This window comes from Fragaria vesca, linkage group LG5 (genome assembly GCF_000184155.1).
Source record: "Fragaria vesca subsp. vesca linkage group LG5, FraVesHawaii_1.0, whole genome shotgun sequence".
NCBI lineage: Eukaryota > Viridiplantae > Streptophyta > Magnoliopsida > Rosales > Rosaceae > Fragaria > Fragaria vesca.
The window spans coordinates 2,596,257-2,666,257 of record NC_020495.1 but is presented as its reverse complement, the minus strand read 5'-3'; the positions used below and the strand labels follow the sequence as shown (position 1 = coordinate 2,666,257).

Sequence of the window (70,001 nt, the reverse complement as noted above, 5' to 3'; positions counted from 1 at the left end):
TTGCTTACTTTGAGGCAGGATATCTTTCAGCTCAGGCCTTTGTTTTGAAATCTGAAAGTAGCTTTGTAAACCTTTTATATCCATATTTGTGTGTGTTAAATTTCACAAGTTTTGGTTACCATTTGGTATGATAAATAGCTTGCCAAAAACAATAGCAGACTCAGCAAAAAAAAACCTTGAATTTCTGGGTTTTCAGATTTTTACTCCAATTTTGCAAGACCGTAACTTTCTATCCAGGGCTTTGTTTTCAAAACCTAATCTATATATTTAAAGCTTGTAATACCATCTTTAAAATAGGCTTGGGTTCAGCAATTTTGGTTGGAGTTGAGTGAGTGGATTTGTGTAATATGTTTCAAATATTCTTAATTGCTATTAAAATTGTCGAAAAGCATGATTTTGATCTATTTACAAAATATCTCTTTGTTTTTGAATGAAACATGTCGATTTGCGAAATATGTGGAGTTTATATATTATTATGTGTTGGATCCATTGTTTGACTAATCATGGAACATGTGAACTTCTTGATTGGTTATGTCGAAGTAAGGATGTGACAAACGGAGGTATATGACTTGAAGGTCATTAGGTTCCCGTGGGGATCACTAAATTGAAGGATATCCAATAAGAACGGATTGTGCGATATGATGAATTGCGTGACTCGATGTGTATACGATATACGTGTTTTGTAGCATGTGTAAAATGACATGGCTTTGCAGGCATATTGCATTGGTCTACTCACTGAGCGCGTGGTTATGCTCACCCATCCATCTCTAATATTTTTTGCAGAGAAGTATTTAGATCTGACCGAGCCGGGAAAAAGGGTAGACGACGAGCGTAGCCGACGAGCCTAGAAGATATTATTTTATTTACGTTCCGCTTTGTAACACTCGTTCATGCCTTGGGATCGGCGTCCGGTGCTTAAAACCGGCCAACGCTGGGACCGGGGTGTGACAGTGGTGGATGTTGGAAATTGTTAGGAGGGGTGGGTGGTTGAATGTAATTGTGTTACTGGGGAGAAGGTGTGGAGGATTGTGGTAGTGGTGTGTCGATGGTAGTATTCGGATGTGGGGTGGGGTATGTAGGCGAAGATGGGTGTGGGGGTGGTGTGTGTTGACACGACCCACCCCAAATTTCACCCTGAAACCCGGAGTAAGTCGTGCGGGGACCACCTGGAAGGAAAATTTTACCGAAAAGATTGGTAAAACCTCCCTTGAAAATGGACAACCCTAACTCGAAAATTTCAAATTTACACTCTTACTACAACACGTCCAGACTTCACATAAATATCCAGCTAATAAAAGTAAACATTATCCTTCAGAGATTCTAAACATCAAATCAACAGGCCAAGCACACCACCGAAATAATATACAACAATCCCAAAGTATCCAGAGCTACTAGACTCTAGCGGAAGCAAGAAAACACGAGTAGGTTGAACATGTAACCTACTGATGAAAACTGGCAGAAATGCGGGTGACTATGCCTCGCCTCCTACTAGATACAACCTGAACTCTGCAGACTGGGCATTTTTTAAAACGAAGAGCCCAGGGGAAAACATTTAATAACGTCAGAGTGAGTAGACAAAAATAAATTAAAAAAATAAAAAATTTATGTTTCCCCAACTCAATTCCCAAGGAAAAATCGAATGCATGCCGCAAGCGATAAAACTTTTATCTCATAAAAATATCGAGCCTCTCAGACTCTATAATATATGTATGTATTTACACACGTCCATACTTCCTATATAAATTCATGGGTCTATATAGGGCTACTACGCTCGCGTCCAACGCTCACGTCACGCCTTAATGCAGTGCTACACTACGCCATTAAGGTGGACAGACGGGTGTATAAATATGTGTACATACCCCCTATGTGAATTAAACACTCATATAGGGCTACTACGCTCACGTCCAACGCTCACGTCACACCATAATGCAGTTATATGCTACGCCATTAAGGTGGACAGACACATATGGCTAGCTAGCATTTTATATACATACTCTCTCATAAATACATATTTATATCCCCATTTTCGATAACTCTCCAAGAGAAATAAAATTCGTCAAAATATTCCGCAACAATTATTGTTCAACCATGAACTCTAGCATGCATTTTATTTAAAACAAAAGTCCACTCACAAATTTGGCCTAAGCCTGATGTCGATCTGGGGCCTCGTCTGCTCGAGCCTCCTCACGTCCTGTTCCAAATATAATATTAATTTCCCACTAAAAATCCAATAATTAAACAAAATGAGCAAAATTAAACGTGAGCCTCCCACACACCCATCATTGCCCGTCTACGCCATTCTTAACTCAAAATGGCTCAACCTTCACCGAACATACCGGCAGCCGTAAATATAACCTCCCCCAAAATGCGACTTAAATCCTATGGCCGGATTCTACATTATTTAACCGCCAAAATACTAAACTTCGGAAAATCACAAACCTATCCAAAACTCATCCAAAAATTCCATAATTCACTTCAATAAATTCCCCTTAATATTCCACATTTAAAAACATTAAAATCTCCCAAACAGCTCCAGCGGCGGCGGCGGCCGGAGGCCGACTCCGGCGACCTCCAAATCCTATGAAATTTTGACAGCATAATCCTCTTATCATGCTCTACAACTTTCCTAACTAGCACAAACCCAAAATCCAAGCCTAGCTAGGGTAATCGACTAAAACATCCTAAAAGCCCTAGAAATTTCAATTCCACATTTCTCCTTACCTAGCTCAAGAGAGAGTGAGCCCTTTGGAGGGGTTGCTGCACGGGAGGAGGGCTACAAAACGAGCCAAGGATCGCCGGCTGTGGTGGCCGGAGGAGGGAGTTTCGGCGAAAAGCTTCCCGGTGCCTCCGGCGAGTTTTCTCCTCTTCCGGCGGGCTAACGGCTTGAGGGCTAGGCCGGGGAGGGAGAGGAGGTGATGGGGGTCCGAACTGGGGTGGAGTGGTGGCTGGTGGCTGGCCGGACGGTGGCAGCTGGGGCTGGAGAAGGACCGGAAACGGGAGAAGTCAGGAGAGGGAAAAAACCGGGGAAGAGAAAAGAGAAGAAGAGAGAAAAAAGAGAGGGCTGGGCTTTTACCACCCCTTGGCCCGGTCCACACTCTTATACAACCCAAATCCAAAAAAATAATACCCGAATAAAAATTACCTTTTACTAGCTAAAATTTACAATTTTTACCGTCGTCGTATTTTCCTCCTACGAACAATCCTCCGCACATAATCGTCCCTGAAACCCCTCTAGGGACCAATTAAACTATTAACTCAATGACGGAGACGGTAAAATTCTTATTATAATCAAGCTAGTAAATAAGGTAAAAATTTAAGGGTCGGGATGTGACATATGTTGTTGGGTTGATGGAGTGGTGTAGGTGTATGAGGAATCACTGGTAGTGTCCCAAAAACAAGTTGAGCAGAGTGGTGAGATGGGTGTGGGGAAGTGGTTGTGCGAGATGAGGAAGGATGTGTTTGTGAGTCAAAACCCAGAGAATGTAGGGGGTTTGGAGGTGGTTGTGGAGGGAAAATTGCAGTGGGCAGGGACTGACCTTGCGCCATGTTGTGAAACAAGGCGTTTTGAAACGCAACAAACTACTGGGTCATGAAGGTTTGGTTACGCGCAATGGCATCGATGGATTGTTGCAAGTCCTCGTTTTGAGACTGCAATGAATCGATAGTAGCTTGGAATGTGGCCACTTGGTCTGTGAAAATAGTGATGGGAGGTTGCACAGTAACAGTAGCAGGGGGAAGGGAAGAGTTTTGGGTGGGTGGGAGGGTTGTGTTTGGGGTGGTAGGAAGGGGAGGCACAGCACCACCCGTGGTTGCCAGCAAAGGTTGCCGGACTTGGTTGCCATGCATCGAAGCTGGTCTATGATACCAGATAATAGGGACTAAAACTAGAAGAAAGGAAATTGAACTAAATTATACTGAATTCCATTGATAGCTCTTCACAAAGGAAGGCAGCAAACATATAGGAGTTTGGTTCAATTTAAAATAGACCATTGTGATACAGGACCACCACAACTGAATACAAACAAGATTGGAGCTTGCCTAAAGAGATAATATTGCTACTGATTTGTAAGAACTGATCTGGGAAGTTACAGAGGCATAGAGCTGCAATGTACTAGCTGCACAAAGGTTGTCTACTGGGCTAAGATGTTGGGCTTGCGAGAGAATAGGCTGGATAACCATTAGGGTGTGGATTGATCCTAACAGCAGTTTGTGTGTATATTAAAATTTTTACAAGTTTATCTCATGGAAGAATCAATTAGAATGGGAAAAATGGACCGAAAATTCAGAGTCTAAATAGAATAAATTTTGTAGTTTCCTAGCCTAACCAAGAATCTTCAACATCCTATCATACATACAACTACAAATACTAGAGATGAGATATTGGAATACACCAAAAACAACGTTGCTTATATTAAAAGAGATAATTTCCGGTATTTACCTAGTTTCCTTTTCCTAAATTAAAAGGAAAAACTAGTGAGAACTAAGTATTGGCGATTCTGTTATGAGAAAACCAGGTGGCTCTCCCTCGAGATCTGTTGTGGGAGTAGCCACAGAGGAGCTGTAATTTTGATTTAGCAGTACTAAACTCTCTCTAAAATATAAGCTTTGGGAGCTAGCTTTTACGTAAAAGAAAGATTTATCGTGTTATGTCGAGATGGTTCGTTCAACAAATCATACAGTCACTGAAGAGAATATTCGGTTCTTGAAACAAAAAAAACCAACATAGCAACCACTAGTGTATTCTTGTTAACATCATAACATATACTGCATTTGCCATAGTTTTTGTTGAGAGTTTATTTAAATTAGTTGTTTCCACTCTACAATATGAAGAGTTGAGGACAACATGATTATGCAAAAAGGAAAATACCAACTTTGATATTAATGTACTAGTAGTTTAGTATTTGTCATACGTGAATACAACAAACCTATATATGGAATTATGGATATTTCTGTCTACTTGTCATATAGAGACCTTGGGGCAAAATCAGAGCAATTTTCTTCAACAAACTAGGGCCGGACATTTAACTGAATATGTGCAAAAAACCAACCGAGTCGAACCAAAAATTTGGATCGGATAACCGAACCAAAACATTTGGGTCAAAATAAGTAGTGAACCGATCCGAACCGATTTAAATCGGATTTGATCTAGTTCAAGCTCTTAAACAAATCAAAAATAACTGAACCGATCCGAATTATATAATGTATATATAGATATATAATTTATATACGTAAAACGCTATTATTATTGGTAGATTCCATCTCTATTTATAGTGTACTCTCCCACACTTTAATAAAAGACAAAGATCCTAACATTAACACAATTTCTCGTTCAACTCATTTCTTAGAGAAATCTATTGGTGTAGAAAAGATTGGGAGTGCATTGGATTGGTTGTTATACTTTGAGTTTACAAAAAGAACATTTTATTCAAGTCAAAAACTTGAAGTTTAACTCTACAGTGAGATACTAGATAGGCTAAAAGTTTTTCAAATATGGTTCAAAACCGAAACCGACCTGAACCGATCTGAAAATTCAAATGGGCCAAATATTCGGGTCCAAGGTTTTAAAATCCGGATTCGGTTAGAAAAAACCTTAAACCGAATAATTCGGATTGGTTTTGGTTTCGCCCTAAAACCGACCCGAATCGAAGATGCCCAGCCCTACAACAAACTATTCATGCTATTCAGCTATTACTGCTGGTCGCTAAATGCTACCCTGCAGATTGCCTAGAGTTTTGATTCCGGCAAACCTGAATGAAGTTTAAATGTTCTTCAAGATTGCTGCTGCTAAAAAAAACTTAGTTATCAGATTTCAGAGTGTACAACCATTATTAGTTCATAACGTTATATGATTCTATTCGTAAATATAATAGATGGTTGGTTTTGCATTACTTCATATTGAAATGCATATTGTGAATCGGTGAATCGACTCGTGAACCATATATACAACACATCACAATGCATCATTAGTCCAAGTCTGGTTGTTAGAGTAATAACAAATTGATTCAACAACCACATGGGATTTTGGTGCTTTGCTTCAACATTGGGTCCCAAATGTATTAAGATTGATTTGATTAATTACTTGATTTGATCCAGTATTGAATTGTCTTTTCAATATGTAATTGCTTAAAGTTTCACTGGTTTGTTACTGATTATTCTCCAAGCATGTTATCACAGGAGACTTTTTTGAGTTGAATCCCTATGATAATAGAGATGGAGGTGTTGAATTACTTCAGAGCAAGGTGCGAGGTGCTCCCAAGGCGGAGAGCAGACTTGGAGCGCCTAGAAGTAGCCTAGGGGGGCTGAGCGGCATTGTTTCATAAACCTTAGTACACATGAAAGGTTTTGGTGCTCAAATTCCTTGACAAATACATCATATATATAGGTGGTGTTCCATCTCAACCACTTGAGGTTCCTCCCACTCATTGAAATTCCAATTAACTAATTACAGAACTGGGTCATCACCCACATCAGAACTCTCACAAAACAGCTAGAGTTAAAGAATGAACAAAAAGAAAGAAAGAAGAGGGGTTTGGATTTAAAGAGTACTGATTTATCTATCCATATCTTCAAAGAGTTCAGGGCTTTCCATGATACTCTCCAAAGAAGGCTTCCAAGCTTCTTCAACAAGTACTGAGTTGCCTCTGCCTTTCTGGATCTCCTCCAGAACTTCCTCTAAGCTCTTCTTCCCTCCTTTGTCTTGCAGCTGAAGCATCAACATCTCTAGCTCTTCTTTTGTCAGCACAATCTTAACCCTCAATTTCCCTGAACTGTTGCTGCCTTCCTTCTCAAACCTAATCTCATCTCCTTTCTGCTTCTGCATCTGCTGCATTTGATCCTCTTCTTGCTGCTGCTTCTGTCCACATGTCTCCATGCAGTTTCCCATGATCTTGGGGTTCCTGTATCCTCGAAACTCGCTTTTCGATTCACGAAACCTTAAAACAACTCTTTTGTTGTTTTGATGTCAAGAAAAAGAACCCTACAACAAAATAGCTGTGGAAGTAGTTTTTGCGTAGACAGAGCTGCAGTGCATGTAATAAGGCTGGGATGAGAGAAGGGAGAGCATATACTTATAGGGGAGCAAGTCCAATTATTTGCATACAATAACAACAAAGACAAAAAGTTTACGTAGATTTGTAATTTGTGGGAATCTAATTCTTTACTTGAGAGGTGAAAACGTTCTTTTCACACTGCCAATGTCATGTTCCAACATGAAGGGATTGCAAGACTATGATATACAGCTAAGTAATTGTTTGTCCCATTAAGAACCAAAATCAAAATTATTACTGTATCATTATATTGTTAAATAGAAGAGAAAATCAATTCTATTGCTTGGTTAGAAAGCCATGAGAGAACAAACAAGTATCTGTCGGCACCAATTTTCTGAGATGCATAAGAATCAGTACTGTTCTTTGTACAAACTGTGGAATCACAAACCAAACAAAAATGAGTTCTTATCTACAATACAAACTGTGGAATCACAGACCACAAAATCATTTCAGCCAAATTTTTGGAGGTATTTTGATAGAAAAGTATTTGAAAATTTAAGATGCTCAAACACGAGAGAAAACAAAACCCCTTTTGCCACTTGTTTTCATTTTCCTTTTAGTTTATACTAAACGCCAATAGGGTTTGCAGCATTGCAGCCTTTATCTATGCGCTAACGATAAATAGTTGTTGGAAGAAACATAAAAGGTATTAAACATTTCGTTTCTTATCACTTGAAGTTGTAAATTATATACTTCAAACTTGATATATTGATGACATTTGAACAGGACGATACACCGTCATAGTTATCACTCGAAGTTGAAAATCATGTACTTGAAGCTTGATATTTGATGACATTTGAATAGAACAATACACCGGTATAGTTATATATATACCAAGAAGTAGAGATAGTTCACGGTTTGTGATAATCCATCCACGACAGCAACATATAGAAACAATTTTCTACTAATTTGTTCGTTTTCGAGCCAAATAGGATGAGAAAAATAGTTGGCAATCTGGACATTTCTTGGAATCTGGAGAATAAATCAATGGAAGTTTCACGATCAAAATAGGAGATCGACCCCATTTCCCGACATGTCACGGGAATACAGGAAAGTCCGTAGACCTAACTTCTTATGCCCACCATGACAATGATCATATAATAGAGAGATTTGTAGCCCCCAAGCATTTTTGTTTAATGCTACAAAGAAATGAACTTGTCACATTTAGTTACTGTCAACTATTTATAGTTTTATACCATTCTATAATCTTGCTTAGGCAGTGAGGCACTTGAATATTTTCTCTTCATTGGCAATAGGTCATCTTTTTCTTATTGTGCATGTGAATGTGGCATAATTTACGTAGAAAGTCGAGGGATTTCACCTACTATAGATTTTGTTATTAGTGAAATTCAACATGGATAGTGATATGCAGCTTTCTGTTAAATAACAACACTGCCTTTCTTTCATTTCACGACCAAAAGCAAGGAAAAACAAGCAAACTTTTTCATCATTTTTCATCAACGAGTCAAGTTCAAAAGCAGAACAGTAATCCGTAAAGCACGACAGCGATCACCACAACAGATGAATACAATCTAATGCCAGATTTCCGGGTGGAATCACAAAAAAGAACTCGTATGATGCAAGACAGCGCTATTATCGTAAGACAAATGACCAGAAATTCTCTATTGAAGATTAGGATGCAACATACGAAAAGAAATCTCACATTAGTTAGAGAAAAGCAAGGACGTGGTTTTAATCTGGAAATGACATGGTTCTGTTTTGCTTCCTACATCAGTTAAAAGAGTGACTAAAGTTCAAACTTCTACATTGTTTGCTCCTTAAAGAGGTGTGAACACTAATATATCTTTATCCATCTTCAATGTAAAGCAACCACTAAGGACCATTTATAATAGGCTTATGACAGAAACTTCAAACGAAATTTAACAGTAATGCAAGAATGATTGGACCTTTATTAAAGCTGAAACATCGTAATCTTTGCAGGGTTAAGGTTTTCTTCCCTTACATGGCAATGCAACCTATGATTGCACACACAGTTGGGACATTTCAATACTCCCAAGTATCTATACTAATTTAGCTCAATCTGTTTAAGTAATCATGACGATAAATGACGTTTTACAAAACAAAGCATAATCAAAGGAGAAAATGAAGCAACTTTTTAACATGCGACTGATGAAATGCAAGTGAAACTCGACTCGGACTACATAAAGTATAGTTTATTTATATGGGATTAAAAGAAAAGTACTTAAACTTCAAAACACTTGATTTAAAATCAGAAATTTTCTGTGTCTAAAGCAAATAAAAATCAGTCCACTTTCATCGACCAGATACAGTAATCCTTACTACTAGACAGTCTTCAGAGTTTAGGTAGAGAAATGACTAACTTTTAAAATTTGAAAGACTCAATCAACTGTAAAACAGATGAATACAACCATTTCCGTTTCCCAAGATAGCAAAAAACAAACCTACTTTTGTCCCCTCTTAAAGGAATGTTGACAAAACTAGCAAACTCATAATAGAGGGTATAGTTAATGGTTAAGTGTCAATCACAAAATCAGGGCCCCTAGATTTACTGAACCAACTACATTATTTATTTGCCATTAAGCTTTAGACTAGAAGAAGGATGCAACAAATCAACATCTGATCTCACCTTGATCATATTAAACAGATAATTTTCACTAAAAGACGATGCAGAATGAAACCAACAGGATGTAAATGTAGAATAAGCAGATGATGCATAAACTTTCTTTCTTGATATGGTTCCTACTATTTTGCACAAGAGGTTGGATTAATTTCCTCGTCAGCTCACAACTAGAAATGTCTTCTCTAGCATTTTAGTTTCATACGTTATACATCGACGCAAGGTCTTCATCAACTGTATTTTAACCAAAACAACCAAAGAAATATACACTATCTTACTGAATTAGAAAATTCAATTGATTTCATGTCATAAAGATATTTAGAGGAAATTCAAATTAATGTGTTTGACTTAGGACATAAGTCTTCAAAGAAATGACATAGATACTAGTAGAGCATTCTAACTTAAAAAAGCCCATAATATGCAAAGGCCTTTTATAATGTTACTGAAACCTGGCTCAACTCCAAAAGCAGAATCAGAGGTTAATATTATTACATGCATGCAACTGCAGCAAAGATCCAGGAATAACTCACTCTACACGCCTGCGTTTCTTTAGATTCTCAAAAATCTGGTGGACATCAGCAGATGTGATTGCCTTCGATGAATCAAATGATCCCTGCAAAAATAATAAAGCTGATAATTTAGAAAATCACATGTTCATAACCAGCTTCTTTGCATGATTTATTACAAAAATGGAATGCATGGGAAAACTATATTTTAAATCATGGATGCCATACCAGGAAGGAATAAAGCTCATCTTTGATATCTGCAATGCCATTCAGAATCTCAATTTTCTCTACATGGCCAAGGTTATCCAGCATACTTAACTCTGCCCCGTCACGTTGCTGCAACTTCTCTTCTCTCTTCCGCTTTGCCATTTTCTCATACTCAATGATTGAATCCTCCTTGTCAATTATAAAACTAATATGCTTCTTTTTATAATATTCACTGCATTTTTCACACCTGCAGAGAGCACTCCGCCAGTTTTTTGAAAGAAACATTGGCTTGCTCTCCGAAGCTGGGGAAGCAACTGCCAGATCAACTCCAATAACACAAGTAGCATGTGCATCAGCATCTGCGCTGCATTGCCCTGAACATATTTTCTTCCCAGAATTTTCTCCAAGAACTGAAACTTCCCCTCCAGTCACAGATTCAGTGTTGGTAGTCAAACTCTGAGATATACTTTCTAGCTTTCCAGATCCACAGGCTAAAGGGACTTCATCTGCTATAACTTCTTTATCTTTTCCAGTCTTAACAGCAGCATTCTTTTGGCTCCTTGCTTCCAAGATGATTCGAGTATATAGTCTTAAAAAAGAGCAAACTTTTGAGCATGCTGCACATATAAAATCCTCATATAGAGGTTCACCTTCTCCGTCCCTTGGAAGCTGTAACGAAGGATGAGTACAATGTTACCATGATAATTTAAACCATTGGAAAATTGGAACCTTTTGGAAGTGAACATCACAAGTGAGAATGAAGAATAACTTTTTTAAAACAAGTAGACTCCAACTCAATGAAATGTGTAAGATAAGCCTTATGAAATTCAAATTCACGAATAAAGAGAATTCTATAGTATAACATCAGGAAGACCTCAACATTTCAAGTGCCAAATGTATTCCAAAGTAGGACTTAGTAATGTCATCATGCAACTACACTAAATTTTATCAATGTGGCCAACACAATAATGAGCCAATTACCAACTGATATGAAGAACAGTTTCAGAGTAAAACAGATGAACTGACATCATTTCTAAAGTACATGCAGCCAACTCACTTAACATGAGTTTAGGATTATGTCATGTCTAATATTGGCTGCTGAACTTGACAGCAAGACGCAGTCACCCACTACTATTTTATCAATTCATCACTTGGACATGAATAATACTGTCACTAATTGACTGCTGAAACATGAGGTAAATAGAACACCTAGAATGTGATACCAAATAAGTAAAGACATATTGGTAGCCAAAATTCCTAACCTCATCAGAAGAATCAAGACCGATATGTTCCTCATGGAACCAGTCCTCACAGAAGCAGCACTGCATCATCTCTACTTGTTCTTCCACGTCTGGATCAGGATAAGGGCGGCCACAGGTACAGTAGGAACCCTTGAAGTTATGATTGTACGAGTTCTCAACATTTTCAATATCTTTACTTGGGAAAATCTTGCAGTAGAACTCTCCAAATTTTGAATTTCCACAATCACATCTGAAGTTTCTCTTGGTCCATAGTTCCACAATCTGGTCCAAGTAACAACAATAAAACCATCAGTAATAGGATGCATCGAGATATGGTAGTTTAGAAACACTAAACCTGTACGTATAATAAAAGAAATAGCAGTTCCTAAAAGGAAAGAAATATCACTATGCTTCTTCCTGCAACATAGCTAGAAAAAGAAAACCAGCTTCTAGAAATGGTGAAGCAAAAGCAAGCACTGCTAGATTTGGTTTAAAAGAATATGAAGGTGGTTCAAACTACATAATATATCTGTTCAGACTCGGCTTCACTTCCACCCTAATCCTAGAAATTGAAATCATATCCATAGTTCACCTTTCTTAGCTCATAATCTTTTTTTATATATATTTATTACCTTAAAATCAAATCCATATTATTTTGGTTAGGTTCTGAACATTCAATTTTTTCCTTAAGTGAGATATCTTTCAAGCTATGATCGGGACACGAAAGACACAAAATTTAAAGTCACTTTATAGGTCAACAGTGTCAATATGAGAGTCTCTCACCCAAGTGAAAGGGATGGAATGGCGCGACTTGCTTAGATATTTAAGCAAAATAGAAGACCCACTAACCAATTAACTAAGACCAAATCATGCCAATTGGCCAAAAGTTCAGTCCAACATTTCAGCAATAACTTTGAGAAGGTAGAAATTTCAACTGTTTAGATCTTAAAAACAGCACGTTGCTGAAAATTTTAACTTCTAAAACATCGATCATCATAATAATACTTGTCATCACAAAATCATGGGTTTTGATAGCTATCTCTGTGTATTTCCTTCTTTGGGCCATAGAATCCTTTCCTTAATACAGTTAAGATAAGATTATCAAAGTACCTCATGGCCATCATGACAGGACAAGCTGCAAGCTGTGCAAACTCCAGCATTACCATCTGGTGTGCAAGTCAAGCATGAGAAAATTGCTTGCCTCTTCATATACCCATTATTATAGGTACACTCCTTGCCTTCATCACCCCCCAAAACCAAATCAGCATCCTACACATAATCAAACACCAAAGAGTTATGAAATGTATAGTCAACATTATAAACTCTATTCATTGTTGACGGTAATACACTTTTCAGATTAAGACTATGAAGTGAAAACAAGGCAGTCCCACAAGATCTTTACTCTAGCACCTTAAAAAAATTTGTCTTTATTAAATAAACACAACAAACTGCACATCATTATGAAACTCAGTAAATAGAAGAACGGGAGGTTTCATCCACCAGAACAATCTGACTTGTAGAAGAGCTAGGGGTTGTGGAATTAAGAACAGAGTTTGCTAATCCTTTCCCATTGGTTCAAATACTTCCTCAGTTTGCTGAGAAAATTTTATTATTGCTCTCAATACCAAATATTTTTAACCAACACCCTTCTCCAGTCATGTTGTATGATCAACTTAACCTCTAGACAAGCACTGGCACTTACCTTTACCATCAGTGTTTCAAACTGCCAAAAGTCAGATTAGTTCTGATGGTTATAACACAATCGTAGCACTTGTATACATCCCCTCATTCACAATTCTAAAAATGTACTAATTCTCTTCCACAACAGCATCACCTTATGCATGTTTGAACACTCACACAGTATACCATTCAGTTCATACCCAATAGCCTTCAACCTTAAAAAGATATATTTAGCACAGATCAGCCCGGTTTCGTTCTACATTCCAAAAACGAATAAAGCCTGAGCCTTTTTCAACCCCAAACAACTATCAAATACAAAAAAGAGCACCAGCACCATAACTACACAAATGCAGCATCTGCACCAATTCAATCTCACAGATCTCTTATATCGAAAACAAAACCCCGAATAAACTCAAAGAATAAGTAACTAGTTTAAGCTACAAAAAAGAGACTAACCAGTTCCTGCTCCTCAACATCCTTAAGATACTCTTCGATTGTGACTGTCTCACCGCCTTGGCCCTCATCCTCGAAAGCTGGGTCCATCTTCAATAAACCTGTATCACAAAACCCAATTCAAAGAAATTATCAGTGACGAAACTAATCAAGAAATTGGAATCAATAATGGGCAATCGATCCCGGAACAGAAAACCCTAGAATCTTCGAGAAAGGGAAAGTGGGTGTTTTGGGAAAAAAGTACCGAACTTTAGGGGAGAGGTGAATCTAGGGCACTCGAATTGGAGAGAATGCGGAAAGCAGGTGTGGGATTGAAGCAGAAGAAGGGTTTGGAAGAGAGAGAGAAAAAGAGGGGTGAGGTGGGCTGTGAGAGAGGGATAGAGATTATATATGGTGGTGAAGGACTATAAGGACATTTTCCCGCCATATGTGATCAAATAAAATGATGGATGCCTTTCCCTCCAAATGTGAAAATCTTTTGGATTTTTATTGCTTATGTGACTATTTTGTTTCCTACGTAATGTCTAACTCATGCTTCTTGTGTTTTTCCTTCATCTATGGATACATCAAATCAGATAGAAGAAGTATTCTGAGGCAGAGAGCTGATTTTAGACACTACCACAATATATAGCAAATACCACACATCATGTGTGGACAATAGAGATGTTGAATTTTCTTGTAACTGTGGTAAATGAGGGTATTAATGTGTATTGATAGAGTATGAGGGAAAATTGTCACATGTATGAGAATTACAACACCCATATTGATGTGTTGTCTTTGTTTAATATTGTGGTAGTGAGAATTGAGAAAACAAAAGAGATAATAGGTGAGGTTAAACTAAATTTCATTTTTATATATACAAAAGTATCATTAACTTGTTTATATATGATAACAAACGTTATATGTGATTTAGAATGAAATTGTTTCAGTAATGCAAGAGAACTCACTTATTAACCTCGACGAAGCCATTCATGATAAAATTTATGTGTTCCATAGGTGTACTAAAAGAAAATTGGCATGTTTTTTCTTCCTCTTAAGACATGCCTTTTTTTTCTTTTTTCTTTTTTTTAACTACTAGTTTGGGCCTAAACAGATAGCTGAGAAAGTGGGCCTGGAAAGAACAACTCATAGCTGAGATATTGATCCTTGGCTATAGGCTTAGCAAAATCATTGGAGCTGATCGTTTTCATATACAGACACAGAAAGAAGAGAAGACTGACTCGTGCTCTCGGATACGATCACAAACCATGTGTTCCTATCACTCATAATCTCAGATACTTATTGCATACAGAAATTTGCAACCCAGAACATCACAACCCAGATGTCATGGACTTTGCTTCAAGATCTTATCCATGGAATATTATATTTTACTACAGATCAACGTTGTTCTTGTCAATGGTATAAATCTCTCTTGGTTTATTTGCATACTTTGAATAATTGAACGCCCACTTTTTCTTTCTTTTAGTTTTTTTTTTTATTATTGAAGTCTTTCTCTAGTTCTATGAACAAGATTATAAAAAAGATTAATCCAAGTATTGACCAAATCTTGATATTAACGAGGAAGTTAGCAGTAGTGGCTAGCCAAGTTTGAGTTATTTTATTTTCCCATCCTAGTTAGGGTTTCATATTCAGGTGATCAACTACTTATTATTGTAAGATGACATTGCCTGATTTTTCATTTGGTCTAAGAAAATTGTTATGTAAACGTTGATGTAGCTAGAACATACATAATTGATCGTTAACTGTTGAACATATCTTCAAGAAGTCATGCATATTAATTAGCATCAACACCTGATTAGTGATATGAGTGTACTCACTGTTAATTGTCCTGTTCGAATTATTGTTTTGCCAATCAAACTCATGCATGGAATTATGAGGTAACATCTTTTAGTTCACATATCGAATGTCAATTTTGAACAGTTGAAGCCTACAATTTCTAGATCGATCCGGCCGGGTCTGATTAATGTTGGTCCAATATATGTGATGTGAACATGTCAAAGCCATCAAAAGCTCCCAAAATGCCAACTAGTTTAATTTGATCTTGTCAAATGGTTCGTTCCTGTCTCTGTTAACTTGGTTAAATTTGGAACATCCGTCACTATGAAATGGAGGAGTTGAAAAGATTGGGATCGGTGAACTGTGAGCCCCAAAGTAAACGAACTCGATCCTCTCCGTTAATGAAAGAGAACGACATCACGATTCCATGTCTATTCGAAACAGATTCAATGCGAGCTTTCACATTAATTTTGATGATGCATATATATACAAACTTCTTTGCATCTATGGAATTTGACTTCTTCAATGCCAATTGCCACCCCAATAAATTAAACAAGTATGAAGCCGATGACATTTGCCAATCAAGTTAATTTCCACAGTCGCATGCCGTTCGCGAGGTTCACTGTCGACGATCAAAGAAATAATTAGGGACGTGTAGCATACGTACAATAACTCAACAATTAGGAATCACTTGGTTTTATATCACAAGGATGACTACACCATATATAATTTATGCAGACGTTGTGATTTTTTATTTTTTTATAGAAGAAATAGCTTTATTGATAACGGGATAAAATTATAGCATAATAGAATGACCGGTTGTGATACCTACACCACGACACACATTCCCAAAAAGATATGTAGTTACGGGTCCGTCGCCAATAGCAACATCCATGAGCTAAGTGAGCCCAACCTCTAACCCAATTTCACGCTAAAAAAGAGCTACACAGTCCTGAGAGTAACGATACAACCTTGCTGCTAACACTAAAACGAGCTAATTCTCCTTCTTCCACACCGTGTCCAAATACCATAAGACCACGTGCAAAGGTAATTCACCCTCATGTTGCCACGTACCCAGACCGCATCGATATTAAAGCCGATGGTCCCCAGGAATAACGCCATCGAAGTAGCACACTGACCAGAAAGCTAACTACTTACAAAACTAAAAACCATCTTGGTGGGGTAAAGTTATTAGTCGAACTACTTAGTATGGAACCCCTATGTTAAGCGTTCAAGTCCAAACTCTCACATGTTTGTGGCCAGCAGGTTTATAGGTCGGGCCTCCGAGTTCGTGCGCTTGCGATGAATGATTAATTAATTTGATTTTACTGTGATACTCTTGTGAATCTGAGTTCAAATACCTATACCAATGGGTGAGTAGCTATCTCACTCTTAAAATAAAAAAAAAAAACCTAAAGAAATGAAAGGGGCGGGAAGGTTATCTAATGATCGATGACATTTTGTGAGCCTAGCTAACAGATCACATGGTCAACACATGTCACCATAGGTGACTATTGCATGGAAGAATATTTCCTCCAACCCACAATAAACTAGCCTGCTAAGGCCAATTATAAACCTACATGCCTCTCTCACTTGTCTGAGCTAGATAGTCCTCACAGAGAGGTACCTTAGCTCGATCAATAACTTCACCCTCTCCTTATTCCATGCCTCCCTTACAAATCTTCTTCTCCTTCTCACTCTTCTTCCTCTTCCTCCTCTTTCCTCAAAGAGCAAGGGCAGCTCCGCCCGACTGCTCCATATCAAGCTGCCCTAACGACCCACGGGTACCAGTCAAGTTCCCTTTCCGGCTAAGACGCATCCAGCTCTCAGTTTGCGGCTATCCAGGGTTCGACCTCTCATGCAACAACCGGACTCAACTCACCACCCTCACCCTCCCCGGCTCCGGAGCCTTCCTCGTCAAGCGCATCGATTACAGGTCTCAAACGCTCTGGATCGACGACCGTAACTCCTGCCTCCCCAAAAGGCTCCTGTCCCATCCTTTCAACCTCCACGACACTCCATTCAGTGTCGTTGCCGGTTCCAAGAACTACACCTTCCTCAACTGCTCTTCCTCTCAGTCAACATCGACGTTACCGGCCACCGCGACTAGTATTTCTTGTCTAAGTGATGAAGGGTACAAGGTTTATGCTGTTCCCACGAGTGCGTACTATGCCTCTGCACCGGCAGCGGCGCCTTCATCTACGGGGTCGACTCCGGAACTATGTTCGGTGATTTCGACTGCTTTGGTTCCGAGAGGAGTGACGTATGAGTGGGAAGTAAATATGGGTGGGGAGGTTAGCCGCGGCGGTGTAGCGCTGGGGTGGTCTCAGCCGGATTGTAGGGAGTGTGAAGCTACGAATAAAAGTTGTGGATTCGACACAGATACAAGTCAGATTATGTGCTACAAAAGCAAGAAAAGCCATGGTAGGTTATTTTCTGACTCTGATTTTACGTAAGTTTGTCAAAAATTTGGCAAAACCAAACATTTTATTCACGTAACAACTGGCCAGTACTTTACGAATTATCATTTTTAGACGATATTAATTCTATTTTGGTAGATGCCGTAGGACACACATAAATCCCTCAATCACAAAAAAAGAGAGATTTTCCACTATTGAAAACTCAATGCCCTTAGTTTACATGTATTTTTCAGAAGATTTCTGTCTGCGTACGTATTTATTTGATCATATATACTTATATATAGTTTTTAAGACTTGCGGCTATATATGCTAGCTAGTATGAGACTCAATTGTTAAGTATTTCACAGTTTCAGACACTGGTCTAAAAGTCCAAATTCCACCTGAGTTGAATGAACCTCGAGAGAAAGATCAAGCAATTGATAACTACTCATTGAACAGAATATTATTGTTCAATTTGTTGAATCATTGAGTCAATGTTATACTACTTAATATATGCAATTACTTATTCTTCAAAAAAAAGAAAAAAGAGAGTCAATATTGCTTGCCAGAGGGTTCATGTTGCATGTCTGTCCCTCCTTCATACCAAGAGTTCAAATTAATAGGTGAGACATCTCTTTCCTTGATCCCTCGTCACCTACTGTGTGGCACTGATAGTGATATATAAATATATATATATATATATATATATATATATATTAAGCTAAAGGACACGTCTCATGGCGAGGAGTAAAATATCTAAAATATTCTCGATATTTTTTCGAAATTTCCGTTTTTTACCATTACCGATATTAATTTTCATATATTTCTGATATTTTATATTTAGTCTATTTTTGGTCGAATATACAACTTTTAGATAAAATTTGGTAAAATTTCCTTTGATATTCGATATTATCTCGATATATCCATCGAGATTTTCTTTTTTCGAACCATCGAAATTTTCATGATCGTCGATATTTTACTCCTTAGACTTTCAATTGCTTTGGTCCATATCCTCATATGTTCATTGTCATTTGTCAACCCACCAGAAAATGAGGATCGAGGTTGCTCAAACGCGGAGCTTGACTGAAAGTTACAAGCTTGACTGAAACTTAGTAATTACATCAAGAAAGACTAGCTTTCTAAAACAAATTACATTGCTTGACGCGGGCATTACTTCTTTTGATTCAACATCATAGCTTGCATCATGTAATTAGCTGCATGGTAATTAGAAACTGAAGTGAATGCTGAGCTAATATATTGGTAGTTTCAATATTCTTCAACTCACAGTTCTCCCAAGAAGTGCAAAATACGGCATAATCATAGGTGTGGGAATACCAGGGCTCTTATTTATCATTGGCATTGCAAATTACATCTACAGCAGGATTTTCGGTCGCCGCCACCAGCCGAGCACAGACGAACTCTCCACCTCGACTGCTCTGCAATCCGCCAACGTTGTTGTAGGCCTCGACGCCCCAACCATTGAGTCATACCCCAAGACTTTGCTGGGAGAGAGCCGGAGATTACCTAGGGCCAACGACAATACTTGCTCCATTTGTTTGGGTGAGTACCAACCCAAAGAAGCACTGAGGACCATACCGGAATGTAACCATTACTTCCATGCTAATTGCATAGACGAATGGCTCAAACTGAATTCCTCGTGCCCAGTTTGCCGGAAGTCACCCGAGGTGTCATCTCATGTCACCCCTTCTTCTTCAGTGTCTTCATCAACATCGTCGTCTCTAGCATCAGTACAATAGAGTTAATTCTATCGATCTTTTGCTCTCTTATTTGTTTGTATGCCATAATTTTTTTTTGTCCCAAATGTTTTTGTCAAGGTATGCTTGTTATTAGATTGGTGCATGTATATAATATTTAGATTCTTATTGAAGCTTATACCTATATATCTGGTATATGGTGCATGCGCGTATAGTCAAGCTGTGGTTTTTACCTAACAATTAACTTACGTACGCATCAGACGATAAATTTTTAAGTGCTACGGGAGGACTACGTGGCAGTCTAACGTGGTCATACATTCCAATCAAATTTAGACATGTGGATTTTTTACAACTAAAATATAAATTAATATTTTCTATTTTTTGTGAAATGACATTCATGGGTATTTAGCAAGTTCAACCTAGGGTCTAGGGTTTAGATATAGGGTTTAGGGTTTAGATATAGGGTTAGGGTTAGGGTTAGGGTTTAGGGTATAGGGTATAGGGTTTAAGGGTTTAGGGATTAGGGTTTAGTATTTAAAAAACAACATAAAATCCAAAATGGTCTTTAACAAAATAACTGAAATAATTTTCATGAAGAAAATCCACACGTCTAAATTTGATTGGAATGTATGACTATGTCAGACTGTCACGTGGTCCTCCTGTAGCACTGAAAAATTTCTCCGCATCAGACAAACAATTGGTACTAAATGAAGGGCTAAAATTAGTGCAACAACAACCGGATTTATTAGCATTTGTTATATACATGGTAATTTTTGTGATATTACTCCTAAAGTAGCAACAACAAACGACATGGAGTAACTAATTACCAGAAATTTATTTCATGAACTAACATGGCACTATGCATAGCACAATGATACAATAACTATGCTAATCCATATATATATTGCATCCAAATCCTAACTTCGCTTCCAATCTTCCATAATCTGCAAAGTAGCGTAATAGTTAATGTACCTGTTATTATACGATTTATACCGGCAGGCGGCAGCAGATATCATGAGCAGCGTGGGAATCCACCGTTGGCTTCAGCCTCAGCCCTTGGATTTTGAAGGGTTTGCACCTTGGCCTGATCCTGAGACACTCAGATGTTGAAGGATTTGCACCTTGGCCTGATCCTGAGCCCTCGGACATTGAAGAGTTTGCACCTTGGCCTGAGCTTCAGCCCTCAATACATAAATCGAGTACTTGTACTTGTCTGATAGGGGGCTTATCCCTATCAATGGATCGAGAAAGGAAAATCTACCTAACACTAAGAAGGAAAGGAAAAAGCAAATTGATATTCGGTGAGCTGCTATAGGAACCCTACACAGAATTAACTACTCAATGGACTTAAGAGCAACCCAGCCTAACATAAAGCCAAAACCTAAGCCCAGTAGGAAAGGTACGGCTAGATTCACAACACCCTCGGATATCGATATTGAAAGGTTTTCACCTTTGCCTCCGGATAGAGTTGAAAGTTGGCACTCTGGGATAAACGGCATTGAATATCGGCACACTGGGCAGTAGTGACTCGTCTCCAGCCAAGTAATAACGCAATCCGCGTGATATGCGTGCGAGCAAGGCAATCGAGTAATCATATGTTGGCGATCCAGGTCCTTCAAGCAAATAACACATGAAGGCGTCCGTGTAATAGTAGCTTCATCCAAACTATCAAGTCTCACTTTCTCCAAACTTCGAATGGCTGGTTTAGTTGCAGGAAAAATTCCGCCGCTGTCCACATCGGTGATGTCCACAATAGCAACCACAACAGGCAACTTGGGGACGGCCACATCAACCACCTTAAATATTTCTTCAATAATAGGTGATTGAGCACGTTCAGGGACATCCATGTCGGAAAGATATCTAACCATCAACCTGTATACGCATCCCTTCGAGATAACAACTTGATATCATCGAGTTCGACCATCGTTCGTCTTTCCATTTTAAGATTTGGTTCTTCATAAATAGAATCTGCATCCGGATCCGCATACATCCCACGACGCCTTGCAAGCATGGTCAATAGCCCTAATTTGATAGGGAGCAAATCCTTTCCGGACGGAGTGGGCAAGCTAGGGAGAATTTCTGCTATTTTTCTTTGACATACTACGAAATCATACCCCATACTTCAACACCAACGTACTGAATATTAGTTTGCTAATTAATCTCATTGGGGAACAGACAAGAGTATGAATATATATATCGAGCCTCTCTTACTTGAATCCAAATTTATTCAACTAGGAAAAAATCTTCTTAATTTTAATAACTAGCTGCAAATAAGACCTGAATACTTGCGACCTATTAAGGCAAACAAAAATTATCCTACTTCTACTTTGTTTGCAGCTAGTAATTTCCTTGTTGAATTTTTTGATTTCGTGCTTTTATTTGGGATTTGCTTGGTCTGGCAAGCCCAGCCCAGTTAAATAAAGCCCAACAAAAACAGGACAACTCTCATCTCCATTACGTGCTGAAGGTTATTGGTGGAAATATAGCTTATAAAGCGCAACACTGGCCGCCGCATCCCTTTTAGTCCTCTCGATCTCCTCTTCCAAAACTTCTTCTCTCGTCTTCCGACGGCAAACCTCGTCATCGGAAAAAAAACCCCTCAAACTAAGATCTGACTGACCCAAGAGCATGGCGTTTCCATCTAGGTGAATTAAGTCCTATTGTTACTACGAGTAAATTTTTATTTTCATTTTTTTTACAAATGAACCCGACCCGTTTTTCGTTTTTGAGAATGGTCCAACCCGACCCGTTACTTTGTTTATAAATACAAATTTGGTTTCCCGCTAGCTCAGTGCTGCTTTGTTTTTGCTTCAGACAAAGCCAGAGCTCTGAATCTGATCCTTCGAGAATTCCGTCTCTCTCTCCGACACCGATTCACTCCGTTCGTGCTCGAAGATCAACTCGCACTTCATGGATTCCTGGTCGAAGGTCAACTCGCTCTTCATGGACCGTTCTAAGGTAGTTCGATTAAGTCTCTTCAAACTAGGAAGCTCTGGTTTTGTCATTTCGTAGATCTAGGTTTCATTTTTGAGATATTTTCGTGCAGGGACTGAAGCTTCTGTTGGATGCTCCTAATCCACCACAGAATCAGGTCCGGTAACATTTCAATTTCAATTAGAAGCTATAGCATCTGTTTATTTGATCAGGAACACGAGGAGATGATATTTGATGCTTAATTTGCTAGTTGCTCTAATTTCCACGCCTCTTCAATTAGATGATAATTTGCTAGTTGAATTACCTTGCAATTTGACAGATAACGAGTAGATTTTAATGTTCACTCACTGTTCAGCTTATATTTTCTGTGAGAAAATTAAGATTTAAGTTCTGCAGTATTGTTAAAATTTTGTACTTAGATTATTGTGTGTTTCCATCAACGAATTTATATATGTTGCCTAATTAATACAAACCTCTATCTTTTAAAATGGAAAAGTATATTTATATCAGCTTGCAGATTTCGTGTATCAAAACTTAATGCAGTGTTAGCTTGCAGATTGGAGACATAATGTCTTGTTAGTGGAGTTACTTGAGTTTAAGACTGTGGATAATTCAACATTTGATCTTTACACGTGAATGTAGTGGTGTTGTACATAATGAGGTCCAGTTTGTGTCTTAATGCAATCACAACTTGAGTTCAATTTACAGCGATTTATACTGGCTTAGAACTAGAAGACTCTATAGTACCTTATGATTCTTAAAAAATAACTTCATATTAATTCTATTGTTGATCGATAATTGTGGATTGTGGTTAAATGTCAATGTCTCTGAGTACATTATACATGTTCATTTGTGCATGAACAATGTTTATTGCATATAATTTATGTATAGAAGATGGCATCTTGCTCCCATTTAGTTTGGCTCAGAACTTCTAGAATTTCACATTAGTTTGAACTTGGATGAGACCATCGTTTAGGATCCATTTGATAACTTGTCTGTTTTGTGAGTTTGCTTTTGGCTTAGGGAGATGGACAAGAGAAGATATTTGAGGGAGAGAACCTAGTGATACATAGAATCAGTCAAAATACAAAGTGTTAGGACTTAAATGGCTTTTAGTTTTTTCCTTTTCTTTTTGCTAATGTCTTGAACTTCTACCTCGTTTCTCTTTAGTTATCATTTTATCATATCTCCCTGACTAAAATATTGCAGAGCATGGTTGCATTTCCAGTTCGTCCAAGTGCTCAGGTTATGGTGTTGAACACTTACCCGATCTTGGAGGCCATGGGCATCCACCATTGGTATACATTTTGTATCTCCTTGTTTAGGTCCTTCCATAGCTTATATAAGCTGTCTTAGCTAACTTAATTTTTTCATACCGGCTGTCTTGTAATTGTGTGTTACCTTTTATGTTTCTTTTTGTTTACAGGAATGTCCAACATCCAGCCGCAGTTGCTCAGTATAATGATCATAATCTCTCTCTTTTTCTTGCTGTCTTTACTTTTGATTATTTACTTTATTTACTTCTGATTTCTGTGCCTTGATTTGTTTCTGTTTTCTCAGGCCAATTGATATCCCTGGAAGCAGCGGAAGCAGAGTTAATGATGGTGGTGAGTTTGTGGTCGGTTCCTATCGTCCTCCTTGCCCACTGCACACGTATGGTTTCCTAGAGCGATCACAGGTTTGGGTTTTTTCCAAATTTCTTTTTGTTCAAGACGTCTAATGTTGATTTCTGTAATTATCACTTTCTGTTTGTTGAGTTTCCAGTGATACCAGATGATCACCTTCGCCGAACAAAGTCATCCTTGTTCTGATCAATTGGAGCAATCACAGGTTATGTTATATTTCTCTTTTGTTATAGTGGTATGTAATAGCTGCCATCTGGTTAGTATAGAACAAGTTTTTGGGAAAAAGTTGGGTCATATTGGAACGTATGTGAATTGGTGAATGATAAAATTTGTAATTTATAATCGTTAAAATTTTTGCAGGATCGGATTCTGAAGACTGATCCAAGGAAAGCAGAAACTGCCACTTGAACAAAATAAGACGAGGAAGATGAAGAGTTGCATTTTGATGCGACTTTGTTTTGTTAATATGCTAACCATTGTAGTGGTGTCAGTGTCTCAGACATGACTTGGTAGCTAATTCAGGTTTGGATATAAGGCTGTAGGTTTCATGAAGTTGTATTCTGGGTTATATTGACATGGCTTGATTTCAAGTATATAAATGACCGAATTGCACTGCTTTTGTTATATATTCACCGTATAGTTGATGCCTGAGCTTTATTTCATTGTTGGCCCTTGAATTCTGATCATGATGCATTTCATTTCTTGCTTCTTGCCGGTGGTAGTTGGACATGGAACCATCAACCATGTATACAATATAGTATGACATGATCACAAAGTTGCTTTTTTCCGGGGAGAGTCAGAATGCCATCACCCTTCTCCTACCTTATTCACGACTTTGCAAACTACCGGTTCTTCATTGCTCGCCCAAAGCCAAAATCCTAGATTGGTATCCAACCTTGTCTTGCCTCAGTAGTGATAACTACAAGGTCATGGCTGTGCCATCGAATCCTTTACTTCATGCTGACCCTGTTACTAGTCCACCTGCTGCATGTGTGTAGAGTGTCGACTCCAATTGGCATGCACATCAACTTTTTTATTGGAGTGGTTCTTCCGAATATGTACTAGCTTTTGTTAATTATATACATGGTATTTTTTGTGATAATACTCCTAACATTTGCAAAATAATATTATCTCTCAGACATTATTAAAGTAGCTAGCAACAATAACTGGACTAATAATTCCTGAAACTTAATTTTTAAACTCAAAACTAAACAGTGTTGACCAATTACTTGCATGATAACATGGCACTATGCATAGCACAATGATACAATAACTATGCTGATCCATATATATTGCATCTTAATCCTAACTTCGCTTCAATATATTGCTCTTGCGTGTTACGTTTTTGACAGAAGAGCTTTTTGTTGGGAAAGAAGTGGCTGTCTAATACAAGGCCGACGGATAATTAGTTATCCCAGAATCTAACTTTCCCATCATTTGCGGAAATAGCAACAAAAAGAAGACACAATATTTAACGAGGTTCGGCAATATACCTACGTCCTCAGGGCACCAGTAGTACTTTCTTCCACTATACTAAATATTGGGATTACATAAAACACTCACTATAGACTAACTAAAGTATTAACACACCTCTCTCTCTTAAGAGGAATTTTCTTCTCACTAAACTCTCAAGTGAGGATCACACTACTATCACACAAACTCTCTAGCTAGTTTGTGTCTCTGCCTTGGGTTGTTTGCTGCAAGCTTTCATGCCTTTATATAGGCAAATGGTTTCATGCATAAACCATGCATTCCATACGTAACACGCAAGGAAAGAAAAGTCAAGTTTCTTCCATGATTCATGCTCAATGTTTTCATGCTCATAAATGCTTGTCTTCCTCCATCTTCAAAGATTGCTGCCACCACCACCCTAAGCTTATAGCTTTGTTTCTTACCTTTCAAAATATATTGCACCCACTTTGCTATTCCTATAGCAACCAGCTTTGTTTTCATTGAATGGGTCACCAAGGCTACATCAACAAATGCTTTCCTCATGTTGCAAGACACCACATGAGTTTCTTCTCCAATTAAGGAGGGACTGACCCATCACTTCTGATGATCGACTCCTCCAACCCACAACAGAATTGTCGAACTTAAGCTATGGAGAATCTCATAGGGGGCTTGATGGTCCGACTATACAGTCATATCCCAAGATTCAACTTGGTGAGATCGAGTTTGGAATTGCCGGAACCTAGTGACAAATCATGTCCGATATGTTGTCCGAATACCAGGCAAAGGCGACATTGAGGACTATACCAGAATGTAACCATTATTTTCATGCTGATTGCCTAGATGAATGGCTGAGTATGAATCCAACGTGTCCGCTTTGTCGAAATTTGCCCAGAAATAACGTGCAAGCATTGGTGCACAAATTTTTACTAATACAATTTGTCGAAATTTGTTGAATATCATTTGAATATTTGATTTTCTGGGTTTCATGTAAAGCATTAATGCGATATGCAATGTAGAGATTGATCTATTTCTGATAATGCTGGGATCCAACCAATTTTTATACGATTTATTCCAAAAAATAAGTATCTAATTACTGCATGCAAGAACAACATTTTCAGAATTCAGGACTCTTGTGTGATCAGAAAGTACATATTGTGAATTCAGAAAGAAATGCAACAGAAGTATAGTAGTAACAATGATCAATTAACCTTCCATTTGGACGAAACATGTATTTTAGAATTAGTTCAGGGCCTTCTACTTGTCTAATTGATTATGTCAATGCATTTCAGCACCAATGGGAAATGTTTACGGCCAATTCAAGGTCGTCTATTGTGCGAAAGAAAGTCTTATTATCAAGTAGTTTAGACTTCAACTATATGCATGCATGGACTATAGCACGCCGGCCAGATTCCAAATTCAATACCAGCTTTACCACTAACAGTTATCCAAACATAGTGACCTACGTACGTAGGCCGGTACATATTACAATATACTCGAAACATATTCCGTCCGAGACAGGTACTATGTTCCATGTAGGTACGTATTATCATGATTGATTAATGGAGGTAACCAAAGATGCTGTCTTATAATAAGGGAGTCATTACACAGTCATCGTACGTACATCAATGTGTAATGGCACTCTTGGAACTCTTTAGGTTCTTCTTCTTCTTGCTTCCTCACATAGCATCCGCCTCCTGCGGCACATCAAAATGCACCCACCAAGGGGTAAAGGTTAAATTCCCTTTCTGGCTGACAAACCGCCAAGACTCCCGTTGTGGGTATCCAGGGTTTGGTCTCACATGCGATAGTGAAAGGAAGCAAACCCTTGTCACTCTCCCGTCTACATCAGGGGACTTCTTCGTCAACAGCATCGACTACATGGACCAAGTCGTATCGATCATCGACACCACCGCGAAAGGCTGCCTCATCAAGCGGTTCATGGACCAGGAAATCAGCCTCAATGATTCCGCCTTCTTATATGCTAATGGTGGACAGTACAAGTTCTTCAATTGCTCGCCTAAAGCAGTGGAAGTACTAGCTTATTATCCAACAATCTCTTGCCTCAGCCGTGAGGACAGCAAGGTCATTCCTGTGCCATCCAGTTCAATTTTATTGCCGTCGTCTGCGCCACCAATACCATCTGATCTTTGCTCTCTGATGTCGAAAGCTTTTGTTCCGGTGGCCTACATACCATTTGTTCCACCAAATGCATCTGATTGGGAAAATATTAACTTTGGTTTTCGGTTGGCATGGTCAGTGCCTGATTGTCGTTACTGTGAAATAGTTCATAGAGCTTGTCGATTTGAGAGTCCTACAAATATGGAGATTGGCTGTTCTGCTCCAAAAGGTATACTAAATATTCTAACCTTATTTTACTTGGTATATTAGAATGATGCCATTTTGTGCCTGTGTGTTAAAACTGTGGTTAATTAAGTACTTAATTTAGGTCTCTCAAGTGCTGCAAGAACTGGCCTAATTATAGGCCTGGGAATCCCAGGGTTTGTGGGAATCTCTGCGCTTGTAATGTTTATAATGGAAAGGGTGAGGATCTGTCGTCAGGGCAACCACACAACGGCGGAACTATCCACGGTAACAAATGAACAACCTCCAGTAGTCACAGTGGTCGGCCTTGATGCTGAAACCATCGAATCGTATCCCCAGACTCAACTTGGTGAGAGCGTCGATTTACCAAACCCAAGTGATAAAACTTGCTCAATATGTTTGGCCGAGTACCTGGAAAAGGAAACTCTCAGGACTATACCTGAATGCAACCATTATTTTCATGCTACATGTATAGACGAATGGCTTAGAAAGAATGCAACGTGTCCCCTTTGTCGAAATTAGAATAATGCTAAGTGAATCATAATTTGAAGATGTTAACATGATAAATATGTTGCTCTGCTGATGTGGCCCAGATGGATCCACAAGATGTATGCCAGCTGTTAAGCTTGTTACCAATAGTCAGTAATTTTCTTATGCTAGCCTTTTCATATAAATAGCCTTGGATTGTAATAGTTGGTTAGGTTTTCAAACTGTGATATTACTTTGCGATATTATTACCTCTGAGTTTTCTTATCTTCTTCTCATTTGAGCTTTACATTTCAACCTTTCACATCTATGGCTGCCATGTTATCATGGTATCAGAGCTTCGGCTCTTTATCCTGTGCACTAATTCATGAGCTTCAGCTGTCTGTGATTTCTTCGATTAGATTTCTATTATCATGGTACCCGCAATTTCAAACCCTAGCCCCAAAATTCAATGTCACCTGCATCCTGCCATAGATTCTCGCTCAAAGCCTGGGCACGTTCATCGATTATCTATGCTTTCAATGTGTTTTAATTGCCGTGATTCACTCAGATTTGCCTCGCGAGGGTTATCTAGGGGATTTCGAGATTTATCACTTTGCTTCCGCATCGACAACGCTACTCAACCTTTGTTTTTGCTTCGGCTGGTTCGATTGCTTTGGTTTTCTATCTTCAACAATATCGCTGAGTTTCTGAAGCAAGTACAGTATGTTGGAATTTGTGGCTTGTTTGATATTGAGTGATGAAAATAATGTCAATATTGATGCCATTTGTTCAAAATCTGCTGCATAAAGCCATAGATTTCTCATAATTGAAGAGATTCCATTTTGTTGACTGTGTTGCTACATATGCACACGTTTAGTCTACACTAATTGGATGTTACTATGATTGGAAATCTACATTTGTCTGTTAAGTCTTGAAGCTTTTGGAATAATAACTAGAGGTCATGATGATAAGTGATGTAACTGAGAGTTGATTGGTGATGCTTAACACAAATTCTAATAAACAAAAGATCATGTTGCAAGGAGTGCAAAGCCATTCGGTGGTTTTGAGAACAAAATTTTCATAAAGTTTGGTGGAAGGTGGAAAGAAGACGAAAGGTTAGTGTTTAGTGAATTTGGAGTTGATTGAGTCATTTCAGAGTGGATTAAGGCATATTAAGGCATAAATGGCCACTAGTCAAATTCCATATCAGATTTATATGTTGCTAAATATGATGACAAGAAAACTGGATGATCATAACTTCATTACTTGGAGCTATCAGTTTCAAACTCTTTTAGAGGGTCAGGACCTCTTTGGTTATATTGATGGCAATACTCTTTGTCCTGCAAAGTATGTGATCATAATGATGAGGGAGTGACAAATGAGATCACTACAACTTACAAAGAGTGGAAGAAGATTGACAAGTCCATATTAAGTCTTTTGGTTGCCACACTCTCTTTTGATGTAATGGATTATGTGGTGGGAAGCAAGACATCAAGAGAAGCATGGATGAGGTTGAATGACAGATATGCACCAAACTCGAGATCACATGTTATGCAATTGAAAACTGATATGTATACAATATTCACAAAGGGAATGGATTCAGTTGAGAAATATTTGATGAAAGTCATACGAGTAAGGAACCAATTGCTCGCATTAGGAGTAAAAATGGAAGACGATGATATTGTTGTGGTTGTACTCAATGGTTTGCCTGCATAATATAATCTCATAAAAGCAATCATTCGGGGAAGAAAATCACCAGTTACAATGCATGAATTGAGGATTTTATTACTCTCTGTTGAAAAAGATATTGCAAATAGGGCTGTTCTCAATGTACAAACCTTCTCTGCTATGAAAACTAAGAAGATTGTTTCTCAGAGATGTCTGAATGGCAATGGCAACATGTCTAAACTGGTGGAAGCTACATGAATAATTTTTTGTTGTCTCCAGAGTGTCAAATCTGCAAGAAGAAAGGCCATACTGCTGGGGGTTGTGTGTATCTAGGAATATTGTTCTTCCTGATCAACCCTTTAACTTTGTGCTTATTTGTCAACTTTGTGATATGAGAAGACATGTAGCCTTGGAGTGTGATTCTCTTGGCACCCACATTGGAGTATCTCCTGCTGTGGTTGATGGGGGAGAACAGACTGTTGCTTGTGATATGAGAGAACCTAATATGAGCACTGTTGCTTGTGATATGAGAGAACCTAATATGAGAAGTATTGCTCCGAGTAATGAAAGTGATGTTTCTGGAAGAGAAAGTATTGGTGTTGCTTGTTCTGTTGTTGAAGATATTTCTAGCACTGACAGTTCTATTGGAATTCAGTATGTTGATCAGGTTCCTCCTAATGTTTCCTCCTTTGAAGTTGTTATTAGAAATTCAGTATGTTCATATGTTGCTGGTCTAAAGGTCGAAGCAGAGGTAATTAACCAAGATCAAGTGATGATAATTTCAGTAGTGTTTCTTATAATCTTGTGCACTTTTCGGAGCTTTGGGACAAGTAAAGTGGGACTTGCTATAGGCCTCACCTTGTTCATATTGTTTTGTCCTCTGGGGGGTATTTACAACATTGTTCAAAATGACAACAGTGTCTTGAGGGCCTTCAATCCTGTTCATATTTACCACTTCTTCAAGAGGAACTCAACTAAGTCATTGTATTCCCTTGAGAGTTGTCTTCTATGTGCAACAAGTTCTGAGGCAATGTATACAGATCTTTGCGACTTTGGTGAGCAATTTGTCCAGCTTACATTTGTTTGCCTTGTTTTGTCAAGACTTATGTGGCGATATTTGGGTCAAGTGGCATATCTAATGGAGAATTTTGGGAGTGCTGATCAAGCTTTATTTCCTTCAATATCAAGTGGTACTTCCTGGCCTATGTTCTTCATTGCTAATGTTGCTACGTTGATTGCTAGTCATGCAATGTCAACAACCATATTTTCATGCTTAAAACATCCAAAGGCTCTTGGTTGTTTCCCTTGTCTTAAAGTCATGCATAAAAAAGCTGCTATGAATGAAGAAATTATGTCAAGAAAGCAAGAGATGAGTCGCAACCATGGTGTGCTCTGCTGTCAAGGAAAATCTGCAAAGAATTTAGTTCGTATAGCTGCTATGAGTGTTTCCAGTGCTTGCGAAAGTCCTTGTTTATCTCATGTTCAAATGGTCAAGAATGAAGGTACTATTCTTTGTGCTCATATCATGTACATATGCATTGCTGGTGGTCTCCAATACTTGATGTTTTCAAGTTTAGCATGTGGAAAAGCTACTGGATTCTGCAGTACACAAAGCTTCGTGCTTAATTTGGTTAGCAAAGTCCTATCTTCAATCCTACCAATCTCAGTTTGTTAACCCTCATTGAGATTGAGGGGAGGTGTTAACATGATAAATATGTTGCTCTGCTTATGTGGCCCAGATGGATCCACAAGATGTGTGTCAGCTGTTAAGCTTGTTACCAATAGTCAATAATTTTCTTATGCTAGCATTTTCATATAAATATCCTTGGATTGTAAATAGTTGGTTAGGTTTTCAGACTGTGATATTACTTTGCGATATTATTATCTTTGAGTTTTCTTATCTTCTTCTACCTTTGAGTTTTACATTTCAACCTTCCACATCTATGGCTGCCATGTTATCAGAAGAACCATCTAGATCTAACCTGATCGAGAAATAATGAAATAGCCATATGATCTGTTTGTATGGAGAAGTAGTGTACTCTCTCGTAAACATATGTAAGATTTAAAGGACAAGCTTGAAGATCAACGATATGTACGTGAGTGTGTATTATGCAGCAAACACGGTTAATGGTTTGACGCACCTACTGACTTTACACTTAATTTTTGTCTTCTTTGTCTTGTTATTCTAGGGTGAGATGGAGACATTATTATTAATCTTATCATTCCTATGTTGTATTATCATTACTTAGTTCTCTCCCAATTGATGAATAACGCGGAGAAAGTGATGTGGTTTACTGGTGTATAATATGGTTTTCCTATTGGTGTTTACTCGTTGTTTTATTAGGGTTAGCACTTACATATTCCTTTCAAGCTTAATTTCTTGTTTCATTGGCTTTACTTTGTGTCCATGATCTTAATTGGTAAGCTGTCATTAGCATATTGGCCGAGTGTAATTTAGTTTCCATCATATCCCCCACTCCCCCAGTCGCTCCGTATGGCTTGCTTGGAAATCTTCACCTCCTTATTCTTCTTCTCCTTCCTTCCACACCTAGCAGCCACCACATGCCGCGGTAAATGCAGTTCCGACGGCCCAGCTGTTCGATTTCCATTCTGGATAGTAGATTACCACTCCTCGCATTGCGGGCGGCTAGGGTTTAGTCTCTCATGCAGCAACCAAAAGCAAACCATTCTTACTCTCCCAAGTTCCAGGGATTTCATTTTCGACAGGATCAAGTACTTGGACAGAACCCTAACGATCAACGACACCAAAAACTGCCTCATTAAGCGATTTCTTGACGATGAAATGGATCTCATGCCTTCACCCTTCTCCTACCTTTATGACTTTGCAAACTACACATTCTTCAATTGCTCGCCCAATGCAAAAAAGCTAGATTGGTATCCAACCCTGTCTTGCCTCAGCAGTGACAACTACAAGGTCATTGCCCTGCCAACGAATCCTTTACTTCGTGCTGACCCTGTTACTACTCCATCTGCGACGTTGTCATCATCGCAGGCTCCATCACCTTTTGATCCTAACTGTTCTGTGATTTCAACAGCTAGGGTTCCAATAGAACCAAAGAATTATGATCCAGAACCACCAAATCCATCCGAGTGGGAGAACATTAACTTGGGTGTTCAGTTAAAGTGGGACGAGCCTGATTGTCGTCATTGTGATGAGTGAAGCTCTATTTCTAGTGGGATTGTTCAGACGGGTAAAACGGGTCCGGAAGTCCGCTGCTCAAATCAGTCAAATGGTATGTCAGCTTCATTAATTTTAGCTATATATAAACCATTCCAAAATGCTTATTCTTTATTGACATGGAAATAACGTTTGTAATATCTAGATGTAACGTTGTTATGCAAAGCCATGACCTAGGAAATTGATGTTGCATTTTCAGGCACTTCAAGAGCTGCAGAGATTGCCACAGTGATAGGGGTGGTAGTGTCAGTGGGACTGTGGTTGATCTGGTTTGCATTGAGGCTGATAGGAAGTGATAGTATTGAACAACTTCCGGTGAGTATAATGTGCGGCATTGATCAAGCAACGATCGAATCATATCCAAAGACTCAACTCGGAGAGAGTTGGGAATAACACCTGCCCGATATGTTTGGAAGAGTATCAGGCCAAGGAAACAATAAGGACTCTACCCGAATGTAACCACTATTTCCATGCTAATTGTGTAGACAAATGGCTTAAAAAGAATCCGACGTGCCCACTTTGTCGAAATCCACCGGAGGGAGAACGGGATAAGATTGATTAATTGATAACATGCACCATTATTCTTGACAAATGTATGCATGCATGTATGTAAGTACATGCGATAAAATGATAACTCATATGGAGTTTATTAGAGCATCTCCAACAGCTTCCTCAAATTCTTGAAATTCTCCAATTTGGAGAAGATTTTGGGTGTTTTGCTCCAACAGATTCTCTAAAACTTTCTCCAAAATAGGGAATGTGATGAAAGAGAAACCCAAATTCCCCAAATCTGCAGCATTCTCCAAATTTTATAGAAGGATTTGGGGAATCATCTTGAAATCTCCAAAATAGAGAATCTGTTGGAGTTGTAGAAGAAAAATTGCTTGGAGCATTGACTTTTGCTTCCCTATAATAGAGAAATTATGGAGATGCTCTTAATAATCTTCGACCTTCAATTAGCGAGTTCCATTAAAGTGATCGAGTACTTCATAGTCAACGGTTGTGAGACCAACTTTTCGAACATATTTCTCAAATCAATCATTAAATGCTTAGTTACTTATATCGAATATATCATTTCTCGAATTTTCAACTTTGTTAAACCATTCTTCTTTAACATGAAACATGAAACGGTAACATGTTAAACAAATGATTTGGTTCATCTGTTGATTTGATCTAGTTTAGTTCATTAATAATTAGCAATTAGAAATACAGTGTTGTCATTAGAAGCTCTCCCAACTCTTTATCGCTCTCTCTGATAAAATTCTATCATCACCTTACTCGATCACTTAATCCTATGAAACATATGAAATTCTACCATCATCACCTTACTCGATCACTTAATCTTATGAAACATTTGAGGTTATATATGCGTGTAACTTAGAAGAATTACGTACTTCTAAAATTGCGGAGGAACTGATGGCGATTACTTGTTTTTTTTATTTTTTTATTTCTCGATTGCTTGTTGTTTTATTTGGTTTAGAGCTTATGCGGAGAATGTGATGGCGTTTGCCCCTAATTAATTCCTTTCATTGGCTTTACTTTAGTGTCCTTGATCTTAGAAGGCTGTCATTAGCATATTGGCCGAGAGCCCAAGAGTAACTTAGTTTCCATTCCCTTGTAGCTCCTTATGGCTAATTGCTTCGAAATCTTCACCTCCTTACTCTTCTTCTCCTTCCTTCCACATCTAGCTTCCGCCACCTGCCGCCTCAACTGCAACTCCGACGGCCCACCTGTTCGATTCCCATTCTGGATAGTAGATCACGACTCCTCACACTGCGGGTGGCTAGGGTTTAATCTCTCATGCAACAACCGAAAGCAAACCATTCTGAATCTCCCATCTTCCGGGGATTTCATTCTCGACAACATTGACTACTATGACCAAATCATAACGATCAACGACACCAATAACTGCCTCATTAAGCGGTTCCTTGATGGTGAAATGAATCTCACGCCTTTACCCTTCTCCTACCTTTATGACTTTACAAACTACACATTCTTCAATTGCTCACCCGAAGCAAAAAACCTAGATCAATATCCAACCCTGTCTTGCCTCAGCAGTGACAACTACAAGGTCATTGTTGCGCCAACGAATGCTTTACTTAATGCAGACCTTGTTACTAGTCCACCTGCGATATCATCATCTCAGGTTCCGTCACCGTTTGATCCTAATTGCTCTGTGATTTCAACAGCTATGGTTCCAATAGAACCAAAGATTTATGATCCAATTCCATCCGAGTGGGAGGACATTAACTTTGGTGTTCAATTGCGGTGGGACGACCCTGATTGTCGGTATTGTACTTCGGTTGATCAAGCTTGTGGGATTGTTCATACGGGTATAACGGGTTCGGAAGTCGGGTGCATACCTGGTATGTCAACTTCGATCATGGTATCATTTTGAGATTTTGAGTTCTGTTATAGCATCTTGTTCTTTACAAGATCATGAAATCGACAATCCAGCCTTTTTAAGTATTCCACACTTTTCGTTTACTGATATGAAAATATTGTTTGTAGTATATAGATGTAATGTTGTTATGCAAAGCCATGATCTAGGAAATTAACATTGCAATTTCAGGCTCTACAAGACTTGCAAAGATTGCCACAGTGATAGGGTTGGTATTGTCAGGGGTATTGTGGATGGTTGGGCTTGCACTGAGACTGACAATGACAAGGACTAATAGTCGTCAACAGTCTACCACAGAGATGTCGATTTTAACGATTGATGAACAACTTCCGGTGGGCGTAACTGGTGGTCTTGATCAGAAAACGATTGATTCATATCCAAAGACTCAACTTGGTGACAGTCGGGAATTCCCCAGCTCCGGTGACAATGCCTGCCCTATATGTTTAGGAGAGTATCAGGCTAGGGAAACAGTAAGGACTATACCAGAATGCAACCACTATTTCCATGCTAATTGCGTAGACAAGTGGCTTAGAAGGAATCCGACTTGCCCACTTTGTCGAAATCCACCGGAGGGAGAACGGGATAAGCCATTGAGTGACTGAAAACATCATTCTTCTGCATATCTGTATGAACAATGAATGAGAAGACAGATGAGTTTATTAATCTTCAACCTTCAATAATGTAATTCAACGACATTCAGCAAAGTTGTTTAGTAAACTTTGAAGATATAGAGTACAGTATAGAAGTCTCAAAAAAGAAATAACAAAAAAATAAAAATACTGGATAGTAGAGGAAGCTAGCTCAATTTGGTATGCATGAATGCTTCCTCGTACCAACATTTACATTAATCTGTCCAAATGTCATCTTCATCACCATCAACGGAAGTAAGGTTATAATAATTCTGTTTGGTTTTTTTCTTTGTCATCGTTCGGGAGAAATTTCTGGTATTACTTATAATTAACAAAGGTTTCCATAATTAATAGATAGGGACATGATTGTTATCTAGTATAAATAATTCATTGTGATATATTTTGTATACAGAACCGGTCATAGTTATAGGCCGGTCGTTACCCCTATTAGTGGCATGGTTAGTTTTCATTTGGCTACTACTACAGCACATATGGCAACCATAATAACATTACTGCCATTCTTCTTCTGTTTCTTCTTCCTTCCTCAATTAGCAGCTAACTCATGCTATGTATCACCGTGCGCTGCCGGGGGCCAACCAATTCGATTCCCTTTCCGGCTAATTGATCAGCAACCTCCATCTTGTGGGTATTCTACTGATTTTGATCTCTCGTGCAACGAACTTAAACAAACCATTTTCACTCTCCCATCTTCCGGAGACTTCATAGTCGAGAGCATCAGTTATACAGACCAATTCATGCGGATCAACGACGGCGACAACTGCACCATCAAGCGGTTCCTTGACAAGAAATTCACTCTTCTAGGCTCGCCTTTTCAGTTCTCGCTTGACCTTCAAGAGTACACATTCTACAAGTGCAAGCCCCAACGTGTGCCACTGTGGTGGTATCCCATATCTTGCCTCAGCAATGACAACTACGAGGTTGTTGGTGTCGTGAGCCGGTCAACTTCGACAATACCTTCCGGCTTCTGTGATGTGATTACCACAGCTATGGTTCCAGCAGAAAGTTTTTATGAGTCGACGAACTCTGGTGTGAAGCTGACTTGGAACGTGCCTGATTGTGGTTCTTGCGAATTAAGTGGTAACGTTTGCGGGTTTCAGAATGGTTCACGTTCAAAAATTCACTGCTCTAGTAAAACATCTTATGGTATGAAATGTTTCTGCTAACTATATATTTATGTCATATGTTATGTATGTTGAGAAACAATATTGACATAATGACTATTAGTCTCACTTATAAACCTTTTTTTTTTTTGAGGGACTTATAAACCTCATTAATTCATAGTTAACTATGAATTAATTAGGTTTAAAGTGAGACTAATGTCAATATTGCAACCTCAGGTCTCTCAAAAGCTGCAAAATATGGCATAGCTGTTGGCGTGTTAATTCCAGGGCTATTATCCATTACCTGTTGTGCACTTTATGTTTCATCACAAAGGGGGCAGCGGCCGGAGCGCAATCGTGGTCGGCTCCATGAAATCACCACAGAATTATCCGGTACTGTATTTAATCGTCACCCTCAAGTACTGTTCATTCCCGGCCTTGATAGTTTGACAATTGCGTCATATCCCAAGACTCAACTTGGTGAGAGTTTGGAATTGCCCAACCCTAATGACAAAACTTGTCCAATATGTCTGGGGGAATACCAACCGAAGGAAACTCTGAGGACTATACCAGAATGCAACCATTATTTCCATTCTAATTGCATAGACGAGTGGCTTGGAAAAAATCCGACATGTCCCCTTTGTCGCAAACTACCCGCTTTTTGCCGGAATCCACCGGAGGTATCATTAGTGAGACCACATGACGATTATGCTATATATTAATGAACAATATAGTTTTGTATTTTGAATAGCAAATTAAATGGGTACGTACGTACAAATACAAAATCAATTCTTTGAACAGATCGATGTACTTCATTTTTATACTAATTGGTATTATTTGTTTTATCCACTCTCTACTTCAACTTTTATACGCTCTTGTACTCTAGTCTAGCTAGTAGTTCAAGAGGAAAAAGATCTCACTATCTAGAACCCATGTATGCACCTAGAAGATAGAGATGATTCCCCATCAAAGGCATCAATCTTCTCCTACTAATTGGCATATAGAAACAAGGTCGTCTTGTGTTGGCAACACCATCTTAAGGTGCAGGAGACATGCATGCATAATTAATAATAATCATCATGTATTACTATGGTTACTATGTCTATGTTTAATTTGGTTTTATTTGGTGTATGGCCATAAATAGCCAAATGGTGGTCTAACTTTCACCACCTACAGCTCGATCTTATGCCTACCTTAGAAATCATCATCACCTTCTTCATCTTCTTGTTTTCCCTTTCTCCAAATCAAACATCAGCAACCTGTCATGAAACTAGATGCAAGGCCAAGGAACAATGGGTACGATTCCCTTTTCAACTAATAAGAGAAGGCCAAGACTTGGCTTGTGGCTATGATCGAGGGTTTGATCTCTCCTGCAGCAACCACCACAAGCGAACCATCCTCACTCTCCCATCTTCCGGAGACTTCATCGTGAAGGACATCAACTACATCGACCATATCATATGGATCGACGATCCCGAAAGCTGCTTCCCTAAGAAGCTCATGGATCATAACTTCAGTCTTGTAGGTTCACCCTTCTCATACTTTTACGGCCTTGAAAGCTACTTATTCCTCAACTGTCCGTCCGGAGAAGATATACTAGCACCGTCTTCACCAATTGATTGCCTCAGTAGTGATGAATACAAGGTCTTTGCAGTGCAATCTACTTGGTTCTATGCCGGTCTTAATACATCAAGTGTTTCATCGAGGCCACTGGCTCAGACATCGTTATCACGTCTTTGTTCCGTGATCTCTACTGCTTTGATTCCACTGTCAGGTTCATTTGACGGGTGGGATCTTAACTTTGGTGTTCGGTTGGCATGGAACCTGCCCGATTGTCGTCTATGCGAAGCAAGCGGGAGATTATGTGGGCTTGATATTGCCACAGGTTCTCAAGATGTGTGCTCTGGACCTTCAAATTCAGGTAATGTTTCAAGAGCAATACATAATACTATGAGGCACTACTATTTTGTTACGTTTCATGCTACATGTACGTACGTACGTTGTTATGAATTATAAGTGAACTACATTTTAGGAAACCAACGGCTTAGATTCATAACATGGCAATTTGAATTGCGAGGAATTTCATAGAATTGGAATTTGATATACGAATATATACAAAGTTTAATGGAATAAGACTAAATATTGTCATTTCAGTACACCACGGCAATTCAAGAGGCGAGACGCTCACAACTGCAACGTATGTCATAGGCGGGGGAATACTTGTGCTGTTGTTCGTCTGCGTGCTTCCAATGTGTTGTTCTTCTAACCCACCTAGCGATGAACCCACCACACTGACCACAGGATGGTCGGGAGTAACAAATCATCAACAACCTCCTCTAGCATTGGATCCGGAGCTCAACTGTGTGACTACTGAAGCATATCCCAAGACTCAACTTGGAGATGAGAGTTTGGAACTGCCTAACCCTAATGACAAAACTTGCGCCATATGTTTGTGCGACTACCAACCAAAGGAAACAATAAAAACTATACCCCTATGTAACCATTACTTTCATGTAACCTGTATAGACGAGTGGTTTAGAAAGAATGTGACATGCCCTCTTTGCAGAACGCAATCGAATAATGAAGGGCTTGGTTTCTGTAGACAACCTTTGCAAGATATGAGTGTTCTATCTCTTTAGTTGTACACTACAGCATGAACTACTTTGTATGTCGACACTGAATTTGAAGCTACATACAGTATGGTAAACTCATTTTACCTTAGTTATTCTCATTTTACTTGACAATATCATTATTGATTGGTTGCTAGGAAAGAAAAAAAGTTAAACCCTCATGTAAATAAGCTAGTTTATTTCCTACTGACAATCGAGTTGCCTTTATAAGATATATAGATTAACAGTATATATAATACTAGCCATAATTGTCCTAACCATCATCACTAGTTCGTCCCCTTTTCTGTTCTTTCTCCTGTGTTGCTTCTGCTTTGCTCAATCTTCTTCCTCATGATCTGAACATTGACTAGATTTTTTATAGATCTATATTAATTATATGCTCTGAAATATTAAAATTCTAGAACTTGATCGAAGTCGTTGAATCAACTAGCTTATTAGATAACCCATACCGTAAAATATTTACAATATCATTGTTTATATCTTCAGAAACATTTCATAGCAAGTACTATGAAACTTTCACTAGCTAAAACGACTTGCACAGTTGCACATTATAACAACCCCGACTTCAGCTATAATTGGCCGGCTGTTATATATACCATATATTATAGATCGCACGTACCTACTAGTTTTAGTTTTCAAATCCCCCATAGTCATATGACAACCTGCTTGGACATACTATTCTTATTCTTCTTCTTCTTCGTCTTCTTCTTCATCTTCCTACTTCCACAGATAGCTGCTACCGGATGTGGTGGTTCATCATGCTATCGGGGCGGTCCATCGATTCGATTCCCTTTCCGGCTAAGATACAACCAACCATTAAATTGTGGTTATTCCGTTCACTTTGACCTCTCATGCGACGTACAACAACGCACTATTCTCACCCTCCCATCTTCAGGAGACTTCGAGGTCGAGAGCATCAATTACAGTGACCAAACCTTCTGGATCAACGACCTCAACTGGTGCATGCACAAACCGTTCCTTGACAAAGACTTCAGCCTTGTTGGCACGCCCTTCCATTTCTGGCATCGCCTGGAAAACTATACCTACTTCAAGTGCCCGTCCGAAGTTGTGTCTATTGGGCCTTTTGCATCAATCTTTTGCCTCGGCGGTTCCGACTACAACGTCATTGCCGTCCCGTCAAGTTGGTCAACTACTCAGAAACCACCTCCTCAGTCCCACTGTCGTGCAATTTCCACAGCTTTGCTTCCGTCCGGGAGCTTTGACGCCTTTGAGTGGGGGGAGTTCTTTGCTGTAAAGTTGACTTGGAACGTTCCCGATTGTAGTTCTTGTGAAGCAACTGGTAGATTTTGTGGGTTTAATGTTACAAGTTCGCAAATTGTGTGCTCCAGTTCAAATCATGGTATATATGATAAACTTCTACTCTTCTAGTAATGGTAGATCTATTTTCTTTTCATCAAAGAACGTCTTTTTAGCACATACTGTTGCTATTTCTGCTTCTTTCAGGTGTCTCAAGAGCTACAAAGAAAAGCATAGTATTTGGCGTGTTGATTAGTGTTGCAGTGCTGGTGTGTATCGTTGGATACGGACTCCATGTTTCCGGCAGGAGGAGGGATGAGGTTCGGGTCGACCAAGAAACAAATGGGCGTGTTCGGCTTCAAGAACTCGTCGCAGAATTATCCACCGTAGTCACAACCGGGCTTGATGCTCAGACTATTGAGTCATATCAGAAGACTCAACTTGGTGAGAGTTTGGATTTACCTGACCCTAATGACAAGACTTGCTCGATATGTTTGGGTGAGTACCAGCCTAAGGAAACGGTAAGGACTATACCGGAATGTAATCATTATTTTCATGTTGGTTGCATAGACGAGTGGCTTAGAAAGAACCCTACATGTCCACTTTGTCGGAATCTACCTCGAACACCCGAAGTACCCCTGGTGAGACAGCATGATCGATGAGCATGCTATGTGTTAAAGAGATAAAACATATACTTGTTTGGATTTGGATAACAATAAGTTGTGTGAAGAAAAAAAAAAGTAATATATTTTACATAATTATATCAAGCTAGTGATCGAAGAAGGTCAATTCAAATGCGTGTTGTCATCACATCAGATTCTTATTAATCAAGTTCATTTCATATTAAAAAAATGTGGGAACAAATGTTAGGAAGCTACACAGAAAAGAAAATGGAAGTGCATAGAAGTGCTTACAAACGGAATTGCCGACCTAGAAGCATTGATATACTAATATGATATGTACCGTAAAACTTCCAATTTGTTAACTTGATTGGTGACTCTTGTCTTAAACTAATTAACCAAGTCTTCTGTGTTTTTGAAATGTGGTCGAATACATATATGAATCTTATCGTGGCTGACTATTTCATCATTTTTCTCGCATCATTTGTAAGATTTAATTTTTTTTTGGATTATTACTTTGTCATCTGCTACCAGAACGTACATCAACGCATCTATATATTGTACGTACGTATCTGATTGTACACTTATGTATGAATGAATCAAGGTTACTATGTTACATATAAAACTTATTGTTTAATTGCATTTTTTAAGCTAGTTATGGTCATAAGCCGGTCGATCATTGCCTAGTTAATGTTGATTTAGTCTTCACTATTCACAGAATCGCAGGTCTAAGTATGGCTGCCTTAGAATTCTTAACCTTGTTCCTCTTCTTCCTTCCTCAAATATCCGCTAAGAAATGCCATGAGTTGAGATGCAAGACTCATGACAGCCCACCGGTTCGATTCCCATTCCGGTTAAGAGACCGCCAACCACCACGTTGCGGATATTCCAGCAACTTTGATCTCTCATGCAACCAACAAAAACAAACCGTTCTCACTCTCCCATCATCTTCGGGGGACTTCACCGTCGAGAGCATCAGCTACAGCGACCAAAGCGTGTGGATCAACGACCAGAACAAGTGCATCCCCAAGAGGTTACTCGACAACGACTTCAGCCTTGTTGGCTCACCCTTCCAATTTGAGCATGGCCTGAAAAACTACACCTTCTTCAACTGCTCGACCGAAGCTCCGCTAGTACAGAATTATACACATGAACCTATCACTTGTCTCAGCAGTGACAACTACAAGGTCATTGCTTTGTTAACAAGTTCATTGAGTTCGCTTCCCTCTCTTTGCAACATAATTTCTACAGCTTTGGTCCCGGTCGTAAATTATGAGTGGCTTGACACAGACTTTGGTGTGAGGTTGACATGGGGCAAACCGGATTGTCGCTCTTGTGAATTGAGTGGTCGAGTTTGTGGGTTTAAGAATGCTTCCAGTTTGGAACTTGACTGCTCTAGGCAAACTTATGGTACAATACTTCTTGTAGTGATTCTTTCATCTGATATGAATTATGTTAATTAGTTCAACTTCAACATTCAACGTCAATATTGTAGTCATATAGTACTCATATATTATATATACTTGCTCATTTTTTGAACTAATTTGAGTACTGCAAATTTAGGGTTTTCAGGTCTCTCAGACGCTACAAAGTTCCGGTTATTAGTAAGCGTGGGAGTTCCAGGACTAGTGTGCATCACTTTGATCGCACTTTATATTTTCACCTTAATTAGGGACCGTGGTCGCGATCGCATCAACGAACCCCTCACAGAATTATCCAGTGTGAGTTCAACCAATATTCCACAGAATCATGTCGTTATAACAGGCCTTGATGATCTGACCCTTGAATCTTATCCAAAGATTCAACTTGGCGAGAAATGGGAAATCCCAGATCCTGATGACAGCACTTGCCCAATATGTTTGTGTGAGTACCAACCAGACGAAATTTTAAGAACAATTCCTGAATGCAATCATCATTTTCATGCTGCTTGCGTTGATGAATGGCTCAGAAAGAATCCTACATGCCCAGTATGTCGAAAAGTTCCGCAGGAGGATAACAATATAAGTCTCCCCTCGATTGAGACCGAGAGATGATTCATTTGGATTCTTTTGATGACATATTTAATTGAAATCTATTTTTATGTACTTGATCTTATTTTCCTATTCTTTTTAATTTAGATATGTTGGTCATTGGTATTTGGTAAAGAAGTAAGCATATGAAATCACTTGTGACACAAGAAATGAACTAGTTATGAACTAACCTGGAACTATCACAAAATTCATTGGAACTGGAACTATCACAAAATTCATCATACAGGCTAGGCCTGAAGGGCATAGGTATAACAATATGAACTAACCTGAAGTCTAATCAATTTGCATGTAATTGGTTCAAAATATGCATGACTCCTAGCACTGACTAGATACAAGTACTAATTAGGTATTTTCTTTATAATTAGTAATTGTTGATTCCTTTTGTGATAATATTACTGTTAGACGGCTTTACAGAAACAACCAAACCCATGCAAAGTGCCAAAGTAGATCTCCAGATATTTTCATGTCACAATCTTCTTAATTTGGCATCACTATATAATTATAGAGCTTGATCTATTATCTTATTTATTCATAATTGTCGTTATTTATCCTTATTTTTAATATAAATCAAAAGTATATATGATTGTCTATAATAAATTAATAATCAGTGTATTTGGTGTTTATTGTCGCAATCATGATAGGCCGGTCGTTAACCAAATCATTGTCACAGTCTGGAGAGACCTGTAATTTAGACTCATTATCCAAATTAATACTAGTCTAATTAATTAACAGCCTATTAGCTCGTATGGCTGCCTTGAACATTTTCATCACCTTCTTCTTCTTCTTGTTCTTCTTCCTTCCTCATATAACAGCTGCCACATGCCCTCGATCGACATGCACTTCCCACAGCCCATCCATTCGATTCCCTTTCCGACTAGCAAATCAACAAAAACTCTCAAACTCTGGGTATTTAGGGTTTGATCTCTCACGCAATAACCAAAAACAAACCATCCTCACTCTCCCATCTTCGGGGGACTTCGTTGTCCAAAACATCAACTACAAAGAACAAATTGTAACGATCAATAACCCCGAAAACTGCCTCCCAAAACTGTTCCTCGATGGTAACTACTACTTCAACCTTACAGATTCACCCTTCACATTCTTAACTGACATCAGAAACTACACCTTCCTCAACTGTTCGACTCAAGATGGAACGTGGGCTGCATCCATCGCTTGCCTCAGCGATGACTACTATAAGGTCCTTCTTGTGCCTACACCACGTTGGCCAACGTCATGGTTTCCTTGCTCTATCATCTCCACGGCTTTGGTTCCAATATATTCACTTCAGTGGAGAGATCTTGACGACGTCCTTGGTATTCATCTGTCATGGAACGAACCTGATTGTCGTTCTTGTGAAGCAGGAGGTCTGCGTTGTGAGTTTCAGAATGCTACAAGCTCGCAAGTTCAGTGCTCCGTTTCTTCACACACTGGTATTAATTTTTTTTGATACGACTGGTACGTTTTAAAATAACTTTTGTGTTTATTATGTGTTAGTTAAAAATAATTTATCGATAATACAAACTAATCATGTCGGAAACAGATCGAGTTTCTCTAATATTACAGTGACGTGACCGTGAAGTACTGTTAGATGGAAATTTTCAGGTCTTTCAGGATCAGCGAAGTATGGAATTATCATAGGCGTTGGAATACCAGGGATATTGTGCACTCTTGGGATTGGTCTTTATGTTTGTGACAGGGTAGGGAGAGTGCGAGATGGACTACTCCACCAGCGGCAGTCCATCACAGAATTATCCACCGCAGTTGATCAACAAGTAGAACCAGCTCCCCTGGTTATAGTTGGGCTTGATGGTCGGACAATCGAGTCGTATCCCAATTTCCAACTAGATGAGAGCTTGGAGTTGCCCGAGCCTGATGATAAGACATGTTCCATATGTTTGTGTGAGTACCAACCCAAGGAAACAATACGAATCATACCAGACTGCAACCATTATTTTCATGCTAGTTGCATATACGAGTGGCTTAGAAAGAATCCGACGTGCCCTCTTTGCCGAAATCCGCCGGAGGGCTTGCTGAAATTATAAGTCCTCCAGTGACACCCCTTTATCCCTTTTTCCTATTTTCATAGTTCATACACATATTTTTAAACACTCACGAAAAATATCCAGTGTGGATTGTAAAATAGGTTCAAATTTCGCTACTATTGTAGATATCAGATAGTAGACTTTATGAGGCATTTGGGTCCAAACTGAAAAATACCAAAGGAATGTACATATAGTTCAACTTTTCTCCCAGCATATACTTAATTGAGTTAATTCTCTTTCTTCTGATGAGCGTGAATGAAGAGTGTGACTCCAAAATTCCAGCCACGAAAGAACAATTTTCTGCATAAAATACATTTCTCCTGCCTTAACAACAATCCCTATAATCGGAGCATGAGATTGACGTGATGATCAAGCTAACCACCATAGATAGTAACACACGCCTATATAAGATTCTACTAATGCAACAAATCACACACACCAATCTTAATTAGCTACTTCGATCATCAGCAGCTTATTGAATCAACTTGTAAACTCTTGCAACGAATATCAGGCCAAACATGTCTCACGTAACCAAGATCGTAGCCTTCTTGGTGATCGTACTCGTCTCCGAGTCCGCCATGGGTGCACCCGACTGTGTGTCAATCCTGAGGAGAATAGATCCTTGCCTTCCTTACCTGGTGCAGAACCCAGGCCGCGAGGACAGTCCATCCAAGGCTTGCTGCGACGGTGTCACAACACTGAGCATTATGCCTAACGTCAAGGATGAATGTGAGTGCATCAAGGCCTCAGTGATGTTGACTCCTGTTGATTTGGCTCGATTTGCTGCTCTCCCTAGTGTTTGCGGCACCGACTTGAAGATTCCGACCATCTCCGGCGACATGGATTGTTCACAGTAACACCACAACCCTAGCTCTCTGTTAACTAATCATCTGTTCTATCGTTTTGTTAATGATCATGTTATGAAAATAAAATACTGACGACTGTTTTGGCTTGTTTATCCAGGTTAAACATGTAGAGTTGAAGTAAAGGAGTACTCCACAGCTTGGCCAGATCGAGTTTACAGTAAATAAATGTGGTTCTGATCAATAAGCAATATGGCGTTGATGTAATGTATAATCAATACTTTCAACAAATATATTGCAATGAGAATAATACTCCAAGGTGTGAAATTATTTGCATCTCTTACCTTTACGGGGAAATTATTTGCATCTCTTATGGGTTTCTCCAATTACCTTCACGGGGAGCTCCAATCAAATAACACAGGGCAAAAGTTACTGCAACAAAATTCATCCTAGCTCATAAATTAAGAAATTGTGCCAAGTTAGAAAAAATATATGGTATAATGAAACTTTCCAATGAGCTAGAACAATATATCTCACACTAGTACCTCAATCGAATTGATATATCTAACGTTCGTTACTATAAACTTTTACTTTAAATCTACACACTGTACTTATACCTCGTCAGACATGATCATCAAATAGTACATTTACTTTTTTTTGTTATCAAAAACATATAACAATGTACACTAATTAAGGACTTAAGGTCTTAGGCATTTAGCGCATTAGAGGATAATTTTAGTACGTGTTTATTTTTGGGCATAATAGTGATTGAATTGGAAAGATTTTCTTTGAGGCTTTATCTTTTTGAGTATTTCATAATACAAATGCACTTGACATTTACATTACTTAGCATTCGTTGGTTGAATAATGTTGTCTGTTTTAGCAGACAGGTTATAAAATGTTTAACTGATTGTACAACTTCTTGTTCTGCACTAGTCTTACGGAATTTGGTGTATCTATTCCGTAACTTGATGCAATTGACGTCATTATCTAAGGAGCTTGACTCATTTTCTTTAAAAAAAAAAAAAGTGACCTTTTTTCATAATTTATGACCCTAGCAGTAAAATTGTGTACCACACTATGACTAATATACCCTTTTAACAATTAGAGGCTGAGGTCACCCAGTTACAACTTACAAAGTACAAACCAGAACGAACTGAGCGTACCATAAAACCGCCGCGCACGAATCTAAGACCACCCGCCATAGCTCATCTACTGACAACCCACCTCATCTCAATCTCCGACACAAACCTCCTACTGTCTCTTTCTAACTCACCTCAGCTTCTCAGTTTCGGTCCCAAACACTCTTCCCACAATCATGGAACTCAATCTCTAACCAGATTCAAGATCCAATTTGTTTTTTTTACCAGGGTTTTATCAGGGTTTAAAGCTTCAATCTTTTTACCCAATTCAATTCCATTTTTTCTGACAACGTAGCTCTAGAGCCACATGGCTTACTGGCGAGGCCTCTCGTCTAGAGCCACCATCGTAGCTCGGCGAAAGCAGCACCATCCCTTTATCTATCACCTACACGACAACGACGTCGTTTCGGAGCCCTCTCCTTCCCCGAACACCAATCATTTCCTGACCCAAAAGCGCTTCTTTGGAAGCACTTTGGATTATAAAGTTTCGGGCTTTGGGGGGTTTGGTCGGAATCAGAGGGTTTCTAATGCTTTGCTTTTGTCGGCGGCGGGATTTGGGTTTGGTCGGAATATGTCAACGGCGAGTGGGGGAGGGTTTGGTGATGTCCCGGAGCTTCTGTCGGAAGCTGTTACCAAACAGCTGCCGGCGGTGAATGAGGTGGCGATTGCGGCGGCTGATTCTTACTTGCCGGTGAAGGGCTTGCAGTACTTGATTGATTATGTTCACACTACATCTGGGTTGAACTGGTTAGTTGCTATTAGTCTGTGAATTTTAGTTGTTCAGTTTTCGTGGTTTTTAGTGTTCTTTGTGAAAACAGAGGAACCAATGTGATAGTTCAATCATTTAAATGAACTCAGTTTGATTGGTTTGTGAATTTGGTTTGCGGAATTTAGAGGGTACTGTGGATTTGGATTTTGTATTGCATTTAGTGAAGGTAGTTTTGTTCTGGTTTCTCAGTTTCTGTATTTGTTTCAGGTGGGCTGCCATAGTGGTAACAACTCTTTTGATTCGGAGCTGCACGGTTCCTCTCCTAGTGAACCAACTTAAAGCAACCGCAAAACTCACTGTAAGTTTTGTTCTTGGTCGTGCATTTTTTGGCAAAGTTTTCGAGTTGTGACAACGATGTCGGAAAGCTGTTTGTGCTTTATGTCTCTCACATCGAGTGAGGAATTGATGATGGAGAAGTGTTTAGGGGTACTACTGTGTTCTGATTGAAAATTCTTGTTGTTGGTGTTACTTTCTCTGCAGCTCATGAGGCCACGCCTTGAGGAACTTAAGGAAGAGATGGAAAGCAAGGTATGCGGCCTGATTCTTGTGTTAAGCTATCATATATTAATTTTGCACGCATGGCTTATTTCATCCTGTCATTACCGAACCATCTACTCTTTTATGCACAATGCATGATTTAATACTGCTGAGCAAATACAACCTTGACAACTTTGTTGTCTTTGTGCTATTTTAGACTCTGTTCTTTTTCTGGTTGCCTATACTTTTCTTGATCATGCAATTTTTTATGAATAAGATGCTTTATAGCTACCATGAATATTATGATCAGAGCAAGAAAAAACCTGGATTTTAGTACTAAGCTGTCCCCACAGGGGACTAAAGAAGAAATATGCAAGCATATTTATCAATTTTCTTTCCTCTTTACCAGGGTATGGATCTTGAAGCTAAGCTTGAATATCAAAAGAAAATTAAGATGCTGTTCAAGGAGTAAGCCACTATTCTCTGGTGTCAGGACAGAATCTACAGAAATTGCTTTGCTTCATGTTATTTATTTATAATTTTATCTATTTTATCTCCATTGGATGTGTTTTTGTTTGATGTTGAAGAACATAAATAGTTTGGCAAAAATATAAGCATGTAATTATAAATAAAACATGCTAGTAATGTCGATAAAATCAACTTTGAAGTTCCAGATGCTATAATTCTACTGTATTTACTTTTCATTAAGCTTCCCAACTGTTGGTTGGTGCTGCAATCCCTTTCATTTTGTTTCACCTTACTTTGGTTGTACTTGTAATACTAATTATCACATGAAATATGATATTTACTAGATGTTTCCTGGTAAAAAGCAATTTGGTTATTCAAATTTTCCTTGAATGCTTCGTGTTATGAGATGTATGTGTATTGATTTTCATAAAAGAATAAATAATTCTTCTACAAGTACATTTTCTCATTTTGAGCACCTTTCTTTCCCAATTCTCATTTGGGTGTTGCAGATATGGCTGTAGTCCTTTAACTCCACTGAAGGGACTCTTTATACAAGCTCCTGTGTTCATCAGCTTTTTCCTAGCAGTAAGATCTCTCTCTTAACATCTCCCAGAAGATAAGTCTGATTCTAGACTTAGTCTTTCAGTGTCTCAAACTTGTTTTGTTTGGCAGATATCGAATATGGCAGAGAAAGTGCCATCGTTTAAAGATGGCGGTGCCTATTGGTTTGTGGATCTGACAACTCCTGATCCTATGTACATATTTCCAATTTTGGCAGGATTGACATTCTTAATAACTGTGGAGGTAGCTTTTCCCCAACCATAGTATCTGTTTTGTTTTGTTTTCCGTGATGAAATAGTGAGATGCTTGGGACACTCAGTTATAATCTAAAATCTTTTCTTTAAATAATAGTAGAGTGAGTGTGCACAGGTTTAGATCTGAATTCAGCTTTTTCTTTCCTTGTAAAATTTGAGAAAAAGAACACAATAGTCCAACTTCCCAAGACCAGATATACTCTAAAATCACCCGTAAAATTTAGAAAAAGAACACAATAGTCGAACTGCCCAAGATCAGTTGTATCCAGTAGTTAATTTCTGGATCTGATAGTCTTCCAAGTTGTAGAGGTTGGTACATCTGATACTTAGGCTATTAGAAACTTGCTTCTATTTGTTCTTTGTGTGCCATTTGGTAATTCTTGTTTTGGGGTGAGGAGGCTGCAAGATGTGGTGAGAAACTCTATTCAACCAAATTTATGAATTGAATTGTACTATTTTTTTTCCGTTAGTGCAATCTGCAAGAAGGTATGGAGGGAAATCCTGTTGCTAAAACCATGAAGAATGTTTCAAGAGGCATGGCAGTTCTTACAGTTCCATTTACTATGAGTTTCCCAAAGGTACTTTGGCTGAATTTTAGTTTCTTTCATGATGTATTCTGTATCACCATCTTTCCGGTCCTTTTTAGAATGATACAAGTAAAGCTTTGCACTGTCAAGCCGATGGCTTTGAACCTAATGGAACCTCCTCTTCCTTGAAACCAGGGTGGAGGTTGAGTTCTGGGGTTCAATTCCCAAGAGCTGCGTGTGTTATCAGTTTATGTTCTCAAAGCATCTTGCGCTGCACATTGAATTCAATGAATTGGTTCTGTGGATGTTCATATCTAGATAAGTATATGAAATGTTTGAGTTGTTATAAATACTGTTTTTGGTCAATCTCTAGTAGAAATTATGCTAATCAAATGTGTCGAATGCCGTAAAATTCCCAAAAGCAAATTCATTTTTCAATCTTAGTTCCATTAGGAGAGAGCTGATACAAGTCTTGAATTCTGTTGCTTGTATTTTTTCAGGTTGTAGTGGTGTTCATTCTGGTATCTGGTTTACAGTATTTTCTCTACTGTTTTTATAAATAAAAATAGCTACTATTCTAGATGTAACAAAGATGAATGGAAATTTTATTTTATGTTAATTGTGTTGAGTTGTCTGGTTTCATTTTTATATTCTCAAAGTTTCAACCAATTCATGATGGAAAATGGTGTATTGAAGCCAAGCTGATGAAAATTTTTGCTTTTTCTTATCAACTCTGCAGGCTGTATTTTGTTACTGGGTTACATCCAACTTGTTTTCGCTTGGATATGGATTTGGTGAGTCCTTTTTTATATAGTTTAAGTACAGTGGAGCCTTCTCTCGCCCTCCCTCCTCTCTTCTTTTCCACCGTTTATATTGTTATACAAGTTGAATCTTTTCTGGAGAAGTCATTTGCACATTATCTGCAGCTACTGAAATTCAACTGTGTTAAAATATTCTGTGCGCTTTTCTGGGGAAGTGATTTGTACATTATATGTGCAGCTACAGAATTTTCATCTGTGTTTAACGTTCTGCCCACTTTTTAATTAATGTATGATTCTACATTTTGTTTTCAGTGGTGAAAAATCCTTTCGTGAAGAAGACACTGGGTCTTCCCAACATGCCTCCTCCTGCTCCTCAACCGCAAGGATCACAACAATCGGCATTCTCATTGTTTTCACAAATGAAACAGCTGGCTGCAACCCCAGAGTCCGCCTCATCAACCGTTCAACCAGCAAAGATTCAAGACCGGAGAACATCGTCGACATCAGATCTCAGTCAAAGGATTAAAAGTTTAGAGAAAAAAGTAAAGGGAAAAAAGAGAAACAAGAAGAGGTAGAGAATTTGCTAGTTTCACAGAGTAAAACCAGTAGCATGACCATTGATGAGGAGGTTTCATTGCTATAAATTTTTGATATATTATTCTTTACATTGATGACTCGATTCTTAACTTACTGAGAGGTACTTTTGGGGCATAGGATGGTTTTAATAAACAGTATGAAAGGTACCAGTACCTGAACTTTTTGCTTGAAAAAGGTTGAGAATTTTGGTGGAACTACTCGACCGGTCGGGTCTAGAGAAGTGGTTTCTTTTTGTATCTTACAGTGGATGAATTGCCAAGGCCCCTTGTATTGTAAAAATAAAATCAAGTTATACAACTTTTTCATTATCAGTTGTTTTCTTGAAAACTTGTGGAGTTGTGCTGCCTGTAAATGTTGGTGGAACCCCATAACAGTAAGTATCTGTTCCATTCCATCAACTCTCATGCCCTTTGCCTTTTTTTTTTCTTTTTTTTTCATTCTTAACAAAAATGAAGAACTAGACCCCGGTTTGTACTTCTTTGTTTTTTGGTCTGAACCCGGGTTTGTTCGTTGTGACATTTTAGGACCCAGTGATAACTATTGGCGTAGCCTCTTCTTCTTCTTCTACATCTTCAATCAAAGCTGGGGATTTGATCAAATCTTCTTCTCCTTTCGGGTCAGAATAATGAGATTAAATGCAACGCTATCTTCCTTTTATTTCCCTCAATTCCCATCTACCAATGTAAAGTCAAAACATATCAGCTATCCCTTTCTAGTTTGTCTTGAAGAACCAACCATAAATTTGAACAGGGATATCTTCCCTTCTGGGAAATAAATATCCCTCGGTTTCTATTTCGGTGCAGCTCACAATCGAGTTGCCAAAAGTAATTGCCTCCCTAACTCACAGTAATTTCAGACCGAAAAATATTAATTCCCATCAATATTAACGATATATGAACTTATGAATGGTGACCAATGCAAGCCAATTATGACAAAGATGTGATTGCTTGCCTAATAAGAAATCTGGAAAATTATATTATCTTGTTGCAGTAGTTACAGTTCAATTCGTTTCCACTTCTGGATTGCTGTCATGAGGTTGAGTAGGTATTATTATAAACACTAATGCTGATTAATGAAGAATATGATTTGAAACGGTCAGTGATGATCACAGCTTAACAAAAGCTTCAAGGATGGACCAAGTCCTTCACAAGGTAGCTACAACTTACAACTGCATGATGCATTGTTTCATTCATTGCTCATCATTAACGTATTCATTTGGATGAAAATAACAAGAAAAAAGAAATATGCATCGACTGTTCTGAGGATTTGATCCGCAACCACACCTTCCATTAAGCATTGTATTTTCTTCTTTTTGGTTAATTTCCAGCTTTTAGATTAACGAAGCATCTTGTTTATTATGGTGTTTTTTGTGAGAATATGAGATTTTGTTTTTGTTGTTGGGTGGTTATGAAAATTTGGATTTGTAGGAGGCAGGTTGGTATATGTTGCTATCATATTGATAGACTTCGAAGGTTGGTCCACCGTTGGAAGGTTCGAAACTTCGAATTCAATAGAGGGATATCGGATTTGTGGACCGAGCATCATGTACTTCTTTCGGTACAAGCCATTGCGGTCACTTGCCTCCATCTGCCTTTGAGATTGGTGACAACGGCCACAACTACCAAGCTTGCTTCTTGCTCCATTCTTTAGAAGATTAGTCTTTTTTCTTCTCCTTGTTGATTGTTGAATAGGTCTGAAATCACATTGTTGAAATCCTTTAGCCTTTGTTTACTCATTATAAAATCAGTATACATAGTGATATTTGATATGCTAATACGATAGCTGGCTAAAGATCATGTAAACTTACTTATCGAGAAGAGATAGGAAGACAGATAAACGACAGAGATCCGTGGCATTGGAAACATGCAATGTTAAAGGAGGACAATGATATGAGATGGGAAAATTAGATGACAAACTCGTATAGAGCAACAATTGCATGAAACTGTGTTCTTCACGGTATAAAATTAAACCAAAAATGTCATCACATGTTACGCATTTAGTTAAAGGCTTGGTTTGTTTTCAATAAAGCCCTTAAGAAAAACGAAATTATTAGGCTGCAATCTAACATCACGATTTGCATTACGATTGAGAAGATTAAGAAATCATATATGTCTATTTTTTTATTTTTTTTTGTGACAAACTAAATATTAGGATAATGTTTGTTGAAGAATTTCAAACTCGAGTTAATCATAAAAAATAAAAAAATAAAAACTTCTAATTATCCTTAGAAAATCTACTAACTAAGCTGAAAAAAAGGGAAATGTCACACTCGTGATTATAATCAAACAAAACGTACGAAACTCAACGATGAAATCTAACCGTCCAAAACTAACCCTCTCAAATCTCGACGAAACCCGGGATTCCAGACCCCTCACGTAGCCCACAAGTCAAAACCTCACGTTGACAGACAACAAGAACTACTCCTAGTAAAATTACTACAATACCCCTGCCACCCCAATTGTCTTCTCTGGTAAAAATCCATATAAATTGTGGACTCGAATTCTCTCACACACACAAAACCAGCTTTTTGGATTTTCTGGATTGCTCAGTCTGCCACATTCGATCCGATTCAGATTTAGAGAAGAATGGCGGGGACTAAGTACAAGTACCTGATCGAGGTCGAGAAGGGGAAACCGGCCAAGGACGGCAGGCCGTCGCTCGGTCCGGTTTACCGGAGCGTCTTCGCTAAAGACGGATTTCCGCCGCCGATTGCCGGAATGGACAGCTGCTGGGACGTTTTCCGGTAAAGATATTTACACTCTTCAAATTTTTTGTGTCAAACTTTTTCTCTTGAGAACAGTTTTTTTTTTTAAAAAAACTGTAAAAGTTTTCAAATTAGGGGAGAATTTTCAGTGAAAAAAGTTAACTGAGCTTGGTGCTTTGTTATTATCGGAGCCTGGATTAGGATGATTTTGAGTTTTACTGTTACTGAAACTGTTTTGCTGAGTGATTGAGCATATTATGGTTAGGATTCTTCTTCGATTGAGTTTCGGATCATGTTACGATTCTTCTTCACGGAGATTTTGAGTGTCGAATTTTGATTTTGTGGCCGGAAAAATTTTAGGTTTTTAGTTTTTAGTTTTCAAAGAAAAGAAAAAAAGAATAATTTGATGAGATTGGGAGGTTTGACATTTTGTGATGTAATAAATGAACTGGAATTGAGTCTTGAGTCTTGACCGAGCTATATTGCTTCAGTAAAAAGCAATGAAGTAAGAATGTTTTTTTTTACTTTCGGAAGCTAAAAATCGCGGTTCGGTTGGCCATGTGAAGAGTACATGCTGTGTTTTTGATCGGCTGAATTCTGGTCATGTTTGGCGTGGGAGCTAAATTTAGCTCTGGATTTGGATTGGTTTAGTTTACGTGTGGCGGGGGACTCTGTTTTTGTGAGGGGAGTGAAAACTGAAGTTACTTTGGATGTGAGTTTTTGTTGATTTGGATTTTGCTTATTTTTGCAGCATGTCGGTGGAGAAGAATCCCGGGAACCGAATGCTTGGTCGTCGCGAGACTGTGAATGGGAAGGTATATAATGGTGGTGGAGTATCTATGACTTTCGTGTGCCTAGCAAGCTGTCTGACTTGCTCTTTAAGTTTGTAGCTAATTTGGAGGTTTTTTTTTTTTTTTTTTGGCTCTGTGCAGGCTGGTGAATATGTGTGGTTAACTTACAAACAAGTATATGACATTGTGGTAAAAGTTGGAAATTCCATGCGCACTCTTGGCTTGGTAGAAGTATGTCATCATCTGCTCTGATTGGCTAGTGCTGTAGTTGAAATATGTGTTAAATTTTGGATTGATGAATCTATTGCTGAATGCAGGGGGACAAATGTGGTATATTTGGTGCCAATTGCCCAGAATGGATAATGAGCATGGAGGTATATTGTCTTTATTAAAGTTTCATTTCCATGTGTAGTTTCTTTTATTGTCTTTATTCTTAAGCCTGGAAGTATACTTTGTCCATAATCTTAAGCCTATTAGGTGAAATATATGTAACCTTTGAGCACCTGGGTTGTTTATTTTCTTTGCTTTCATTACTCCTTAATGATAGTCAGTATTCTTATGTTGGGAAGCTTCATTAATAATGAACATCTAATGCAGGCTTGCAATGCTCATGGGCTCTATTGTGTTCCTTTATATGACACTCTAGGTAGGAATATCTCTTCTTTTCAGTTTATCATCCCTATCAATTGGTTCCACGTCTGGTTATATGAGCCAAGGTGCTTTCACCTTAAATCAACTTCTTTAATAGCGTTTTAATCTCTGACGCATGGTTTAGGTGCTGGTGCTGTGGAGTTTATCATATGCCATGCTGAAGTTTCACTTGCTTTTGTAGAAGAAAAAAAGATACCTGAGGTACACACGTGCTTCATCAACAATTCTATACTGAATAAAGGTTTTTATGTGGTACTTTGGATAGTACTGCTGTAGAGTGGTCTAACTATTGGCATGTGGAAATTACTGCATATTATACTGCTTTAAATGGTCATTATAATTTCTTATTCGGACTGTATATTTGTCCTCTTTCAGCTGTTGAAGACACTTCCCAACGCGTCAAAATATCTAAAGAGTAGGTTTCATGTTCCCCACATCTTTCAGAATTCTTCGTTTATACGTTTTTGGCTGTCAGTTTGCAAAATAACTTCTCTTTTCTTATAATCACGCAGCACTTGTAAGCTTTGGCAATGTTACTCCTGAACAAAAGGAATCAGTTGAAAAGCATGGATCTGTCTTATATTCATGGAATGAATTTCTGCAACTGGTGGGTTGTTTTTATCTGATCTTCTAAGCCTCTTCTTGTGTAACTAATTATATTCTCGAACCAATGTAATTTATTTGAGAAAAGAAAAACAGATAAAGGTCTCTCTGCATTGCTAACATGGGAAGTAGTGAAATATTGGACTATTACCCTTGATTTCGTAGAACACCATTTGAAAGTTATGAAGGTCCATCCCGATCTAAGAGGATTAGCAATTTAGTAAATTAAGTTCTGTTGAAGACTTTAACCTTTGTGATGGTTTTGGGGTATCTGCAAGTTGTTTAAATCAGAATGACTGCCTGTAACTGTCATGTTTCATGTGTAGTTTGATTATTTATAATTTTCGGAAGATCAGCATTTTTCTGTTTTTTAAGTTCTAAATCTGTTTCTGCAGGGAGAGAGTAAAGATTTTGATCTTCCAGTAAAAAAGAAAAGTGATATCTGTACTATAATGTATACTAGTGGAACAACTGGTGACCCCAAGGGTGTACTGATATCCAATGAAAGCATCATCACTCTACTGGCTGGGGTGAAACGCCTGCTGGAGAGTGTAAATGAAGAGGTGACCTCCTCTTCATCTCAATTTATAGATATTTTCAGAAAACACAACTGGTCATTTTCTTTTATTCTAGGATGCTGACCTTTTGCAAAACTTCCTTGTTTCTTTGTTTCATTCATGAAGTTGGACACGAACGATGTATATCTTTCCTTTCTTCCTCTTGCACATATCTTTGATCGGGTTATCGAGGAGTTATTTATCTGGACTGGTGCCTCAATAGGGTTCTGGCGTGGGGTGAGTGCATTTGTTCAACTTCTAGTAGCTGTTCTATTACCAACATATTTTAGTTCTGATAATTTCTTATTTGTCATTCTGCAGGATGTCAAATTATTAACTGAAGACATAGCAGAGCTAAAACCAACTATTTTTTGTGCTGTTCCTCGCGTCTTAGATAGAATCTATGCAGGTACTATCAGAATATAGAAACATTATATCTGTTGGAAAACGCTACAAACCTAAAGAAACTCATAATATGGTATCCGAGGAAGAGAAATCCCTAATTGTGAATCTTTATGACTTTAACTTGTTAATTCCATGAATTTGGCCTAATGAGAGTATAAACTTGAAACATGTTGAAAGTAACGGATACAATCCTCAGTATATGTCCTCTTGTTGGTGTTTTTGTCACCTGAACTATGCTTCTTACTCGTTGATGCAACGTTAAATGAATGTGTCAATTTTTGGCTTCCACTGTCTCGACATATCATTTTTGTGTGAATTATCAGGCTTGACACAGAGGATTTCATCAGGCGGCATCATAAAAAAGACGCTGTTCAATTGTGCGTATACATAGTAAGTACCCTTCATTGATAGCACATAATAAGCAGAACATAATTTCAAATAATCCTATCACTTCTTCCTATCTAGTCCAATGCTATTAAAGCAATAAATGTTATCCCTGCACGTGGATTGCTATTTTCTCCTCAAGTATCATGTCTTTTCGAGTTTTTGTAATGCATACACTACAACCTTTCTGGAGTTAGTTGGCAGCTAGTCTTGAGACCATATACCTCTGCTCTGAGGTGACATGTTTTGTCTATTGCTGCAGCAAGCATTATAACATGAAAAATGGGCATGCACATGGGGATGCATCTCCAATGTCTGACAAGATTGTGTTTAGTAAGGTATATTTTTCTCTGCATTATATGCCATGAACAATGACTTTAACTGCTCCATATATCTCCTCGGTCACGAGATCAAGTCTCATATATGCTATTACAACTGTAGGTAAAGCAAGGATTGGGGGGTAGGGTGCGGCTCATTCTGTCTGGAGCTGCTCCTCTTTCTACTCATGTGGAATCTTACTTACGTGTGGTCGCATGCGCTCATGTTTTACAAGGATATGGTTAGACATCTTTGCCCGTTTTTTGTCAACGTGTTATTTCAGCTATATTCCTCATTTATTCTCTTGTTTCCTTGATTATAATTCTTCTTGTTATTGTAATTGTTATTTTTTGTTTTGGTATGACATTGATAACATTCTTCAATATCATGTAATTGTAGGTCTGACAGAAACTTGTGCTGGGACTTTCGTATCACTACCAAATGAAATGTCCATGCTTGGCACAGTTGGTCCTCCGGTTCCAAATGTGGATGTATGTCTAGAATCTGTACCTGAAATGGGATATGACGCTCTGGCTGAGACAGCTCGTGGAGAAGTATGTGTAAGAGGAAAAACTTTGTTTTCAGGATACTACAAACGCGAGGACCTCACGAAAGAGGTCATGATTGATGGGTGGTTCCATACAGGTTGGTATACTGATATATTGGTTAGTAAATTATGGCTCTTATATCATTAAGCCGAAAATAATCAACTTTGCTCATAATTATCTTGCATCAGGGGATATTGGTGAGTGGCAACAAGATGGAAGCCTCAAAATCATTGATCGTAAGAAGAATATCTTCAAGCTTTCACAAGGAGAGTATGTAGCAGTTGAAAACTTGGAAAATATTTATGGACTTGTTTCAGATATTGATGCGGTATGCCCTCCTGCTTTAGTTGTATTTCAAATAGTGCACTATAGTCTGCTATTGTCTTGCGTGTCTAGTTTTCAGGATTTATTTCTTAATAGAAGATGGTCTTGGGGATTCTTATTAGCTCCTTTTCTTCTGTTGGGTTTATAAAACCCCATTCCACCGATAAATAATTACAGAGATCATTTAAATATAATGCTTGTGAATTTAAATGACACAAGCTTGTCAAGAAGTGTTTCATGATGACTTCCAATTTACAATTCATTCTCTCAAACTCCATATAAATGTACTAATCTTATGGCATGTGATTTGTTCTGTCTATATTAGATATGGGTTTATGGGAACAGCTTTGAGTCCTGCCTGGTTGCAGTTGTCAACCCCAACAAGCAAGCAATTGAACGTTGGGCTCAACAAAATGATGTATCTGGTGACTTCAATTCTCTTTGTGAAAATGCAAAGGTGAAAGAATACGTGCTTGGAGAGCTGAATAAGATTGCGAAAGACAAAAAGGTTTCTGCTTTTCCTAGATCGAGGACCTTAAGTTGTAGTCATTGGTCATTTAGTAATAATATTATGTAACCTTTTCTGATGCTGTTGTGTTGTTCTTGGCAGTTGAAAGGTTTTGAGGTTATAAAAGCTGTTCACCTTGACCCAGAACCATTCGACATGGAGCGCGACCTTATCACTCCAACATACAAGAAAAAGAGGCCCCAGTTGCTTAAATACTACAAGGTATTCTAATCCTGTTGTTTTCTATGAATTTTCCAAACGCTGCTTTTACAATCTTTATATAACCTTTATTTCTTTGAGAAAAATATTTATGATTGGTTGCTTCCTGTACATAAAAAGATATAGTCGTGTTTCAAAACTGCTGACTAGAACTTTTCATGCAGAGTGTGATTGATGACATGTACAAGAGTGTAAACCAACCCAAGCCTAAGGCCTGAAAAATAGAGTTGTGGAGCTAGAGTTCAGATGGCCTTGTTCGATTTGACGCACTCTGTTTCCGTCTCTAATTTATGTTTGTTTGATATATTTATTTTTCTTTTGACTGTACATATAAGCATACTTACTCACCTGATAACCTTTTTTCAGAAATGAATTTGGGTGTGTACTGTAGAAATTACAGCTATATGTTCATGAATGAGAACTTTATAAGTGTTGTCACTTGCAAGCTTGCTTTGATTTCTTTCCCAACTATATTAAGTAGCAAAACATAGCAATGGCATCTTTATACTATCAATATAGAAAGGACCATAGCTATAAACCTGGGAGTTTGTTGATCTGATTCCTGGATCCACAGATTTGGGGTTCGATGTGTCTCTTGTTAGGTCTTGCACGTAGCTTCTTTTACCCTTAAAAAAATGAACTTAGGTTTATCTATGTGATAAACTTGTTGGAAGGGTGAGTGGTGTTGAAAATACTATCCATCGTAGTATCGGAGTACTGACTAAATGTTCAAACCTTTGAAATGGATTTTTAAAATACAAGCTATCCATCACAAATCCTACAAATACCAGGTAAGCCCCATCTTTAGTTCCCAAACCGAACCCAAATGCCACCAAGTTCTCATTGAAACAGCAGCATGGGAATACGATGTCATCTTTAAGAAACGCTTGACCTTAAAACAGTGTGCCACTTATCATCAACGGTGCAATCTATGCACATTGTCAACCTCGTTTCCTACAGTGACTTCTAGTTATCCATGGGAATTTGGAATGTGAAAACAGACAGAAGAACTACATAAGCACATTGGCACTGAGTACTAAATACGACTTGAGACAAGGTTCGCATACAAGAGAAAAGAGTTCAAACTACTCAGGATGGAACTAATGAATTTGCTCCAGCTTAACCCAATTGTGTGTTGCATATTCCAATGTCTCTATCAATAGGAGCTGCAAGGGAAACAGACGAGAACCGCATAGAAAGAAGCTCTTCTCTGCTATACTTCAATCTTTGATCTGGTTCATAAGATCAAGAGAAAAAATTAGATGCTGCATACGACTGCTGCTGCTAGGAAGTATATCTTGTACAAATCTTACCTAAAAAACATTCCAACATGGGAATACTTTCATGCTTCTCCTTCTTCACTTGTGAAGTCTTCAAAGTTGATCTTGAAGAAGGTGCAGCACTAAAAATAGTCAGGTCTGGTGGTGAGATGTGAATAAGATCATGCCATACTTCAATCTGGGGGTGAGTTTTAGAAAAGGATGTGATAGCATCCACAGTTAAGAGCCAACAACCCCTCAGGTCCATCATTCTTAGAGTTGCTGGGGGTTTGAATGAAATGAGCCCAGAATTTGTCAGAACACCATCATTAATGCAGACATTTGTCAGCTTTGATATGGATGACACATAGTTAAGGGAGAAGTCAGTAAGAGAAGCGTTTTTAAGAGATAAATGCCTTAACTCCAGAAAGCTTGTTAAAGGGTATAGAGCTGCATCCATAACTTGTGTATCTGCCAAATTCAACCTTTCCAGATGCCTGAGACTTTGAAGTGCTGACAGTGAGAGGACTGAATCTGGCTCAAGCTCAGGCTCAGACTCAAGCTCATGCTCATGCTCAGGTACATGCTCAGGCTCAGGTACATGCTCCGCTTGGTAAATGACACCTACAAAAATATGCATATATACAATTACATTCAACTTTTAACATCTATCAAGATAGTAAATACCCTATAACTGAAACTTCTAACTTTTCTTTCCGGAAACTGAAATGACTAGAAAGTCATTGCACTCAAAACTGCTATGGGGAACACTGAATAATGCAGTATATTTACAATCAGATTCTTCGAGCTTCCCCCCTTTTTTTTTACTATGTAAACGATACAAGAAAAACTTTGAGATGTCGGATTTCTATTTAAAATTCCGTACCTTTAATGTTGGTATTGCTCAAGTCAACATCCTTCACAGAAGGCATCATCCCAATGTAAGATATGGCAACATCATCTACTGATGTATGAGATATAGAAAACACCTCAAGATTAGGTACATGCCCTGATAAATTTCCAACTCCTGCAGAGCTTACTTTGGTTTTGTTAAGATTTAGATGTTTCAAATTCACTCCAATACATGCAACAAGTTCAAGTGAATCATCCCCTATGGCGGTTGAGCTGAGATCCAAGTGTTTCAGCGCATTTAGATGAGATAAGAAGCTGAAGTCTTGAATCGTAGACTTGGACAGATCCAAAAAGGTTAATATGGTTGTTTCTATATAATGGAAATTAGCAACCTCTTCTCCAAATGTAGCTCCAGAAACAGTAAGCTTGACTAAAGGAGCTTTACCATTATCTCCTTCAAGTAGAGAATTTATTGTACAGTGACTCATGTTTAAGCATTCAAGGGTTAACAGATTTGGCAACTTCGTGACGCTTGTCCAAGCTAGATTGAGGAAAGTCAACCTAGGGAACATATGAAGTAGAGCAGCACCCTTGTCAGATATCTTACTCCCCCAAAGGTCAAGGTACTGGAGTTTATTAAGTACCTAAGAGAATCAATACATAATAGGGAATGTGAGAATTGATGTGGCAAGAATTGAATAAATGTAAATGTCCAGAAAGCAACTCATAAAACTACACCATTGAACCATCATAAAACTAAAATGTCCAGATAAGAACCACATTGCACAGAATCCAAACTAAAATACATCATATCTTTGCTTTGACCCTAATACAATCAGCATTCAAATTAAAGTTCATAAACAAGTGATCAACACATAATGCGCTATCTGAATTCTGAATTACCTGGAGAGAACTCAGTGCTTGATCAGTGACAGGCAAACCACCCAAGTTGAGAACACACAAGTTTCCAAGCGTAGAGAGAAGCATAACCCCTTTAGCAGACACACCCGTCTCCGAAATACACAACTTCTCCAAACTTGTCACAGATAAAAGATGTCTAATGCCACCATCATTAACCTTGGGACATCTCGAAAGATCCAGCTCCCATAAACTCTCCATCCCTTTAAAAACCCAGTAAACACTGAAAAACATAAGACATTCCCCAAAACAACACTCTTATGTAATGAACCCTATTAACCCACCATGAAATTTCCTCAACATAATCCTAAAATGCTAGCAAACATAATCAAGATTCAAACTTTCCTGGTTTATATTTATAAAAAGCTCAAAAGACAGAAACTTTAGCTGATGAAACAATACCTGCTAAAGCCCAAAGAGCTGAGCTTGTGAGTCTACGGCAGTCAGAGACATTCAAACTCCGCAAGTGTTTAAATGCTCCAATGTATGCAAACCACTCAGCGTCAACGTTGGTGTCGCCTCTCAGATCAATCTCCTCAGCACTGTTTTTGAACACCCTGAAAGAATCGAACTTTCCAAATTAATATTACACCAAATTTCCTCGAAAAAAATTGAAAGAGAGAGTTAATGGGAGACGTACTCGAGCAAAGAGGGGAAGATGAGGCGGCGAGAGATGAGGCGACGGAGGAGAGAGTCGGCGAGCTGAGAAGGTAAGTGCTCTAGACTCCGCCGCTGCCGCCGCCATTTCTCGACGCTGTCTCTGCTTTCACACGCGGAGTTTAAGCAAAGCTCCACCAGTTGGGTCTCCATGGCTAATAGCTGTGCTGATTGGTTTGGTCTTCCGAGATTGTCAATCGGTTAGGTGGTGTTGTGTTTCTGATCTTCGGGTACAGTTTTGATAGTGGGAAAACCGAAAAAGGATATATGATTATATTTTTCTTATTTATTTTTCTTTTCTATTTCTTAATAGAATTTTGACTTCGAATTACTTGTTCAACAATTTGGTTTGAGCCCCAAGAAATCACATACATCAATCACATGTTCCTATACATTATATTTCAATTATGGTTCTACCACTTAAGTATTAGGAGAAAGTTTCAAAGTGTTTAATTTGCTACGGAGGATCTTTAATTAACCATGTTTACAAGTGATAGTTTTTTTCGACAACAAAGATAAAACAAAATACTACAAATTAAAACCTTTAATATAACCAACTTCTAAAGAGTCAAAGAAAAAAGCAGGTCTAGTTGTTTTCGACAACCTCTAATATCGATCTCCATGGGTGATGCTGGTTCATGTTGGGCTGCCTTTGTTGGACCCGAATTGAGACTTTCTTTTGGGCTACTTCGATCCTCATTAAGTCAATAACTTGTTATAGGCGGCTAATGACTTTTTCTAAAGTCAACTAGTGTAGTTAGGGTTGTAGTCAGCAGACTTTAACCTAATTGCTACAGTTAAGTGGTTGCAGATACTTGAAGCACCGCAATCGATTGCTTTGGCGATAGTATTTTCAACTTTGGTACCTTATTGTATCAATTTTATTATCTATGCTAAGCTCACAATAAATGAGCTAATTGTTTAATGTAATGGCACAATTGTGGTCATTGTATTAGTCATTCTGACTTTCAATTATATATATGATGTTTACTTTCAAAAAAATTAAATAAAACAGCAGGTCTAGCAGAGAGGGAAAAGGCATTGTGCCGAGCTCTAGTTTCAGTGTAGTGTCTCAGTTTTGCCAATGCATCCAATGGTGTAGCCAAAATTGCTAGCTAAAAGGGTCAAAACTTACATGATGGCGATTATACCAAACAAGAACTTCATCAAATAATATATTGATTATACCAGAAAAAAAAAACTCACATATATTAGCTTATATAAATATGTCGTTCTTATGACTTTTAGTTGATTATTTAGAGAGAAATATATATTCATGAAACATATCTTCACATATGGAATAACCATTTCATATCTTATATCAAATCATAATTCTGTCTTATTCCTCTAAACTACGCGATAACACATAATAAAACATATTGATTATGTCTATCGAATCTACGTGCAAAACAAAAAGAATTCGATTCTTTGAGCTATGTTTGTTGATTGATCTTGCCTACTAAAAAAGAGTACTATCAGACTGACTGTTTAACTTGGCATTTGTGGGTGAAAAGGTGAGAAACACTAAAGACGACACTAGAATGGCAAAGAGAGATTGACCATAAGAAAGAAGAAAAAGTGTATAAACCTTAACATATACATATACAGTATATGTGAACCATCGTTGGTTAATCAGTTAATAAATAAAATGTAATATATATTTAAAGATGGTGGAGACGAGTCCAATTAATAGACTTGTGGGGGGTGAATGGGGGCATAAGTAAAAACATATTTCTTTTACTTTCATATTTTCTCATATGATTAGGAGGGTCATTAATCTAATATATTATTAAATATTAAACCAATGGTTGCTTAGTTCCGAAATTGAGAAGGGTCAATAATCTAATTGACCTTTCTCGCCCTCCCTTGTCTACGCCTCTAGATGACAAGATCGATAGTGCTAGAAGAGATAGGCAGAACAATAAATGATGTTCGCGAGTAATAGTTTCTATCATGTTTTATTCATGATAATTTGTTAAAAAAAATTTTCAATTTGCATCAACGAGATAAAAATAGGTGATGTGAGCTAAAATAGAAAATAAAAGAGATTTAAACAATCTTTGTCAAACGAACATTTCGTCACAAATGATTGTTTCCTACGTACAATTATTTCTATCATTTTGACAAAATGTTGTTGGAATATGTCAGCTGCGAAAGAGTTAATGAAGAATCCGTCATAAAAAGGTGTTGTACCTAATTTTTCTTTATTTTATGAACGAATATATAGAATGTGAAAGACGAGCTAAAGAGAATATCGAGTTGATATTTACGACAACACTATCTTATCCTGTAGAAAATTCGGCATAAAAGATTAGTCACTAAATGGAAACAAAGTTATTAGAAAAGATGAATTCTTAATTCGTCTATAAAAGTTTCTATTCTACTTATGTAAAGATTGTAAGAGATTTCTCAGGTACATGCCTATCCGTGATACATACATTTACGACAATAATTAACTTGTTGTCATTTTGGTAAAGATAATTATTACTTTGGTAATTTTTTATTAGATGTAATTACTCAACTTAAGACATTTTACAAGTTTATGAACATAGTGTAGCAGACCCTTCTCTTTTCGGATTGCGGGTGGGACGATTGTTTCCTACATTGTCTGCCTCCGAGGGGTTAATATCATCTAATCCTTTATTATTTATAAAAAACAAGTTTATGAACATAAAGCTTGTTGTCATTGTAGTAACTTGGTTCAATTATACGTAAATGTGTAAAATAAATGTAGTAATTTTGTTCTCAATGTTGTTAATTTGGTTCAATTAATTGAAAAATAAGTGTATAATATGCATCTCAGTACCGTGGACAACCCAAAATTGTTAATTGTGCCGCCTCTTTTCCAAATATTGGTAAATGGTGGTTCTCTAAGTCAAAAATAAAAAATACTTCGTTAACTTGTAACTAGCTACAGAGTGTTTCATGAATCGTGTTTTTTGATGCTTGTACTTCCCCAGCAATTCATGTCTGAACTGCCCCATGCACGCTGGTATGCTTTGCTAACTATCGACTCACAGACATTTCAATTCCTTCCTTCTTATTATCCAGCCTCGGTGATTTTTCCCTCACCTCTACCCTCCTTTCATCTAGGAATGTCGTTGTTTCAGGCACCTTGAACTTCCTTACAAATTAACTTTTCAACTGTCTGCTACCAAAAAGAAGAAAAAGCGCTAGCCAGCCTTTCAATTATTGTCAAATGATCTTATCCTTTAACATATATAGTTGCAGACATATATGCAGTAGCTAGATGATTGAAGTTTCGGTGGACTGCCTACCTGAAACTCTGAAACTACTAAAAATCAATTCTTTGACCTTTCAAACGATCGATGAGACAACAACGTACACACTAAGCTATAGATATAGATGCTGATAGCAAAAGAAAACAATAAAACCGCAGTATACTATACTTACAGAAACTCAGAAAGTCACTGTCTGACATCGATGAAACTCAAATAACCAGGTAACTTGCTTGATATTTTTTTTTCTCTTTTTGTATATATATTCTTCTCTCTGATTCTACACACAAGATATATGACACAGAGTATGAGAAGATATGTGGCCGGTGATCATGACATTATAAGGGTGACAATGTTGAAGTATACACGGAGATTCAAGTCAGAATCAGAGAGAGTTTTACGTATGCAATCCAAACTGAGACTACCATCATAACCTCTATGAGTAACATGCAAGAACATAATATATAGCAGTAGCTTTATATTAGTTAAGAGACTCGATCGATCTGCCTTGCTAGCTTCTGGGTTTCTGATCGATCATGATTCGAGTGTGAGGTACGTACTGAGGTGGGTTCAAACTTCGAAGGAACTAGATAGCTAGCTTGGAATATATGCATCATTGCCTTGCATATAAATCAAGAAACCGCCCTGATATACTTGAGGACGCCACATTTTATACGAAGATTACAAATAGCATAGTTTCATTAGAAACAGAGATGACAAAGTTTTCCCTTTGAGATTGCAGCATTGTCGATCAACATGTATGAATTTAGATAAAATAGTGATGCATATGTGGCAGTGTACTCTTTCGTGTGTGAATGTGGACCTGGTGCCGTCGCCCATAACTTGTTACCATGAGCAGCGCCACCGTAAGGAGGCGGCAGCATGATTGGTTCAGTTCGATTACCGCAGATGATCGACCATTTTACATTAGAGGTGCACCGGAATTTGCATCGAGACTTATCTTACTTACAGATCATGTATACAAGAATTGTTGTTGTTCAAGTTGTCTATTGTTAGGAAAATTGTCAATTAATATTTCCTTATATATGAAGTAAACCTTTGTAAAGTTCATAACTTTGAGTTAAAAATTCAAAAATGAGTTGAGTATCACACTCTGTGACATTGGAAAATTGTTTCGTGTTCTTAATTAAGGTTTCCTTTTTTGATGTTATTCTTAGGTTTCCTTCTGTGCTACGTGTTCGTGATCCTTCCCAATTAAGTCTGGAAACGTTGCCAAAGGGATACTACCTACGTGTTCATAGTTCTGGTACTCCTTAAAACAGATAATCAGCAAATGCCACGTAGGGCAAGCGCCAAGCACATCCCTTTGACGTGTCAAAGACCCAACATTTCAGATTTGAAATTGAAAATGTTACCTATCAGAGACTCGGAGAGCCAATTTTGACTAGTGAAGAAGAAGAAGAATAAGAATAAGGAGGAGAAGAGGAAGAACCGAAGAACGAAGAAGAAGGAGAAGAATAAGAGCCAGCTGCCATTGTTGCAGCGGCACCCACTACCCGCTACAATTCAGAAGCACCTCTTCTCCTCTCTCTCCCGCCGAAACCCAAAAACCACTTGTATCCCACAGTGCTGGCAACGTGTCTTGTTAACCATAATTATAACCTCTCCACAAAAATATATATACGCCATCCTCATCAAAACCCCCCGCACACCTCTTCGACCTGGCACGTGGCGCCAATCTGCAGGAACGCCTGTCACCGACGCTCGAGATCTCTTCTGTTTCTCAGTATAAAAGAAACGGCAGCAACCGAAGCTCAAACCAAGCCAAACATGCATGTGAGTTGAGACTATCGATATCGATCACTAAAACAAAAAAAGTGGAAGACGATACAGAAGAGAAGGTACCTATGGAGAGCTTGAATCCACAGAACATCGATCCTCCAACCTTCGATGAGTGCTTCACGAACAAGAGGCAGCGGAGCATTGACGGTAGTGCGATTTCAAAGTTACGTGAAACCGGGGGGTCCTCCTCCGGTCAATGGTCGTCGGAGGGGACGGACATCACCACCGACAGTATCATGTCTCAAGAGGAAGAGGATAAGAATGCGAGTAGTGAAAGCTCCCCATGCGGATCCTACGGCTCGATATCGGTGATCGGCCGGAGGAGAGCCATGAAGGACGCCATGGCCCTCACCAAGCTCGACGGCTACAACTTCTTCGCCGTCTACGACGGCCACGGCGGCTCATCAGTCTCCAACGCCTGCCGTGACCGACTGCACCTGCTCGTCGCTCAGGAGGTGGAGCCCTTGATAAGCGGCGGCGCCGGAGGGCTCAACTGGGAGAAGGTCCTGGCCTCCTGCTTCACAAAGATGGATAACGAGGTCGGCGCCGCCGGCCCCGAAATAGAGGGTTGGGTGAACACGGTGGGAAGCAGCGCTGTTGTTGCAGTCGTGGGTAAGGAGGAAATCGTGGTGGCCAACTCCGGCGACTCACGTGCCGTTCTGTGCCGCGACGGCGTTGCTGTACCTCTGTCACGTGACCACAAGCCAGACCGTCCGGACGAAAAGCAAAGAGTGGAGGCGGCGGGAGGGAGAGTGATAGACTGGAAAGGCAGCCGTGTCCTGGGAGTGCTATCTACGTCACGCTCGATCGGAGACCATTACCTGAAGCCGTACGTGATAGCGGAGCCGGAGGTGACCGTCAGTAAGAGGACGGAGTCGTGCG

At 38.5% G+C, this 70,001-nt stretch overlaps 10 protein-coding genes across 10 annotated transcripts in view; 8 read left to right on the top strand and 2 right to left on the bottom strand.

Moving 5' to 3' along the window:
• Nucleotides 1–9,942: 9,942 nt before the first annotated feature.
• On the bottom strand, nt 9,943–14,074 carry LOC101314751 (putative E3 ubiquitin-protein ligase UBR7-like). Its single transcript, XM_004298856.1, has 6 exons — nt 13,977–14,074; nt 13,736–13,833; nt 12,710–12,868; nt 11,621–11,881; nt 10,380–11,027; nt 9,943–10,258 (listed from the first exon to the last, which is right to left on the bottom strand). The coding sequence occupies exons 2-6, from the start codon at nt 13,820–13,822 to the stop codon at nt 10,172–10,174; spliced, it is 1,242 nt and encodes a 413-aa protein (XP_004298904.1). The 5' UTR covers nt 13,823–13,833; nt 13,977–14,074; the 3' UTR covers nt 9,943–10,171.
• Nucleotides 14,075–17,109: 3,035 nt separating this feature from the next.
• Nucleotides 17,110–19,805, top strand: LOC101314463 (RING-H2 finger protein ATL22-like). The gene is made up of 2 exons (XM_004298855.1): nt 17,110–17,932; nt 19,195–19,805. Exons 1-2 carry the CDS (start codon nt 17,173–17,175, stop codon nt 19,662–19,664), a joined length of 1,230 nt encoding a protein of 409 aa, XP_004298903.1. The 5' UTR covers nt 17,110–17,172; the 3' UTR covers nt 19,665–19,805.
• A 12,780-nt stretch (nt 19,806–32,585) lies between these two features.
• On the top strand, nt 32,586–33,272 carry LOC101311289 (putative RING-H2 finger protein ATL21A-like). Its single transcript, XM_004300824.1, has one exon. It carries the CDS (start codon nt 32,586–32,588, stop codon nt 33,270–33,272), a length of 687 nt encoding a protein of 228 aa, XP_004300872.1.
• Nucleotides 33,273–34,917: 1,645 nt separating this feature from the next.
• Nucleotides 34,918–36,293, top strand: LOC101311002 (putative RING-H2 finger protein ATL21A-like). Its single transcript, XM_004300823.1, has 2 exons — nt 34,918–35,656; nt 35,863–36,293. Exons 1-2 carry the CDS (start codon nt 34,918–34,920, stop codon nt 36,291–36,293), a joined length of 1,170 nt encoding a protein of 389 aa, XP_004300871.1.
• Nucleotides 36,294–42,682: 6,389 nt separating this feature from the next.
• Nucleotides 42,683–46,020, top strand: LOC101310709 (RING-H2 finger protein ATL22-like). Its single transcript, XM_004300822.1, has 4 exons — nt 42,683–43,358; nt 43,512–43,805; nt 44,893–45,408; nt 45,581–46,020. The coding sequence occupies exons 1-4, from the start codon at nt 42,683–42,685 to the stop codon at nt 46,018–46,020; spliced, it is 1,926 nt and encodes a 641-aa protein (XP_004300870.1).
• A 431-nt stretch (nt 46,021–46,451) lies between these two features.
• On the top strand, nt 46,452–47,176 carry LOC101314180 (probable non-specific lipid-transfer protein-like). Its single transcript, XM_004298854.1, has 2 exons — nt 46,452–46,873; nt 46,984–47,176. Exons 1-2 carry the CDS (start codon nt 46,539–46,541, stop codon nt 46,994–46,996), a joined length of 348 nt encoding a protein of 115 aa, XP_004298902.1. The 5' UTR covers nt 46,452–46,538; the 3' UTR covers nt 46,997–47,176.
• Nucleotides 47,177–47,985: 809 nt separating this feature from the next.
• LOC101313892 (mitochondrial inner membrane protein OXA1-like) lies at nt 47,986–52,566 on the top strand. The gene is made up of 9 exons (XM_004298853.1): nt 47,986–48,712; nt 48,942–49,032; nt 49,215–49,262; nt 49,621–49,679; nt 50,189–50,264; nt 50,352–50,483; nt 50,965–51,072; nt 51,761–51,815; nt 52,095–52,566. Exons 1-9 carry the CDS (start codon nt 48,273–48,275, stop codon nt 52,355–52,357), a joined length of 1,272 nt encoding a protein of 423 aa, XP_004298901.1. The 5' UTR covers nt 47,986–48,272; the 3' UTR covers nt 52,358–52,566.
• A 2,324-nt stretch (nt 52,567–54,890) lies between these two features.
• On the top strand, nt 54,891–60,846 carry LOC101313605 (long chain acyl-CoA synthetase 4-like). Its single transcript, XM_004298852.1, has 19 exons — nt 54,891–55,122; nt 55,835–55,898; nt 56,016–56,105; nt 56,192–56,248; nt 56,472–56,520; nt 56,650–56,726; nt 56,901–56,940; nt 57,038–57,132; nt 57,524–57,691; nt 57,812–57,922; nt 58,007–58,094; nt 58,414–58,480; nt 58,737–58,812; nt 58,916–59,033; nt 59,192–59,437; nt 59,529–59,668; nt 59,990–60,172; nt 60,275–60,394; nt 60,556–60,846. The coding sequence occupies exons 1-19, from the start codon at nt 54,965–54,967 to the stop codon at nt 60,607–60,609; spliced, it is 2,001 nt and encodes a 666-aa protein (XP_004298900.1). The 5' UTR covers nt 54,891–54,964; the 3' UTR covers nt 60,610–60,846.
• A 454-nt stretch (nt 60,847–61,300) lies between these two features.
• On the bottom strand, nt 61,301–64,311 carry LOC101313309. Its single transcript, XM_004298851.1, has 6 exons — nt 64,061–64,311; nt 63,823–63,977; nt 63,406–63,623; nt 62,537–63,146; nt 61,705–62,274; nt 61,301–61,623 (listed from the first exon to the last, which is right to left on the bottom strand). The coding sequence occupies exons 1-6, from the start codon at nt 64,228–64,230 to the stop codon at nt 61,511–61,513; spliced, it is 1,836 nt and encodes a 611-aa protein (XP_004298899.1). The 5' UTR covers nt 64,231–64,311; the 3' UTR covers nt 61,301–61,510.
• Nucleotides 64,312–68,694: 4,383 nt separating this feature from the next.
• Nucleotides 68,695–70,001, top strand: part of LOC101313017 (probable protein phosphatase 2C 8-like) — a 1,946-nt gene continuing 639 nt past the window's right edge. Inside the window, exon 1 of the mRNA XM_004298850.1 lies at nt 68,695–70,001. This exon is cut by the window's right edge and continues 639 nt beyond it. Within this exon, the coding sequence (XP_004298898.1) occupies nt 69,185–70,001 (817 nt within the window). The 5' untranslated portion in view covers nt 68,695–69,184.

Bases quoted from the DNA above. Each gene is read 5' to 3' on its own strand.
- LOC101313605 (XM_004298852.1), top strand. From the start codon at position 54,965: ATGGCGGGGACTAAGTACAAGTACCTGATCGAGGTCGAGAAGGGGAAA. The intron at 57,133-57,523 runs GTGGGTTGTTTT...CTGTTTCTGCAG, and splicing joins GGAATGAATTTCTGCAACTG to GGAGAGAGTAAAGATTTTGA. The intron at 60,173-60,274 runs GTTTCTGCTTTT...TGTTCTTGGCAG, and splicing joins AGATTGCGAAAGACAAAAAG to TTGAAAGGTTTTGAGGTTAT.
- LOC101313892 (XM_004298853.1), top strand. From the start codon at position 48,273: ATGGCTTACTGGCGAGGCCTCTCGTCTAGAGCCACCATCGTAGCTCGG. The intron at 48,713-48,941 runs GTTAGTTGCTAT...TATTTGTTTCAG, and splicing joins ACTACATCTGGGTTGAACTG to GTGGGCTGCCATAGTGGTAA. The intron at 49,680-50,188 runs GTAAGCCACTAT...TGGGTGTTGCAG, and splicing joins ATTAAGATGCTGTTCAAGGA to ATATGGCTGTAGTCCTTTAA.
- LOC101311289 (XM_004300824.1), top strand. From the start codon at position 32,586: ATGGCTTGCTTGGAAATCTTCACCTCCTTATTCTTCTTCTCCTTCCTT.
- LOC101314751 (XM_004298856.1), bottom strand. From the start codon at position 13,822: ATGGACCCAGCTTTCGAGGATGAGGGCCAAGGCGGTGAGACAGTCACA. The intron at 11,028-11,620 runs GTTAGGAATTTT...CCTTCGTTACAG, and splicing joins GTCTTGATTCTTCTGATGAG to CTTCCAAGGGACGGAGAAGG. The intron at 10,259-10,379 runs GTATGGCATCCA...TTATTTTTGCAG, and splicing joins ATGAGCTTTATTCCTTCCTG to GGATCATTTGATTCATCGAA.
- LOC101311002 (XM_004300823.1), top strand. From the start codon at position 34,918: ATGGCTAATTGCTTCGAAATCTTCACCTCCTTACTCTTCTTCTCCTTC. The intron at 35,657-35,862 runs GTATGTCAACTT...TTGCAATTTCAG, and splicing joins GGAAGTCGGGTGCATACCTG to GCTCTACAAGACTTGCAAAG.
- LOC101313309 (XM_004298851.1), bottom strand. From the start codon at position 64,230: ATGGAGACCCAACTGGTGGAGCTTTGCTTAAACTCCGCGTGTGAAAGC. The intron at 63,978-64,060 runs GTACGTCTCCCA...CGATTCTTTCAG, and splicing joins ATCTTCCCCTCTTTGCTCGA to GGTGTTCAAAAACAGTGCTG. The intron at 62,275-62,536 runs GTACGGAATTTT...ATATTTTTGTAG, and splicing joins GAGCAATACCAACATTAAAG to GTGTCATTTACCAAGCGGAG.
- LOC101310709 (XM_004300822.1), top strand. From the start codon at position 42,683: ATGGCTGCCTTAGAATTCTTAACCTTGTTCCTCTTCTTCCTTCCTCAA. The intron at 43,359-43,511 runs GTACAATACTTC...CTGCAAATTTAG, and splicing joins CTGCTCTAGGCAAACTTATG to GGTTTTCAGGTCTCTCAGAC. The intron at 45,409-45,580 runs GTATTAATTTTT...GGAAATTTTCAG, and splicing joins CTCCGTTTCTTCACACACTG to GTCTTTCAGGATCAGCGAAG.
- LOC101314180 (XM_004298854.1), top strand. From the start codon at position 46,539: ATGTCTCACGTAACCAAGATCGTAGCCTTCTTGGTGATCGTACTCGTC.
- LOC101314463 (XM_004298855.1), top strand. From the start codon at position 17,173: ATGCCTCCCTTACAAATCTTCTTCTCCTTCTCACTCTTCTTCCTCTTC. The intron at 17,933-19,194 runs GTAGGTTATTTT...TTCAACTCACAG, and splicing joins CAAAAGCAAGAAAAGCCATG to TTCTCCCAAGAAGTGCAAAA.